Genomic DNA, 72,089 nt, shown 5'->3' on the forward strand with positions numbered 1-72,089 from the left:
AAAAGTACATTTTTAATATATTAATGATACATTATTAATATACGTATGGTACATTTTTTAAAAGTAAATTTTTAATATACTAAGGGTACATTATTTTATATAATGTACCTTCAATACAAAAATACAAAAATAATATACTTCAATACAAAAATAATATACTTTTAATATATTAAAAATGTACCTGATATTCATGGTCCACATAATTGTGTCGACCATGGTCCACACAATAATCTGCCTCAAAGGTGCTTCCGGCAAATTATGTTGTGCATCCTTATGCACCATGCATGGTGCATACGGATGCAAAAACGACGTCGTTTTATTAAAAACGCGCGTCTCACTTAAAAAAAAAAAAATCAGTTTCGATTCCCAGCAACAACATTATATTGTGCATAATTTGAACTAAAATTCCATAATCAATGAACTAAAATTTCAGAATCTATGAACTAAAATTCCAGAATCTATGAACTAAAATTTCAGAATGAATGAACTAAAAATCCATAATGAAAGAACTAAATATCCAGCATGAATGAAAAAAAATCAGTTTCGATTCACGTCTAAATATCCATGATCAATGAACTAAAATTCCAAAATCTATGAACTAAAATTCCAGAATCTATAAACTAAAATTCCAGAATCTATGAACTAAAATTCTAGAATGAATGAACAACATAATGCTGTTGAGGGAAATCGAAACTTTTTTTTTAAGTGGGATGCGCGTTTTTAATAAAACGACGTCGTTTTTACATCCGTATATACCATGCATGGTGCATACGGATGCACAGAGATCCGGTGCTTCCAGGCCTATCATGAAAGTCCAATGAACTCCTTAAGCAACAGCCCAAGAGATAAAATTCAGCTCTAAAATCTTCCATTTGCCAAAAAATCATACGCCCAAGAATTCTCCATGGTCAACTCATCTCAACAGAGTGCTCGAAGAAAACCATAACTCCATTAAATTCAACCAAATCAATTCCTCCGTAATTCTTTGAGCCCAATAGGGAAAAGCCACAACTCCATCAGCCCCACCAATTATACTGTAGATTGCGGTCCACAAAGCTTTGTGGACCATGGTCCTATCGACCAATACTATAGTTTATTCAAATTGACACTGTCTTACGCATTATTTTTATTATATTATCAAATAGAGTTGTAATTAAATTGAAATGAAACTGTAGTTTGTGTTGAAATGAAACTGCGGTATATACAAAATGAAATTGAATAACAATTTCACATATTTGCGTATATATTGTCAAGCGAAATTATAGTTATATCAAAATGATATTGTAATTGTGTTGAAATAAAACTGCAGTATATATTTAATGCCTAGATCACAATGCATTATGGACCGCAGTCCACAGTATAATTTGCCCCATCAGCACTGCACGAATTTCCCATGCAGTGCCATATTTATCCAAAAGCCCATGCAAATCAATTTCATAAAAATCTCTCAAGCCTAAGAAGATTAAAATACGTGGGTCACAACGCTCCAATACGCAAACCTTCAAATTAGTAAATTACCAATTGTTATATGGTGCACTAGGGTTCTGCTTTTTAGGTACAAAATTGTATAATAGAATAGTAGAATACACATAAACTCTTAATATAATACACATAATTTAACATAATATATAAAATACATAAACTCTTAACATTGTGCAATAAACTCTTTACATAATACACATGACCTCCTAACATAATACACATAAACTCTTAACATCTGCAATACATACATACATACATACAATACAATACAATTCTAATAAGAGCCAATAATGTTAGGCCCTTAACTGGAACAAAAAAAATTGTCGATAGTAATTGTTTTTTAAAATGAATGGTTCATATTATTTTGATTTTAATATTTTTTTAATGATTTTCCTTATTTACCCTTTATTATATTATTTTCTTTCCTTAAATAACTTTAAATTTCGTTAGTATAGACTTTATTAACAGAATATTCTGTTAGTTATTTATTATTCTTAACTTATTAATTTCTATAAGAAATGTCTTAGGTTCGAACTTTATTCCAATTAGAGTTAGCATAATTGTTAAACATATACTACGAATATGTTAAAATGTATTAAAAATATAATATAAAATTTAACATAAACTTTGGTCAAATAATTAAAAACATAATATAAAATTTAAATAAACTTTGGTCAAATAATTAGCCTGACTAAATACATAACATTCAATGATTATAAATCAGGAACTTTGACAATCATTTGATTTTCTTTCATTAAAAAAATAATAATAAATTTAAGTTCAGTTTTTTTTTTTTTTTCCGTTTAATTAATCTTCTTTTGATTATTGAGAACAAAACTTAATATTTCTTATCCCAAAAAACTTAATATTTCAATTATGCGGTTATCAATGCACGAAAACTTCTAAAGAAATTTGTAAGTTAATTTTTACTATATTATTATAATAATATCCATTGTAAGCTTATATTTTAAATTATTTATTATCATCATCTATTGACAGCAATTGTCATTGACAAACTTTTAAAACAATTTGTCTCAACAACGAATGGAAATTAAAAAAAAAATCAATGATTTCATTATTGTGAATGAAAAGTATGTACTCCACTTTATTCAATCGTTATGCTGTGGAACTGTGTTCACCTTGCAATGTGGACACGATTCTATGTTCATAATTACTGAACTATATGTTTATAATTATAAAGCTATATATTCATAATTTTTGAACTTCATATTCATAATTATTGAACTCTATATTCACAATTACAGAACCCTATGTTCATAATTACTGAATTATATGTTCATAATAATAAAGGTATATATTCGTAATTTTTTAACTTCATATTCACAATTATTGAATCTTTATATTCATAATTACAGAACTATATGTTCATAATTATGTTCACAACTCTATGTTCATAATTATAGAACTATATGTTCATAATTTTTGAACTATATATTCATAATTATGAACAGTTTTGGAACCATGTCCACCTTGTAAGGTAGACACGGTTCCACATCATAATTTGCCCTTTTTCTTTTTTTTTTTAATAAAATAATTTGCCCACTTTATTGCTCTTATTACTTAAATTAAAAAATAAATTAGTAGCTACAACAAAAAATAATACATATACATTTAATTAATTTAGAATTAGATGTCTCACAACACATGAAACATGTAGGGGAAAACTACCACTACCAAATATCAACATGTGCTTGTAAGATAAAGAGTTCATAGCACAACTAAGATCTCAGTCATATACACAACAAGACAAATCTAAAACTTCATACACCATAATCTCATTGCATGATGAATCCCTCTATGATACGACCAATAATTAACCCAATTGCACATGACACACTACCAATAACAAAAAAAAAAAAAAAAAATAGACATGTATTGAAGATGAAAACAATAATAATGCTACCCAAAAGAGAATTAGAAAAATTTAAACCAAAAAGAGTATTTATTTAGACTCGCTTTTAGACTTAGTACTTAGATTAGCGTTATTACAAAGTTGCAAACATTTATTTTTGTGACAGTTATATATAATCAATCTCTCATATATTATCTTGCATTTATATATTTTAAATTACCGATTTAAATAAATAAATTCAACATTTATTAATCTATGCATGAACATCTTCTATATAATATTACATTGGTATACTTTGAAATACTTATTTAAAAATAAGTACTGGGCATTATCCTATTCGCGCAAAGCGAGTAGAAAGCTAGTAATATACATAAACACAAAAAAATAAAACTGTAACGGTTAGACGGACGGAACGGTGTCTATCGCGTCAACTCCTCACCAACTTATAAAAACAACGTTTCCTCCTAAATGCTCTGTCGGTCCGGGGTGTGGAGGGCCTTAGCGTTGGGGTTCAGCCTTTTGGAAGAATAAAAACAACTTTATTTTGACCAGAACACAATGATATAATTTGCCGTAAATTACCACGTAGCTTCAATGAATCACGTCCATTAAAATCTTCAGATTATTATATTATTAAAATAAAAGCCAAATTTTTGGAATGATCATCCAACCCAAACCAAGAATAAAGGCAAATTACGATCCACACACAAACTGACGTAGCTGAATTTTATGAGTTAGAATAATGTACTTTATATGCTTGAATAATACTCCATATACAATTATGAGTTAGAATAAGGAAACTTTTTTGGTGTAAAATTATTTGTTAGAATAATGTACATTATAAGTTATAAAAATATATATTGCAACATGTCACGTAAAATAAAAATTACTTAAAACGACGTTATTTTTGGACTGTGGTCCCCAATAACTATTGATTTGTTTTGACAATTTATATCGTGCACCAGGGCGCACATTGCATCGTGCGCCCTGGTACAAAACGACGTCGCTTTATACTCCATTTTTTTTTTTTTTTTGAAAATTTCGCTTTCCGTGTATTGGCTGTTAACTTCTTTAAAAAAATCTCATGTTTCGAAAATGTACATAATTGTATAATAGAATGTACATAATTGTATAACAGAATGTACATAATTGTATAACAAAATACACTCTTTTTTGAATAGATAATACACATAATCTAACATAATAAATAATACACATAAATTTCCTATTTCTGATGTACATAATTGTATAAAAAATGTACATAATTATATAACATAATGTACATAATGGTATAACATAATATACATAATTATATAATAGAATACACATACATTCTATCGTTTTGAAAGTGCGAGACGCTGAGACGCACAATGCTATGTGTGTCGTGTTGCTAGGTATAACGATTGATTTGTTTTCTCACCGGCTTTTCAAGATAACTAAAAAAAGTTAATTGGCCCACTTTGAGATGTCGCAGACTACCCAAATGATATTATAAGTTGCATATTCAGTTTTTGGTCCATACTCTTTTTTCATGTCTCTCTGTCTTGCAAAGTTGCAAGTTCATAACTTATTTATAATGGGAATTATACCTTTCAAAACTAAATCAATTAATCAAAAGGACAAAGAAGGGTGTATTTAATCATGACATTTATAGATTTTTAAAGATTTGTATAAACTTTAAAAGTTTGAAAGTATTAAATTCAAACTTTTAGGGAGTTTTTAAAAATCAGGTGGTATTCAATTAAAATTATTAAAGAGTTTTTAAAAATCAGGTTGTATTCGATTAATATTTTTAAAAATTCTTTAAAAGTCATGCGGTATTTAAAAAGTTGTGAACTTTTATAGACTTTTTAATTTTAAAACTTTTGTAGACTTTTCCTTCTCAAATATAAATAGTTGAAATCCAACCATCAACCCCAAAATTTCAAAATTTTCATTCTACCAACTCTGAATGTTTTCTCTCTCTATTTAAACTCTATTTTTTCTCCATATTTAAACTTTATAATCTTTTTACCTATATTCAATAAATTATTTTTCTTCATTATCTTATATTTCTTCGTACTTAAACTCTACTAATTTTTTCTCTCTCCTAAATTTTACAATCTTCCTCTACAAATTGAAATAATATTATTTTTGAGAAACCTAGAGATCTCACTGTTGCCTCCCAGGTAATTTTGTATTTTCCATGCTCTTGCAAATCAGGGATTAAAATTAGTTTGCTTCGTTTCTGCAGTTTATAACTGATTTATGAATTGCTTGTTGTATAAAAAGAAATTATATGTTTTTCTATCTGGTGTTGTGGTTTCAAAGAAGTTTACATGCTGTTGGTATGATTTGCAGTGAGGGAGAAGGATGCTTGAAGGAAATGCCTATTTTACTACAAAGTAGGTAATAGAACATAATCTCATCACTTGTTTCTTGCTAATTGCATAAATGTTTCCCTTTGTTTGAATAAAACTAATAGTAATTATTATTTAAGAAGAATAATTTTGTGATATATTATAGGCTAAAGTGTCATCCCGCACCATGAACCATTACTGATTATTCATGCCGCACAATGATCTTTAATAAGTGTTATTCCGAGCTATAAACCAATTTTTTATTCGCCTAGCATTTTTTGTAGGTTTTCTGGTAAAGAATATGACGTGGCGCCGGTTTCAAGTGCTTTTGACTTATTTGTTAGTGACGTGACTTTAATTAAATGACATGGAGTCCATCTAAGCTTACTTAAATAAATAAATAAATAAATAATCTATACTATATATAAAAACAAAATCCTGAACTTTAACTTACCGTCCAATTCCTAAAAAATCTCTCTTCCTAATAAAATATATTATTTTCTACTTTCTAATTCGTACTATAATTCTGAATTAAAATATTATAAAATTGTGTAATACCAATCCTTTAAGCTGAATCCCCAACACTAAGGGCCCCCCATACTCCGACCCGGAAGGAGGATGTAAATCACAATGACTCAATGGGTTAGTAAACAAGACCAAACTGGAAGGAGGATGTAAATCACGATGACTCAATGGGTTAGTAAACAAGGCCAAACCAGAAGGAGGATGTAAATCACGATGACTCAATGGGTTAGTAAACAAGGCCAAATGCCGGTGCGCACAAGGAATCTACCTACTTTGGAGATAATTCCCACACTGCCACCGCCAAGGTTCGAACCTTGGTCTCTTACCCCAAATACTGCCACTAAACCATTGAGTTAAGCCCGTGCGGATAAAAACAAAATCCTGAACTTTAACTTCACGCCCAATTCCTAAAAAATCTCTCTTCCTAATAAAATATATTGTTTTCTACTTTCTCATTCGTACTATAATTATGTGTTAAAATAATTCTATTCTAATACTATAAGATTGTGTAATACAATTCGTATTATAAACTATACTATATATAAAAACAAAATCATGAACTTTAACTTCCCGCCCAATTCCTAAAAAATCTCTCCTTCTATATCCTGAACTTTAACTTCAGGCGAAGTAGCGGTGACATAATTCCCACACTGCCGCCGCCGAGGTTTGAACCTTGGTCTCTTATCCCAAATACTACCCACTAAACCATTGAGTTAAACCCGTGCGGGTAAAAAAGAAAAATAATTCTATTCTAATATTATAAAATTGTGTAATATTGTTCCCATTCTAATCTATACTATAAATAAAAACAAAATCCTGAACTTTAACTACCGCTCAATTCCTAAAAAATCTCTCTTCCTAATAAAATATATTGTTTTCTACTTTCTCATTCGTACTATAATTCTTGGTTAAAATAATTCTATTCTAATATTATAAGATTGTGTAATACAATTCGTATTATAAACTATACTATATATAAAAAACAAAATCATGAACTTTAACTTCCCGCCCAATTCCTAAAAAATCTCTCTTCCTAATAAAATATATTGTTTTCTACTTTCTCATTCATTCTATAATTCTGGGTTAAAATAATTCTATTCTAATATTATAAAATTGTGTAATACTATTCCTATTCTAATCTATACTATATATAAAAACAAAATCCTGAACTTTAACTTCCCGCCTAATTCCTAAAAAAATCTCTCTTCCTAATAAAATATATTGTTTTCTACTTTGTCATTCGTACTATAATTCTGGGTTAAAATAATTATAATCTAATATTATAAGATTGTGTAATACAATTCGTATTATAATCTATACTATATATTAAAACAAAATCCTGAACTTTAACTTCTCGTCCAATTCCTAAAAAATCTCTCTTCCTAATAAAATATATTGTTTTCTACTTTCTCATTCGTACTATAATTCTGGGTTAAAATAATTCTATTCTAATATTATAAAATTGTGTAATACTATTCCTATTCTAATCTATACTATATATAAAAACAAAATCCTGAACTTTAACTTCCCGCCCAATCCCTAAAAAAATCTCTCTTCCTAATAAAATATATTGTTTTCTACTTTCTCATTCGCACTATAATTCTGTGCTAAAATAATTCTATTCTAATATTATAAAATTGTGTAATATTGTTCCCATTCTAATCTATACTATAAATAAAAACAAAATCCTGAACTTTAACTACCGCCCAATTCCTAAAAAATCTCTCTTCCTAATAAAATATATTGTTTTCTACTTTCTCATTCGTACTATAATTATGGGTTAAAATAATTCTATTCTAATATTATAAAATAGTGTAATACTATTCCTATTCTAATCTATACTATATATATAAAAAAAAAATCCTGAACTTTAACTTCACGCCCAATTCCTAAAAAAATCTCTCTTTCTAATAAAATATAATGTTTTCTATTTTCTCATTTGTACTATAATTCTGGGTTAAAATAATTCTATTCCAATATTATAAGATTGTGTAATACTATTCGTATTATAATCTATACTATATATAAAAACAAAATCCCCCTGAACTTTAACTTCCCGCCCAATTCCTAAAAAATCTCTCTTCCTAATAAAATATATTGTTTTCTACTTTCTCATTCGTATTATTCCTATTCTCTTGCCACGGCGAGGAAGGCCGGAATCGCGGCGAGGAAGGCGATTAATTTTTTTTTTTTTAAAGTTGTAAATTGTCAAAAGTTCGGCAAGGCATAACTTTTGACTCAATTGTCCATTTTGGACAATTTTTTTTTAAATTGCGTATTTTTTTGAAAGTCCGTAGGCGGTTTGGCCCACCAATTTCTCAAAAAAAAAATGCGAGAATAGCATCTTTGCTCTTGCTGGGAGGCAGGACAACGCATTCCATATTTTTTTATACCACTCCCTTTGAACGAAGATTTCACGTGCAATATGTCGCAATGCATTGACATTGCTGAGCTTATAATAATGAGTAAATTAATAATATGTGATGAAGCATTGATGACACACAAACACTGTTTTGAGGCTTTGGATAAAATCATGAGGGATCTATTGAGGTTCCTCATATCGGGTAGTGCTGAAAAGACTTTTGGTGGAAAACCAATAGTTTTGGACGGCAATTTTAGACATATCCTACCTGTTATTCCAAAAACAGCAAGACCAGTAGTTGTCGGAGCAATTATTAATTCTTCATACTTGTGGTAGTTGTGGACAAATTGCAAGGTATTAAGGTTCACAAATAACTTGAAACTACGGACCTTAGTTTCAGAGGAAGATAGACAGACAGTTGATTGGTTTTCAAAATGGATTGCAGACATTGGATACGGGATTGCAGGGGTTGTAAACGGCAGTTCATTTGAGATCAATTTTCTGGCACGATTTTTGTTGAGTAAATACCCAAAATGGTCCATCGACTATAGCTAAATTCACAAATTGGTCATCGACTTTTAATTTCAACCAATTAAGTCCTTAACTTTGCAATTTTAACACAATTTGGTCCTTTGTCTATTTGACCGTTAGTTGACTGCGCTTTTTTAGGATATATATGTAATTTCATGGTCCATCGTCAGTTTTTTAAGGTTCCGGTTGCATTTCTAGACCGCACTGTTACATTTGAATCCACTGCCGGCGCTGCACCCCATGCCGGAGAGATTATAGCTTTTGATAGATAGATCGCCGAAGTCCCTGGAGTGGCTCTTCGAGAAAGCCGTGACTCCAAGCGATGTAGGCGAGCTGAACCAGCTCGGGATCCCAAAGCAGCAAGCGGAGAAGCAATTCCCCCCTCTGAAACGGCGTTGTCACCTCCAAGAGCATTCTTTAAGCTGAACCGGCTTGTGATCCCCAAGCAGTAAGCGGAGAAGAACTTCCCCCTCCGAAACAACGATGTCACCTCCAAGAGCGTTCTCTTGAGCTTTGCACATGAAACTACATATATATCCTCAAAGATCGTGGTCAACAAACGGTCAAATAGATGAAGGACTAAATTGTGTCAAAATTGCAAAGTTAAGGACTTAATTGGTTGAAATTGAAAGTCGAGGACCAATTTGTGAATTTAGCTATAGTCGAGGGACCATTTTGGGTATTTACTCATTTTTGTTGAAGTGTGGAGACAATCCCATAGCAACTATAGTGGAAAGCACCTTCCCAAGCTCGAGATATGACATGCTTGATGAGTCACAACTAAAAGGCCGAGCGATCCTCTCGCCGACTTTAGATGTCGTTGATCAAACTAATCAGTACATATGCGACATGAATACTGCAAAAGGACAAACATATTTAATTTGTAACTCTTTGTGTAAGACAGAATCAGACAATGAAAATCTATTAGAAGTACACACTCCTGAATTCTTAAATAGTTTGAGATTGTCGGGTCCTCCTAATCATTCATCATTCATTGACATTAAAGGTCGGTGCACCTGTTATGTTATTGCAGAACATAGTCCACTCTCTTGGTATTTGTAATGGGACGCGACTCATCATCACAAGATTGGCAGATCACATTTGCCTAATTTATAAAAATCTTAAACAATGATATATAAAATCTCTAAAGTTATAGCACCGCATGCGTACGTCTACACATTAGCTATTAATTTGAGCAATTATCAAGTAATGATAGCATCAACAAACATAAACGATCCAAACCATATCTTCAATTGCACTATATAATATTTGATGTTATAATTTGAATAATTGTGTAACGACCCAAATATTCTTAATATATTATAACAAATTCATTCCGTGCAACGCAATACTAGTAATAATAATAGAGGGTGAAGTTGGCATGGCTGTATTATAGGGCTCCAAGGTCGATTCTCCAGAGATTTTCGACGTCATTGACGACGTTGAGGTCGGAATTGAAGTAGATAATGCGGGTGACTGTGGTGGGGAGGAGATTGACGAGGTAGATGCCCGCTTAATTAAGAGTCTGTCGAGCGCGCAGCGGATGGAGGAGGAGATGAGGTGGCGAACGAGGGCAGGGTTGAAGTGGTAGAGCCGGAAATTAAGGTACGGGAAAGTGGTGAAAATGGTGGCGTTCAGGTCCCGGAAGTGTCGGTGGACGGTGAGGAAGTGGAAGAACATGTTTTTCAAGCATCCGGCGTGCTAGGACGGAGAGAAAATCGGTGATAGAAGTGTGGCTGTTGGAAACTAGTATCTTCAAGAAAGGATCGATTAGAGCTTTTCTGCATTTGGATCATTTTCACTTTGTTCTGGGCAAGAAATAGCAGGGAGTGTTTCTTCTCGGGGAGGTCATCGGCATCCCCAGCCCAGGCGTCGTTGCCCCCTCATGCTCGGAGGTTCAAATGTAATTTCTTGGGTAGAATTCAATTTTCACTTTGATAGAATATGAAAGTTGTAGTTTATTCCCAGTATGTACAAAGCTTTATATAGAGTTACAGAGCCATAAATTGAGGTGTGGTTACACCTAACCACAAGACTAGGCAAATGAGAAATATCAACCAGAGAAATATAATAACCAGAGATATATAATAAGAGGCTAATGCTAAGTCTTCACACGTCCCCGCAAGATTGAGGCACCGTCAGCGAGCCTAAGCTTGGACCGGAACACAGCAAACAAACGATAACTAAGCGGTTTAGTCAGCAAATCAGCCACCTGCTCAGTTGATCGGACATAGCTAACACGCAGAGCCCCAGACACAACCTGCTCACGCAAAAAAAAAAATAGTCAAGCGCCAAGTGTTTCATTCGCGAGTGGAAAATTGGGTTTTTGCACACATACGAGGCACTTAAGTTATCAGTAATTAGCATTCAAAAAAAAAAAGTTATCAGTAATTAATTGCGGTGGAGAGCGCAGACCAACACCAAGCTCACGTAACAGACTTTGAACCCACATAACTTCAGCAGCGGAATTAGCAAGCGCCCGGAATTCAGCTTCCGTGGAGGACCGAGACACAAAACGTTGTTTAGTAGACTTCCAGGAGATGAGATTGGAGCCAAAAAACACACAGTAGGCTGTGGTGGACTACCCCCCATCGCGAACACCCCCCCCCCCCAGTCGGAATTGAGTATGCCACAAGAGAGAGATGACAACCACGCCAAAAATATAGTCCAAAGTGCAACGTACCCTTTAAGTAGCGCAGGACCCGCTTTGCAGCTTGCCAGTGACTCTCAGTTGGTGATGTCATAGATTGAGCCAAGCGATTCACCGCAAACGAAACATCAGGCCTGGTAATCGACAAGTATTGGAGGCGACCAATGACACGGCGATAAGTCGTGGAGTCAAAAGGCGTAGCATCCGCACCTAAATCAACCGAGGTACACATCAGAGTAGAAACTGGCTTCGCCCCCGTCATGCTAAACTGTTCCAGTATGTCAACCACATGCTGAATTTGAGACAAAAACAGACCAGTTAGCGTAGACACCACTTCGACGCCCAAGAAGTGATGCAACGGACCCAAATCCTTTAACGAAAACCGCTGTGATAAGCGACAGACAAAGGTCGCGGTGAAAGCATCATTGTTACCTGTAACAATAATGTCGTCTACATATACCAAGAAATACAAAAGAACATCATAGGTACAATAAATAAATAAATAGGGAAGAGTCAGCCACAAACTTCTGAAAACCACACGAAACGAGAAAGTCCGATAATTCAAGATACCAAGCCCGAGGGGCTTGTTTTTAACCCATAAATAGCCTTCTTCAAACGACAAACATGATTCGGCTTCTCGTTATCAACAAACCCCGCAGGTTGGGCCACATAAACTTCCTCGAACAGTGTACCATTTAGAAAGGCATTATTCACGTCCAATTGGCGTAACGCCCAGCTCCGCGACAACGCAATGCTAAGAATAACACGCACAGTGACCAGTTTGACTACCGGGCTGAAGGTCTCAAAGTAGTCTCGTCCAGGCTCCTATAAAAAGCCCTTGGCAACCAGCCGAGCCTTGAACCTGTCTACTGAACCATCAGCTCTACGCTTAACCCTGAACACCCACTTACAACCAACCACATTACGATTGGCTCGGGGCACTAACTCCCAAGTAGAGTTCTTCACCAGTGCATTAAACTCATCCATCATAGCATCCCGCCATAAGTCACACTTCAACGCATGGTCTACAGTGCGTGGTTCAACGGACGGAGCAACAGGATGCGAGGTTGTCAGATTCACAAATTTGTCGTTAAAGTACTTCGGATTTGGACGACGCTGCCTGTTCATCCGCCGCAAGGAAGGGACTACAGTAGCTTGATCTGCCACGACCGCACCATCATTCTCATCAACCTGCGTGGATTCTGCCTGCGTGGAGGAAGCCGACAAGGAACCTGTTTGCATAGAGGGAACCAGAGTGGAACTAGCCGACCGGACTGGACACACCGCCTCCACCGACTGAGACACTCGTTCAGACGACGGCTGTTCCTGAAGTCCAACGGCCATCGGTGAGTTCGGAACCATCAGGTCAATCAGCGACTCCCCACGCGAACCTGCAGACACCGGCGACGACGGAGCAGAAGCAGTGTGCGGGCCCCCGAATCCTGACCAGACGGTGAAGGGGCTGCCGGGGACCCCATTGTAGTGACCACCAAGGCTGCTGGTGGGTGTGGCTGTACCGGCGTCGACATTGTAGCTACGTCCGTCGTCAAGGCCAAGGGAGGTGGATGATGTTCACCAAGAAGTGGCATTCCAAATATGACCTGTAGTAAAGTAAGCAGGCAAAGGCAGAGTCTCACCCACGTTAAAACACACACCTGGTTAGTTGATACAGACTTACAAACCATAGTCTGGAATGGAAATCCATTTGGCACAAATTGTACGTGACGCGAAACATAGACCCGCCCACTGGACATTTCTAAACATTTATAGGCAGACTGACTCAACGAATACCCTAAAAGGGCACAGGGAAGGGACTTTGGATTTAATTTGGCTGGGAAGTAAGGCTTTAACCAAGGATAACACAGGCACCCGAATGGTCGAATTTTTCGGTAGTTTGGGCGTTTATTGAATAAGCGCTCATATGGTGTAGAATAACCGAGAATTGCAGTGGGCATTCGGTTTATTAAATAAACAGCGGTTTGAAACGCATAGGGCCAGTACGAAGCTGGCATGGACGCATAATGGAGTAGCGCCATACCAGTCTCGACAATGTGCCTGTGCCGGCGTTAAGCCGGCCCATTGTGCTCCGGAGTATGCGGAGGTGAAGTGAAATGTGAAATACCCATAGAATTAAAAATAGGAATCAACTTGATATACTCCTCCCCATTATCAGAAAATATCGAAACAATATTATAGCCAAAATAAGTCTCTACCATGCGTTTGAACTGGAGAAATATAGTGGGGACATCAGAATTAAGTTTAATAGGAAACAACTGGACATATTTGGTGTGATGATCAACAAAATTGAAATAATATTTAAAACCATCCACGGAGACCGTTGCGGAACTCCACACATCCGTGTAAAGTAACTGCAACGGGCGTGAACTGGTCATGGAATTAAAGGAAAACGGGAGTTTGTGACTTTTATTAACATGACACGAGTTACAAGAAAATGCATTAAGCTTATCAGGCATGAAATTAATATTGTTATTTCTAAGAAGACAGGCTAACACTTTAGAGTTGGGATGACTAAACTGATGATGCCAACTTAACAGGGAACACTTGGTGGTAACATTAAGTTGAGGCCGCTGGACTGGGAGGTTGTAAACGTCACTCACGACTGGACCCTGTACGAGAGGAGTTCCCGATTGCCGATCCTTAACCACAAAATATGTGTCAAAGAATTCAACAGAAACTGAGTTAGTTCTACAGAGTTTGGAAACAGAAACAAGATTTTGGTGCAAACTCGGAACACACAAAACATCAGACAATATGAGGGATCGACTATTCGGTGGTATAGAAACTGACCCAGTGTGTGAGATATGTAATGACTTACCATCACCCAGCATGATTTCGTTCGGTCCGGTGTAGTCCGCCAGAGCATGAAGCGACGTGGCATCATTGACCGTGTGATGCGAGGCTCCAGAGTCCATGAGCCAGGACTGAGTAGGCGAAGCCACGGTTGATGTAGCATGAACTGACGGAGACTGCCGAGCGATGTTGCGTGGCTCAAGCACATCCACATCATTCTCCTTCAAAACCTTGGCTAGTTTCCGGCAGAATTTGGTGTCGTGCACTGGATACTCACAATAATTACAGTACCTGGCAGACCGGTTGCCGTTATTCTTCACCTGGTTGTGTCACCCTCTGCCACGTCGATTGTAAGTTTGAGATTGGAAGTCAGCTGAACCATTATACCGGCGTTGTGTGGCATTCGCAACCAGCATATGGATGTGCGAGGCAGCTTCATTATCTTTCATTAACCCCTCAAAATCAGTGAGCACATCGTGCAACTCACTAAATGAGATAGTCTCGGTTCGCACGCGAAGAGCCGACACAATGGGGTTGTATTCATCGCCAAGTTGCGTGAATATATGAACCACGAGGTCTTCTTCGCTCACCGGACTTTGAGCAAGAGCCAAATCGTCGGCAATGGCTCGCATTTCCCTCATGTACGAGTCAATAGACCGGTTGGCCCTAAGATTTTTGGCAAGTTTTGCTTTTAGCGACACCACACGTCCCTTCGACGTAGCGGCACAGCTAGTGGACAGACGTGTCCACGCATCACTTGCAGAAGCAACCGACGAGATAACCGGTTGCAAGACATTGGAAAGACTGCCGAGAATGGCACTGAGAATGATTTGATCCTGCCTGAACCAAGCTGTGTAGGCGGGATTAATTTCAGTGCGAGCTGTATCAGAGTACTTTGTCGGAGCTGTAGTAGAGCCTGTGATGTAGCCTAGGAGGTCGAGACCTATAAGAGTAGACTCGACCTGTTTCTTCCAAATGGGAAAGTTCGAGGATGTAAGTTTAATTGGTAAATGGGTTGGGGTGTGAAGGTGAGTTATGATAGGGGTGTTGGTAGCAGCCATGACTGGCGATAGGGAGGAGGAGAGAGGAGAGGGAAAAAAATGTATTTTTCTCGCTAGAGTGTAGGGTTTGATACCATGATAGAATATGAAAGCTGTAGTTTATTCCCAGTATGTACAAAGCTTTATATAGAGTTACAGAGCCATAAATTGAGGTGTGGTTACACCTAACCACAAGACTAGGCAAAGGAGAAATATCAACTAGAAAAATATAATAACCAGAGATATATAATAAGAGGCTAATGCTAAGTCTTCACACACTTTTCCTTTGCATTTTGAGAGTGGCCTTCATATATATATATATATATATATATATATATATATATATATATATATATATATATATATATATATATATATATATATGTGGCTTTCAGCTTCATCCTAATCCTAATTATTACGGAGTATATTATATATTCATGTTATATATATTGATTATGTTCTGTTTTGCATGCAAAGTTGGGTGAATAATATGCATGTATTGTTGAGGATCTCAAAGGAAAGAAGAGACGTAATGTATATTGAATGAATGACAAAATCAGTTTTCTGCTTTACAGGGCTACTGGTTATATCTGCTATACACTTAGTGAAAGCGGGAAAAGGAAAGAAGCTAACCAACAGAACTAACTAACTGAAAATTTCGCCTGCTCCGTGGAAGCTCCGGCGGCGAGTCAGAAGAGAAGGAGGAAGACGATGGTTAGGAGATGGTCTTGAGATGCCATTGTGATGCAATCATCCATGGGTAACCAGTTGGAAATTCCGCCACACACAAAGTTATGACCAAGGTGCTAGAATTAAAAAGAAAAAAGAAAAAAGAAAAAAAAAGTCTATGTCAGCATTTTATTACCTGCAACTTGTAGGTAACTTACAAAAAATGCTAGGCGGGAAAAAAATGGTTTATGGCTCGGAATAACACTTATTAAAGAACATGGTGCGGCATGAATAATCAGTAATGGTTCAGGGTGCGGGATGACACTTTAGCCTATATTATAACATGTTTTTGTTAAAAAATTATAAATGATAAGAGTGGAAATCATTGATAGTTTGTAAGGATGTATTCAATTTAGAATTTCAATGACTTTTGTAGACTTTTTAAAATAAAAAGGTTGATATAAATTTATGAATGTTCTTTATATAGACTTTTATAGAGTGTTACAAAGTTTTAAAAAGTTTTGACTGACTCTACGAAAGTCAATCAAAATTTATTAAAATCTATCATTTTAAAAGTCTAAAAAAATCATGATTGAATACACTCCCTAAGATTATTCGATTTTTAAAAAGAATTGTGTTACACATTTACAAATACTCTCTCTCTCTCTCTCTCTCTCTCTCTCTCTCTCTCTATATATATATATATATATATATATATATATATATATATATATATATATATATATATATATATATATTCTTTTAGAGTGATATTATACTCCTAATTTATTCCTTAATATGTTTTTATGCACTGATTGATCATACGGTAATTATAAGGTGAATCATGGTCCGAAAATGATGTTGTTTCATTAAGTAAGGAAACGGAAGCCTTGAAATTTTAACAAATTCTTTATTTTTTTTTTGTATTTTCAGAACAAAATAAAACTACAGTGTATCCTAAAATAAAACTGAATAACTTGTCTCGTATATTATGTTTATATTATCAAATGAAACTGTAATTGAATTGAAATGATACTTTAGTTGTGTTGAAATGAAACTACAATATGTATAAAATGAAACTTAATAACGTGCATGTCTCACATATTGAGTGTAATATTGTCAAATTAATAAAATTATATTGTAGTTGAATTGAAATGATACTTTAATTTTGTTGAGATAAAACTACAGTATGTATAGAAAGGAACTGAATAACATGTTTCACATATTGAGTGTATATTGTCAAATTGAACTCTAATTATATTAAAATGATACTTTAGTTGTGTTGTAATGCAATTACCGTGTATATAAAATGAAGCTGAATAAAAATTTCACATTTTGAGTGTATATTGTCCAATGAAACTGTAATTGAACTATAATTATAATTCATTTAAACTGTATATAAATTGAAATTCAATAATAGGTCTCACTAAAATAAGACTATTGTATATATAATGTCAAATGAAACTATATAGTTGAAACGAAATGAAACTTTAATTGTACTGAAATAAAACTACAATGTATGTAAAATGAAATTGAATATGTTATACAAACAGAGCTAATTACACTGAACGATTGTTATTTCTTTTCATTAAAAGAAATGACATTGTTTTGAATAATGGTCCACAATAAACAGATACTACATATGATAGGGTCAATAGTATTTCAAAAAAAAAAAAATGTCCTCTTCTTTTTTTCTTTAAAAAAAAAAAAAAGAAAAAAAAACTCTTTTGCCAAACTCAAACATTCTCTCACCTTTGTCATATTAGTTTTTCTTTCTTCCACAACACCCAAAATCCTCCATTGAGATTTCCCTTAAATTAGTTGAAAAAATTTACATTACCATGAACGCACTTTGTCCATTTTGAAAAGTACTCGTCAATTCCTGCAAAGTTTTACTTTTTCTATGTATCTCTAACAAAGCATAAAGTATAAATTAAGAATAAATACCAGACAAGGTCCCTCGAGTTTGGTGGTTTCACCATCTTTAGTCCAAAACTTTCGTAATTACCATCCGTGATCCTCCGAGTTATGAAATGTGACCTGCTACCGTCCTTCCGTTACTTCATTCCGTTTCAACCGTCAAAATTGTGGGTATATTTTTCATTTCACTCATTTGTTTCGATTGTCTCTGTTCTGAGCTAGCTTGAAACTCTAGGATCCGATTTCCGGCATTATGATGAGGCCGACGTGGAAGAGGCTTCAAAGGGTGGAATTGCGGGCGTAGTTATTAGCGTGTAGAACCTTCGAGAATCAAAGCTGTGCGTCGGGCTGGGCTAAGAGTATTGTAACTGGTTTCAGATTTTATGGTGCGGGGTGGTAGTCGGTAGCTTCTCGCGCTGCTACTTCTAGTGCTCGCGGTGGTGTACCTGGCCGAATAGCACCGGTTAATGGAATTGCAGCAGATTCCGGCCGCACCGCAGCGCACATCTCCAATTCCTTCAACGACCAACCCCACAAGCAGAAATCAAACTCCTCTTCCCCGCCGCCGATGCTAGTCGAAGATTCTTTCTTGAACTGATTCTCCTGTTTGTTGGAAAATCACACAACAATAATGCCTCATCTTCTTCGTCTCCATTTTCCTGTTCTTTCTCCGCCCCTTTGTAATTCCCCATAAATCTTCTTCAAATCCTCCGTTCTTGTTCAACCAATGCGAATCAAATTGAGATCGGAACAAATTAAATACAAGATTACAAACAATTTTCTACCTTCTTTCTTGAATTGATTGTGCGTATGGTTGAAATTTAGCGGAGCTTTGCTTTTAGCGGAGGAGCTCTATATCTTTTGCTCATGCGAATCGTTATATTGGGAAGATTATTGTTTGATTATGCAATTCTGATTTTTATATTTGGATTTTAGTTTGATGCAAATAATTATGGTCGGTCAGGGTTAATCCTTATTATGCCTTTCTTCAGTACCAAACCTCGAAGTCTAACCGCCATGATTTTCACGTTAGTTCATCTTGTGTCCACACACACCTGCTTCTACAGTTCTACTTCGAGGACTTTCTTCCCCTCTCCTTGCATAGTCTTTAGAAATATTCGCAGCTTCAACAAAAGTGTTAAGATTCTTTGTTCGCGGTTATTATGGCATCTGGATCGTCAGCTCTGACCAACAATTCTGTCTCCAAAGGGTTTGACTTCGCCGCCTCCGATTATATTCTTTGCTCCTACGAAGACTACTCCAATCACGCGAGTTCTAATGGCACCCTCCACTCCGATCCCGTGGTTGCATCCACTTCTGTGAAGGTATTCTTTTTCTCATGGTGTTATCTGGTATTTGATTCTTGCGGTTTTAGCTAGGGTTTTGGTGATTACTGGTGAAAGTTGGAGTCTTTACTTTTCAACTTCGCTGCAAATTGTTGAATCAGAAAGTTTTGGAATATGGCTTTCAAAAAAAAAAAAAAGAAAGTTTTGGAATATGGGTTTTAAGTTTTAATGTTTGTTATATGGAAAATGACAAATATATCCACGATTTTGACGGTTGAAACGGAATGAAGTAACGGAAGGACGGTAGCTGGTCACATTTCGTAACTCGGAGGACCATGAATGGTAATTGCGAAAGTTAGGGACTAAAGGTGGTGAAATCACCAAACTCGAGGGACCTTGACTGGTATTTACTCTATAAATTAAATAGTATTGTAACTCCCACATTGTAAAAAATTTTAAATGACTTTATTTCACGTCACATTCATATATTATCCGACTATTTGAGATATATGAAGTTTTCTTGCATTTAAAATATTAAGAGTATTTATTGAAAATTCAAATGCCTATGAAAGTAGAGCATGGTTCACAACTATAAACCTGCTCCAACTTGCTCTACATTACATTATTACATGGAGTTTGCGTACAATATTTGACTTGTTTCCTTTTAAGTAAAAAAAGACTCATGATTCAAAGGTATATATGACAAATTTCTATTTGGTAATCCAAAGACTAAAAAATATTTGTTCTAAAGTATCGCTCGACTATTCAATTAATAAAAAAATAATAAAAAATTGAAAGACTTTGGCTCTATTTGGTAATATAGTCAGTTTAGCAGTTAACTTTTACTTATTTGGCTATCATTAATTATTTGACTTAGTTAAATAATCAATATGAACCAAGGATCTTGTGATCCATTGATATCTGGTTGCTTCCCTATGTGGGAGGTCTAAAGTTTGAGATTTGGTGTGTGTGTAGATTGTATATAAAAATAATAATTAGTATAAGTGTTTAATTAATTAACTTTTTGTAATAAATTATTGCTTCAAAATGCTAAAATTTACAAAGCAGTTTTTTCGATCAATTTTTTGATAAAGTCATTTTACATGTAATTAGCTATTAGCTAAAAGTTAATTTACCAAATATTTTTTTACAATCAACTAATGTTATCAACTAATTAAACCCACTAACCTAATCAACTAACAACTATTTATCAAGCACCCCTTTACTTTTTTAGCCGTATGATTTTATTGTAGACACTTGTATACAAACATTTAAAAACATGTACCATAATTAAAATAAATCGCATAATTTAACTTTTCTTTCGGTCTTCAATTTAGGAGCCTCAAAATTAAAAGATTAAAAAATATTTTGTTTATTTAATAAAAATAAAACATGAAGGAACCAAGATATGCCACGTACGTGACACTAAGATGTACTCCGTGATAACGACGCAAATTAATCAACGCCTTCCGGCTTCCACGTACAAATCATTAGCGTCGACTATTGCAATAAGCCAATAATTAATAGATATTTTATAATATTATAGTAAAAATATTAATTTCGTCATATTTTTATGAGTTAATTTCACCAGAGGTCCTTTATCTTTGGTGACAATTCTAAATTTAGTTTCAAACTATCATTTTTGTCATTTAACATTTTTGACTATTGTTTTTTGGATACTTTTATTCCTTTTCATGACTTTTCCTATTTTTAGTAAGAACTTTTTTTTTTTCTTTTTTTTTTTTTCATATTTTTCTTTTGTTATTTTTCGGGTTGAACCGGTTTAATCGGTTTAAAACTTTAGATAACATCTGATTTTTAGTAACTATATTTTTCAATCGGTTTTTAGTAAAGTTCTAAACCAATTAAATCGATTGAAACCGGAAAATAACAAATGAAAAATATGAAGAGACAAAAATTCCATTACTAAAAATAAAAAAATTATGAGAAGGACTAAAAGTGCCCAAAAAATAATAGTTTGAGATGTTAAATAACAAAAACGATAATCTAAGACTAAATTTAAATTTGCCACCAAAGATAAAGAACCTTTAGGGAAATTAACTCTATTTTTATTTATCGCATTTGGTTAAAAATAGTAGACTGAAGTTACATATAATTTCATTCTTTTATAATATTTGATTTATTATTAATATATAAAAGTTAGATATTTAAAAACTACATACATGATCCTACCAAACTAAAAAAAAAAAAACAATTTAAAAAGTTATAAGAAAATGTTAAAATATCATTTTAAATACAAGGACATTTAGTTATTCAATCATGCATTTTAAAAAATAAAAATATAACGTGTCAACTCACTTTGTATAAAAAAAGATCGAAATGTCCTTGTATTTAACGACATTTCAACGATTTTGTTGACGGAAGACAAAAAATGATCATGCCAAAATAATACTAGAACAAAAAAGAAATGTTCTGAAAAAGAAGAACTAATTGTGAACTAACACCTATAAATATACGACCAAAAATAGAATTAACTTTAAGTGAGAAGTAATAAATATGTATAGGAAATTAGATAGATTTCTTTAATTAGAAATAAAGAGTTTCCTAATAAAATATTTATTAATTTAGAAAGTATTAAATATTTTGTAAAAAAGAACCCGATCAATATTGATATTTTTAATGATGTGACATCTTCTTCCTTTATCGTTGGTATATAGCATATACACATTGACAGTTATCAAATATTAATTTTTAATTACTAAAGGGTTTGAATCATTTAGTAAGAGAGAAAAAGTATGCGAATAAACATTATAATAGGTATTAAATCTTATAATAGGATAAAACAAAAATCTCAATCCAAACGTAACAATATATATATATATATATATATATATATATATATATATATATATATATAGGGTAAAGTTCCACTATATATATATATATATATAATTATTTGAGAGTTTATGGGCTAATTAAGGTACATTTCACAACTTTTCATTTTTATCAAGTCTTTTGAGACTTTAAAGTCGGAGTGATAAAGACCCGAATAGTTGAGATGCGATCATTTTTGGAAAAGGATGTGAATGGGAGAAAACATGTGTAAGTCTTACGTTGGTTGATGCGCTTGGTTTTCAATCACGAATCTTATCATAATGGATGTATGATACAAAGTAGTTGGCCGACAATTACACGTTTTAGGCTTTAGCGTCAAAACTTACCATTCTGTACAAAATTGTTTGTCGACCAGACAAAGCCCCAAGTCATGCTATAAATTAATGAAAAATAATGTGTAATTTTGGAACACAAATTTTCATTACATATTTTGATTTTATCTAAAAGAGAAGAAAAATAATAAAAGTTATCCTTGCTTCTTCTTTTCTATTTGATTTTAAATTTATCAAAGTGTGTCACATCAATATAAGAATTAATTATATTTTGGTCCTAGATTTATGGATGACAAATAACTTTTAATCCTTTTTTATTATAACATTTTCATTTAGTCTTAGTATTATTGTGGCATAACCATTTTTAATTCTTCTTCAACAAAATCGTTAAAATGTCGTTAAATATAAAAATATTTCAATATTTTTTTATACAAAGTAGGTTGAACCACTATATTTTTTTATGTTTATTTTTTTTTTTAAAATAAATCATAATTATAAATGCCCTTGTATTTAACGATATTTAAACTGTTTTGTTGATAAAGGACAAAAAATGGTCATGTCACAATAATACTAGAACCAAAAGTGGATGTTCTAATAAAAAAAAAAAAGTACTTAAAGTGAATTGCCACTTATAAATCTAGAACCAAAAATGGAATTAACTCTCAATATAAAATAAAAGTATTTTTTTTATATCAAAATTTGATTTGGTTAATACTCTCTTAGAGTCTCAAGAACATGTTCACACAGAATCTTTCTAATGTGATTTATCACTTATATGTGGTTAGCGATCTATTACATAGGAGAGAACCTTATCCAATGCACACTTTTGAATAGCGGCTATGTTTTTCCTAACCGCCGAGCAGAAACTGCTAGTTATGATTGTGTCCGACAGCTTGTTGCCCACTAACAACAAGAGCAAGGATGTGGGGAGCTTGGAATGCACCTTTGCCTATTTCCCTAAGCATAAGGTCCAGTTCAACTTACCCGCCCTTATGTTGAAGCACATGGAATTCTGTAAATCTAGCAACCGGCTCAGCTTACCCTACGGGATGATCCTAAGTTGGATCATGGAAAGAAAGGGAGTGGACCTAAGCCGAACTGAAGCCAGACCCATGAGCGGAATGGTTTTCAATGCCCAAAACCTCCGCCGCAATGACATCTACCATGTCGGAGAGGGACAGTACATCACCCTCGAGGAGGTTTGACTGAAACCCCCGGAAGAACGGCGAGTGTTGGTAGATCAGTTGGAGATCTCAAACAAGAAAATGAGACGAGCAATGCAAAAAAGTGGAGAACAGGAGGAACATGAAGAGGAAAGCGAGCCTAGCCAGCCTGAACCCGCACAAGGAAGAGGAAACACGGAGGACTGAGACGAGAGGTCCGTCAATGAGCGCATCCTCGCGCAGCTCACAAGGCAGAATCGGATCGTGGATGACAGATTCTCGTCCTTGATTCTCGCGACGAGCTCATTGGATAGGAGGGTGGCTGCGATCGAGGCCATGCTAGGCGCACGTGGAGCTTCAAGCTTAGGAGTGGGAAACCAAGGTATACTCAAAATCTCAAACCTCACTCACCACCGACCTAATCAATCCCCACCCTACACTCGTTAAATAATAAACTTGAGCAACATTTCCTTAATTAGAAGACCAATTTGCATAACACATAGGAGCGAAAGGAGTAATCTGTGCCCGAACTTCGGGGACGAAGCTCCTTGTAAGGAGGGGGGGGGGGGGGGGGGGGGAGAGGGTGTAACACCCCGTGTTACGGTCTCCGTATCCGGATTAATTATTTAATTAATTCCGTTACCGTATAATTAAAAAGGATTTAATCAGACTAGAATCCCCATTAATTAATTAGTATGGTCCATGATGGACCATGGACCCTTATCCTTAACCAAGTTCTTAATCCTATAAGGAATAGGATTAGTGGACCTTTACCATTAAGACCCTAGTTGGGACTCCTGAATCTATATATAGGGACTTAGGAAGCATTTAGAAACCCTACCACAGTTAATTTTACCACACAAGATATTCCCGAAGAGGAACCTACAGAGGAATCCCCCTACCACCAAACGTAGAGGAATCCACTAGCGGTAAATCTTAGAGAAGAACCTTAGTAGCCAAGGATATTTATTAGGGCTAAGAGGTAACCCATGTCTCGACAAAACCTATTTTCCTTGCTATATCTTATTCATTGACTCCTTTGAAATGTGATTCTGTGTTTGAGTCTTAATAGAGCTTTGCCTAGGGTTTATATTGTGTTTATGTGATAATCTTGATGTTCTTGATATTATGATTGATTATATGAATGATCTTGTATTTTGATTATGTCTAGAGCCTTAGGGTTTATATCATGGATTTCATATTATGATGTTCTTGGGGTATTTGGGTGGGATTATGCATGATCGGGTGTTGAGTCTAGCCTAGGACTTGTGTTTAGGACCTTGCATATAGTCGTCTTGATATTCTTGTGGTTCCGGATGCTCCTGAACCGTTATATGATTTATGTTGTGTCTTGGCATGTTTAGGAATCGTGTTAGAACGTATTTTGTATTATTCTTTGTTTGTTTCCGTTAATTAACTACGTGGTGTTGTCGTTATGTGTTTGAATGTGTCTGGACATGGTTTTGGGTTCCACGGGTGATCCCGAGACCGAAAGTTGTCTGTGTATCAGTGGGGGTAGATGGGGGGACTGGCCACCCGCCACCAACCCGCTGCCCGAGGTGCTGTTTCCAGCGGGTGGTGGTCTGCCCGCCGGCCACCCGCTGGAATGGCGAGTGGCCACCGGTGGGTGGCTAGCGGGTGGTCACCAACCCGCCACCTACCCGCTGGAAATTGGTTGTGTTCTCCCTTTTTTGTTTCCCCATGTTCCGTTGTGTCCCGTTGTACCCCGTTTGTCGTGTATGAGTCTCGTTTGGTGTTTTAGGTATCGTTCTAGGAATTTATGTGCAATATGTGTCGTTGTTGTTGTGTCTTGATTGTTACTTGATTATGTGTTAATTGATTGGGTGATGATGAGTATCGTGGTCATTGCGCAATGGCCGGTGTGATTGATGATGATAATGATGATGATGAGATTGTGATTGGTGGTAATGAATCGTTGGTGATTGGCACCACTTGTGCCCGGTCTTTATACTAAAGGTACATGCCATAGCGGTGACTGTGCTGAAGGCACACACCCACCTTAGACTTGCTTACCGTTGAGCATGAGTCAAGTTATAAGTGATGCGGTGTCATGTTAGAGCTATATGCGCTAACCCCTTGATATTGGCACTAGAGGTGCAGATCATTGAATGGCACTGCAGCACCTTCTTGATAAGTTGGTGGTTGATAGGCGGTTTGTCGGTGGGGGCATGTAGTTGCCCGGAGGGATAAGGGGTGGTGATATAAGGGTGGCCTGGAGGTATAGGTTTGAATTGATATAAGGACGGAGGGGAGCTACAAGGTTGGAACTTGGTATAAGGTTGGAGGATGAATTGTGTACTTTGATGACTATTTGCTAATTGATTGTATTGAATGCCTTCATTGCCTCTACTTGTTATTTGTATGCTTATCTGCCTGTCGTTTCTTGTATTGCGTACTTAGGATGCCTGTTAGGTCTTATGATTATTCTATGATGTTGATTCTGTTAATATGTCTTGAGTCTTGATCTTGGATTTAAATTAGACTCTTGTAAGTATATATGTATTCCAGTTTCAAAATGAGTTTCTTATATCTACCTATATTGTACTTAACGCGTTGGAGTGAGTTACCAGCATTATTCGCTGACGGTTGTTATACCGAATGTTTTTCAGGTGATGAGCATTATCTTCGGAGCGCGCTAGTCAGAACCTCGGACTTAGCTTAATTAGTCTTAGCTCAGTAGTTGGCCTGCGTGCCTTGGGATTGTATTTGAATATTGATTTGAGGATTTATTATGCTTAGTTAGTTTAGCCTGTGCACCTAGGTTCTCAAACCTAGGTGTGGCATAGCACCCCGACACTTATGAATAGCCTTATGCTCTGTTTGGGATTTAATCAATGTATTCGCCTTTATTTTATAAGTTTTAAATATCTCAAAATTTAGGGGTGTTTCATTAGTTATTTTCATTCTTTTGGTTGCAAATGTTTTGTGCATGTTAATGATAAAACGCATCTAAGGACTTTTGATGAGCGTGCAGATGAATGAATCTTCCTAGGATATTCAACTACCAGCAAGGCATTCAGAATCCTAAATAAAAAAAATAATGGCGGTTGAAGAATCCATACACGTTGTATTTGATGAAAAAGAAAGTCCTAAAAGCGCAGTACAAACGTGAATGCAGTGCAGAATGGTAATGAACATCAAATTGATTTTTATACTAATGAATCTTGTGAAGATGATATTTTGCCGGGATTGAATGAGTTTGATTCTCTAGAAAATCTCATCCATCATATAGAAGAAAGAAATGAAGGAAATAATGGAGATGAGAACAGAAATGAGCTTGGAAGTGAAGTTGGAGGAGAGGCTGAAACTCATACCAACAACTCGCAACCAGAAAGTTCCTCCAGAACTAATCATACCTTTGAACCAGACCTAAGATGGCTCAAAGACCATCCTCCAGAATTAGTCATCGGAAACATACGAGACGGTGTAAAAACAAGATCTTCAACGATCAAAGCATTATTCACATGCTACTTATCTCAAATTGAACCAAAAGAAGTGGACGAAGCACTGAATGATCCAAGTTGGATAGAAGCAATGCAAGAAGAACTTAACCAATTCACAAGGAATGAAGTGTGGGAACTTGTTCCAAGACCAAAAGATCATAACGTTATTGGTACAAAATGGGTCTTCAGGAACAAAATCAATGAAGATGGAGTTATTGTTAGGAATAAAGCGAGGCTAGTTGCAAAGGGATACTCTCAAGAAGAAGGAATAGATTTTGATGAGACTTTTGCCCAAGTTGCACGACTTGAAGCTATTCGAATTTTCTTAGCCTATGCAGCCTATAAGATTTTCACGGTATATCAAATGGATGTAAAGAGCGCATTCCTAAATGGCTTACTTGAAGAAGAAGTATATGTTGAGTAACCACCCGGATTTGAGGTAAAAGGTGAAGTTAATAAGGTCTATAAACTAAATAAGGCTTTATATGGGTTAAAACAAGCTCCAAGAGCTTGGTATGATACCTTATCAATGTTCTTAATTAGTTGTGGCTTCACAAAAGGCCTTGTTGAGAAAACCATATTTAGAATTCAAGACAATGATCACATTTTATTAGTACAAATATATGTTGATGATATTATTTTTGGAAGTACTAATAAATCTTTATGTGAGAAATTCTCTAAGCTCATGCAGAACATGTTTGAAATGAGCCTGATGGGTGAGTTGAACTATTTTCTTGGACTTCAAGTAAAACAAATGAAATAAGGCATTTTAGTAAACCAAGCCAAGTACACTAAAGATGTTATCAAAAAGTTTGGCTTAGAAGGAAAAGGCTTTGTCAAAATTCCTATGACCACTTCATCAAGATTGGATAAAGATGACGAGGGAAAAGATGTTGACCAGACAAAGTATCGTGGAATGATTGGATCTCTACTATACCTAACTGCAAGTAGACCCGATATATCTTACTCAGTGGATGTATGTGCGAGATTCCAATCAAAGCCCAAAGAAAGTCACCTTCTTGCTACAAAAAAGATCATCAGATATCTAAAGGTAACAATCAATGTGGGATTATGGTATCCCAAAGAAGGTAACTTTACATTAACTGGATTTTTGGATGCAGATTTTGCAGGATGTAAAATTGACAGGCAAAACACCTCTGGAACATGCCAGTTCTTAGGGGGAAGGCTTGTTTCCTGGTTTAGCAAAAAGTAAAATTCAATCGCTACTATCACTCAGAAGTAGAGTACATAGTCGCGGGAAGTTGTTGTGCACAGATCCTCTGGATGAAGCAACAACTAAAGGACTGTGGAATTAATTGCAAGGCTTTTAGTATTTTGTAAGACACGAGTTGAGCATGATTGAATTAAGCTAAGTACCTTTAATTTTATCGAAAATTTATTTCCTAAGGTGCTAATTGATTTACGTGACTTTTGTGGCTTATTTTATTAGTTACAATAATTGCCTACACTTATACCACAACAATTAGACTATTCGAAAAATTGATTTATTTGCGGTTATATGCATTTTTTTATATGCTAAATAATTTTCGAGTGTATGCATGCAATTCTTTTTGTGGAAACAAAGTCACAGGGGTTAAGGTTTAAGCTAAGGTATAGGTTGTTGGGTAATATGGTTGTAAAATCCCAAAATAATAATAATCCTACGGAAAGATTAATATTATATGGGAAAACAGAAAAACTGGGAAGGAAAAGGTTGAGTGTTTGGGTAGGGATTTAGCACGAGTTCGAACACGAAGTTCTTTTCCTTAAAACCTTATTTGCTACCTCCCACAAGTGCTAGGAGCGTTGTAGCCTAGGTTTCCCAGGATAAAACGTGCTACGATTCCTTGTTTAAGCACATAAACAAGGAACCCGGCAAACAAAGCAAAGCTGGAACGCAGATTGGCTAAAGAAGAGAGTAGAAGCAGAAGTTTTGAGATGAAAAGTTACTGGAATTTCCCTCGTTTCTCACTGTGTAAAATGCTACTGCTCTACCTCTCTTTATATAGGGATGTTGGAGTGATAGCATTCAACATGGCCATTAAATTGGTGTTAAAACCAATTGTGTAACACCTGTAACAGTCACCACTAAGTAGGATTAAACTCAGAATTTAAAAATTGGAATTAAAACAGTATTAATTCCGTAACAGATGAGTTTAATCTTCTGCACTTTCGGGTTTCAGACCGTTGGGGTGCACGAGAGTTCACACTCTCGTGCTGTGGTACACCACGAGAGTGCACCTCTCATGCTATGGTGCAATACGAGAGTACACCTCTCGTGTTCACCGTTGCACGAGATTTTTGCTCTCGGTGCACCACAACCTCTCGTGCTCTCTGTAGCACGAGAGTGGTGTTCTCGGTTTTGGCTGAGCCAAGTGACTATAACAGATGGAAAATGATACCGAAGTTAGGCATAACTTAGCCCGCAAGGCCAGCCCATTTCTGGACGACATTCGTGCCCGCACGTGCCGGCGCACGCGAGCTCGGGCTTGATTTCAAGCCTTTTTGATGTCCTCTAGTTGGATTTTGATTTGCACCCCTCCCCCCCCCCCCCCCCCCCCCCCCCCCCCCCCCCCCCCCCCCCCCCCCCGCGCGAGAGAGCCTCTATGCTATACAATTCTACAAGCTTGAAAAGAGCTCATGTATATAAGGGGGGCAAATCTTGTTTCCAAACCAATGTGGGACAAAGTCCTACATTTTTCCTTCATTTCCCAACTTAAATGGGTCTACTTTGAGAATCAATATCTCATTCACCCATTATCCGTTTTGAGCGTACAATATATCAATCTCTTCGTCTTACTACGAAGAATCCGAATCCACTTTGACCCGACCCAAATCGGAAGTGGACCCCACTGATAATTGTACCACAAAATAGCCACTTAATATGCCATTTTATGCCATTTTAAGCTAATTTTTCCAACAATCCCCCCACATGAATGAAAATTGATTTTCGGGGGTAGTTTTGAAACGGAAACAACTGTGTTCAACGGTCGATCCCTGCATAGGATAGGTAGGGTCACACCCTTTGAACCTTCCCTCGTGAAGATACATTTACTCTACTGACTGTACGGTAGAACGTGATGTCTTTGAACCGACTGCCGTTTGTGTAGACAATGACATATCTCACACAGGAACCTCCCAACCATGCTTTGTTCTCATGATTGTGCCCATTTTGGTCGTGGGTCACCATTCCTGGTTCTGCAAGAGTTTGTGAAGAATTATGCCCGTTAATTCTCCTTTGAAGCGACCCTCACTTCTCTCTCACATAGGTGATTCTTTCCCGAGTATCCCGCATACTCACATATGTCCACCGACATTCGAATCACTAAAGCATTTAGCATGCTAACCTTGTGCGGGAGCCACTGTTTCTAACGAGGAGTGGTAGGGAATCCGAGACCCCCACAGTGACACGCTCCGTTCCATAATTTAGTTGTCCCATTGAACCTAGGTGCCAGCTAGGTTGGGTGTCCACTATAGAACTTTATACCAAGGGCTTTAGACCCATTCCTCGTCTCAACTTCTCCACAGCTACTCTACATAACCCTTTGGTTAGCGGATCCGCTATATTGTCTTCTGACTTTACGTAGTCAATCGAGACAACACCAGTTGTGAGAAGTTGTCTAATGGTATTATGTCTACGACGCACATGTCTAGACTTACCATTATACATATGATTCTGTACTCGTCCAATTGCAGCTTGACTATCGCAATGCACACACATTGGAGGTACAGGTCTTTCCCAGTTAGGAATATCCTCTAAAAAATGGCGTAGCCATTCAGCCTCTTCACAACATTTGTCCAAGGCTATCAGCTCAGATTCCATCGTGGATCTAGCTATCACGGTCTGTTTAGAGGATTTCCATGCAACGGCTGCACCGGCTAGTGTAAACACGTAGCCACTCGTGGACTTAGAGTCCTTAATATCAGATATCCAGCTAGCGTCGCTATACCCTTCAAGTACAGCAGGATATCTCCCATAGTGCAGTCCAAGGTCTCGAGTATACCTTAAGTATTTCAGAACCTTCACTATTGCCGTCCAGTGCATGGCACCGGGGTTACTCGTATATCTACTGAGTTTACTAACCGCAAAGGCAATATCCGGCCTAGTGCAGCTCATTAGATACATCAAACTACCAATAACCCGAGCATATTCTACTTGAGAAATACACTCCCCGTGGTTCTTGGTTAGATGAACGCTTCGATCTAATGGCGTCCTAGTCCCTTGATGATTATCCTTGTTAAATTTTTCAAGGATTTTATCAATATAATGTGATTGGCTTAACACCAGACCATCAGGTCTTCTAATGATTCTAATCCCGAGGATTAAATCAGCCAAACCCATATCCTTCATGTCAAATCTCGTATTTAACATGTTTTTGGTAGACTTGATCATTCGATCGTTACTACCAACGATGAGCATGTCATCTACGTATAAACAAAGAATGACATAACCGTCTATCGTTTCCTTAACGTAGACACATTTGTCACTTTCGTTTATTTTAAACCCATTAGTTAACATCGCATGGTCAAACTTCTCGTGCCATTGCTTAGGCGCTTGTTTTAAACCATATAGCTATTTAACCAACTTACACACTTTCCTTTCTTGGCCCGGAACCACGAACCCTTCGGGTTGTTCCATATAGATTTCCTCATCTAGTTCGCCATTTAGGAAAGCGGTTTTAACGTCCATTTGATGAACTTCCAAATTCCGCAGCGCGGCTATAGCAAGTATCATTCTAATGGAGTTTATTCTCGTCACGGGAGAATACGTGTCGAAGTAATCAAGGCCCTCGCGTTGCCTGTAACCCTTGATTACAAGCCTAGCCTTATACTTCTCGATGGAACCATCGGGTTTCATCTTCCTTTTAAAGACCCACTTGGATCCTAAGGGTTTACTACCCGGAGGAAGATCAACAAGTTCCCAAGTGTGATTCTGTAAAATAGAATCCACTTCGCTTTTAATAGCCTCTTTCCACATTGGTCCTTCTGTAGAAGTCACAGCTTCTCCGTACGTTCGAGGCTCGTTTTCTATCAAACAAGATAGAAAATCGGGTTCATTTTCTAATAAACAAGTTAGAGTACTCGAATCATACTCCAACAAGTAAGTTAGAAAATCAGGACCGAATGATTTACCAACTCTCGCCCGCTTACTGCGTCTTGGCTGGAGCTCGGGTTCTCTCTCGGATTCCCCACTATCATTATCCATAGCTTCGTCAAATGTTCGTTTTGACGAACTTGGTCCCTCATTGGACCTACAAGGAAATACATTTTCAAAGAAAGATGCATTCCTTGATTCTATTATCGTGTTCTCGTGTACGTCCGGATTATGGGACTCGTGTACTAAGAACCGATAAGCACTACTATTATGTGCATAGCCAATAAAGATACAGTCCACTGTCTTAGGACCTATCTTTACTTTCTTAGGTGTTGGCACCAAAACTTTGGCAAGACACCCCCACACTTTCAGGTACTGGTAGGAAGGTTTCCTACCGTTCCACAGCTCATAAGGAGTCTTATCGAGCTTCTTGTGGGGTACCTTATTTAAAAGGTAATTACTTGTCAAAATAGCCTCACCCCACGCGTCTTGAGGTAGGCCCGAACTTATAAGCATCGCATTCATCATATCTTTCAATGTACGATTCTTTCGTTCGGCAACACCGTTCGATTGAGGTGAGTAAGGTGCAGTACGCTCGTGTATTATACCTACACTCGATCCAATACCGGTGAATTTCTCCGGTCTTTCGGCCGAACCACTCGGTACCGTAGGTACCCGAGTCATGGGAATATATCCCTCGGTGCTCCCACCATCTTGTGAACCAACGTTCACTGGTGTAGCCTGGGAATTAGCAACATTATTGCCATTCCCAGCACTGTTGTTCTCAACAACATTCTCATCCCCGAGAGCTAGCAAAACTGGATTCTCCATTTCTTCTAGGAAATTAGAGATAAACAACCAACGGGAAACGGATATAAGGTTTTAAGATTGTTGGGTAATATGGTTGTAAAATCCCAAAATAATAATAATCCTACGGAAAGATTAATATTATATGGGAAAACAGAAAAACAGGGAAGGAAAAGGTTGAGTGTTTGGGTAGGGATTTAGCACGAGTTCGAACACGAAGTTCTTTTCCTTAAAACCTTATTTGCTACCTCCCACAAGTGCTAGGAGTGTTGTAGCCTAGGTTTCCCAGGATAAAACGTGCTACGATTCCTTGTTTAAGCACATAAACAAGGAACCCGACAAACAAAGCAAAGCTGGAACGCAGATTGGCTAAAGAAGAGAGTAGAAGCAGAAGTTTTGAGATGAAAAGTTACTGGAATTTCCCTTGTTTCTCACTGTGTAAAATGCTACTGCTCTACCTCTCTTTATATAGGGATGTTGGAGTGATAGCATTCAACATGGCCATTAAATTGGTGTTAAAACCAATTGTGTAACACCTGTAACGGTCACCACTAAGTAGGATTAAACTCAGAATTTAAAAATTGGAATTAAAACAGTATTAATTCCGTAACAGATGAGTTTAATCTTCTGCACTTTCGGGTTTCAGACCGTTGGGGTGCACGAGAGTTCACACTCTCGTGCTGTGGTACACCACGAGAGTGCACCTCTCATGCTATGGTGCAATACGAGAGTACACCTCTCGGTTTTGGCCGAGCCAAGTGACTATAACAGATGGAAAATGATACCGAAGTTAGGCATAACTTAGCCCGCAAGGCCAGCCCATTTCTGGACGACATTCGTGCCCGCACGTGAGCTCCCCCCCCCCCCCCCCGCGCGCGAGAGAGCCTCTATGCTATACAATTCTACAAGCTTGAAAAGAGCTCATGTATATAAGGGGGGAAAATCTTGTTTCCAAACCAATGTGGGACAAAGTCCTACATTTTTCCTTCATTTCCCAACTTAAATGGGTCTACTTTGAGAATCAATATCTCATTTACCCATTATCCGTTTTGAGCGTACAATATATCAATCTCTTCGTCTTACTACGAAGAATCCAAATCCACTTTGACCCGACCCAAATCGGAAGTGGACCCCACTGATAATTGTACTACAAAATAGCCACTTAATATGCCATTTTATGCCATTTTAAGCTAATTTTTCCAACATAGGTAAGTTAATGATTTTTTTTTTGTGTGTTACAGTAAACCCCTCCCTAAACTACCTTAACCCCTCTTTTTATTCTCTTTTATATTTGCTTAGTTATTATTTATCTATTTAATTTTTGATTGTAATTTATAAATTATTTGCATGAAATCTCATTATGAATATTCTGCTAGCTTAAATTATTTTAGATTCCTATAAAATGTTTTCTTGTCCAAAATTCTTGAAAATATGCATGTAGAATATTTGAGAAATGTTTTTCTAAATAAATATTTTAAGATCTTGTTTATAGAATATTTATCTCATATTTTTTTCTTGTGACTCTTAGAATTAATCTTGAATGTTGGTTCTTGCTAAACTTGCTCATGATATATGTATAAATATTTCTCTTATTTGTTCAAATTTTTTTGGCACAAATTCAAAAAATCTATTTAATCCTTTTAAAATGTGTTCTGTATGTGAGTAAATTTTTTTTTTATTATTTTTTTGGCTTTTTGGTGAACCTGTTCTATTTTTTTTTCTTAATATTTAACTTATCCTAGAATTCTCCAGTTTATATATAATCCCATATTTTATTCGGAAGTGACTACCTTTTCAGGACTATCTCAAACTTTTACACTAGGTTAGCATGGCATTTAATGCTCATGTCTTCCTAATCATGAAAAACCTCAAGAATGGCACCACCTTCTCATATATTACCCCTTTCACCTCTAAATTTTTCAACTGTTAAAAGCCAACATTTGGAACAATTTTGAGAAAACACAACCTTTCTTATACAGACCAGACAACTATTCGTATAAAACCTTTCATCTTCAAAATCTCTCCCCACTCAGAAACCATCAAGAAAAACCACTAAACCCAACAACCTCTGGAATCCATCGTAAAAACACTCAAAAATTTCCAAAATTTCATCTGCTATGCCTCTGATAAAAAATGGCGTCCCCAACAACAAATCTAGTAGCCGAAGGAGTAGAAGGCCATATCTTGCCCAACATATCAGTCTTAGCGAAGCAAGTTACCTAAGGACAGATTTTGAATCCTCAAGACCTTCTTAATGCTGCAAAAAAAAAAGACCTAGGGAATCAGATAATTCAAGCATTGAAGAAAATTAAATTGCTCAATCTTTGCACGTACTCATTCACATGTATTTTTAATGAGGATGTGGCCGAATTTTATTTGAAGTCAACTATTGAAAATTCTGTTATTTCCTCTACTGTGAATGGGGTTGGCGTGGAAATAAGACCTAATGATATCAAGGAACTATTTGAGCTACCTGAATCAACTCTGAATATTGATAACCATGCCTTTGATCATCAAGTGTTCTAGTATTTAATCCGTGGGGAAGGGACTTCTGATCAACCTAAGTTTTCTGGTTATAAATATTCACTTAAACCAGAATTTGAGATGTTCATTGATATTATATAAGTGTTTGGAATGCAAAACTGGGAGCTTAGATGTAATTAAACCTAAGAAAATCTCTATGTTAAGTAATATTTGGGAAGGTATTCAAATTGACTGGGCTGGTTTCATTTGGAGAAAAGTAGCAAAATTCTGTACAAAGGCTAAACCCTTTCTAAATAACAAATTCAAACAGAAGTTAGGTTTTGGTTTCATTATTAGTGAGATATTGATCGGGAAGGGTGTTCACATGAGGAAAGGAAAATATGTTGCTAGCTACAAGTATATCTGTTCAGAAACCCTAAAACTCTAAACAAAAGGAAACAAGCTGACTTAACCATCTCTTCAAGTGGAGTTACCATGAGATCTACTACTCCTATTGAGAAAGGTGCTAAGACTGGGAAGGAGAAAATCATAATGTTTGAGTGCACTGGTTCGAATGAGGCAACTGTGGCAGTAAAAAGTAACATAATTGAGGAAGTAGTGACTTCCAACCTGCAAGATACTACAATTGTTCCAATTATGTATACTAAAGAGGCCTCTCAACTCGTGTCATTTACACTGCCAATCCAAGAAGAGATTCCAAGGAATGTTCAAACCACTCCATTGCCAACAGAAGGGATTGATTCTCATTTGGGGTATGCACTACTTGGAGGAAATGGAGAACCATTCCTAGATGAGGATCCCGTTTTGGCAGTAGAGTTGTTCAGGGTCAAAGAATGGAGATCATGGAGGATAGCCGAGTACAAGTCTCATGTTTCACGTGTCGGTCCTGTGATGGAGAAAGAGGAATTATTTGTTCTTTCATTGTTAGGGACAACTGACATAGCAGAAGCTCTCTTGTTGGTAACAATTGATCAAGTTTATTCTAGTAAAATTCAAGCCAAGCTAGCAAGTTCCAAAGAAAAATTGCCAGCCATGGAGGACAGCTTTCAAGCACTATCTATTGAGCAATTGGAGGAGAATGAACAAGCTCATTTGAAGGAAGGCATTCACAGATCCCTAGCAGAAATTCTTCATCATCCCGGTGCAACCTCTAGCTCTTAACCCGGGAATGCACATATTTAGGGGGAAAGTCAATCTATTGTTCATGATGTCTGTGTGAATAATGAACAGGTTATTGCTCCAGAAGGTCCAAGTTTGTATGTGACTAAAACTCGTGTTGATGAATCAATTGTCAACCGTGATGAATTAATTGTTGAGGAGCAGGCTATTAATCATAATGATGCAGAATTATTAGAGGAATCGGTCATGATTCCTGGTCACTTTCATGCTATGATTCAGATTATTAAATCTGTGGAAAGTCTTGGTGGAATTCCAGTCTTAGTCAAAAAACCTGTAATGGAGACTAATGAAGTTACAGTTGGAATTTTATTGATGAAGAGGAACGAGCTACAGTTCAAGTTACGGTCCAAGAAGATGTTGCAGTCAATAATCAACAAGTCACCCCACTTTCAGTTACTGTATCTCATTTTCCAGCCAAAGAAATTCCTGAACATCAAAATTCTTTGGTTGAAGCAGACATTCAATCTTCTGAAAACTTAATGGATACTCAAGAAGAAGAACCGACTCCATCAACAAAAAGAAGGAAAGTTTTCATATCTGAATCATCTGAGACTAGTGATGATAATGATCTTGACATGGAAAATCAAGCCAAGGAAGGACAAATGCAGTTGGTTACAAGTTCCATTCATCAAAAACATGCAGAATTTGATAAACGAATTCTTGATATGAAGAAAAGTCTGACTAAAGGAAACAGGGAAGATGAAGAAAGATTGTTGAGCTCTCTATTTCTCAAAGTGGATAAATGTCAGGAAGAAATCAACACAAAGATTGCAAAGGTGATAGAACTCAAAGGTGATATTGATATGATAGAGATGCACATACAAATTTGTTCAAACAAATGAGAAGCCTGAATGATCAACAAAAAAATATCACCAAGGTGCTGCAATATTTTGCTGAAAAGAACGAGAAAAAGTGAGATGAAAAATTTTCAAAGTTGTTGGATGCACTGGAAGCTGATAGACAAAGAGCAGACATATTCACAATTGAACAAAACAAGGAGCTATTGAACGTTATTCATTAGCAACAAAACCAGATTAATGATCTCCACAATGAATTGTTAGCCATAAACTCCACTGAGTATAAGTTTTGGCATCATCAAAAATGGGGAAATTATTAGGAATGAATTGTAATTAGATTTTGATGAGCCAAATGTATTGTTAGGATAATAAATTTAGTCCTCTATTCATTTATTTTATTATGAGCCATATTCAACAAGTCCAGACAAATTATTCTTGAAGAAAAGAAGATGATGCTACATGAAATTATGCAAGGAAATGTTAATTTGAGTTATTGTCTCAAATTAATTCAAGAATAATTTATGCATTAAAGGTTATATATTTTTTTGGGAAGAAGATGCAAGTTAAGGGATCACAATGATGGAGACTACATTTTTCTTAAATTATGAACAAGAGGCTATACTATTTTATGGAGGAATGTCACGCCAATTTGGAGAGAAGGAAGGGGTCACACTTTCTAAATCAAAGAAGAGGTCACACTATTCTTGAAGAAAAAAGAGGTCACACTTTTGGAGGCTAAGGATTGCTTCTAAGTTCCACATGTGAAGGTGAAAAGGAAAATGGAACAAGAGAGTTAATAAAATCTTAAGTGGTTTAGTTGGCAAAGGAGCATTGCAAGGAAATTCTTATTACCAAAGGTGTAGGGTTTTTTTTTTTTTTGAATGCCCAAAGGTGTAGGGTTTAAATCTTCTTAATAACATATTTTTTCAAATGCTAAGAAGGAGGTCACGCTTTGATAAGGAGTGGGGGTCACGGTTTACTCCAAGAGGTCACGCTTTTCAACGAAGAAATATCAGCTTAAGAATTCTTATGAGATTAGAGACAAGCTACACTTTTAGCTACTCTATTTTTTGAGATCTCCACAAACTCCCAATGAAGGTAACGTTCCAAATCATGAAAAATCTTACATAGTAAAAAAGATTATCCTGACATCTGAAAAAGCAATTGTAGCAAATTTCAATATGTCAAATCTGATTAAGATTCGCAATTAAAATTTTGAAATTGTTGCCTCCAACGGACAATTTCAAAAATCTATCTATAAATAGAAATGAAGACCAAGAGAAGAATGCAAGCCATTTTTTTTGAGAATACACAAGAAATATACTACACGAGCAGAGAGCATCATTTGAATTATCCAGTTTCCTTGAGCCAATCTCGTAGCATTCTTCAAGTCTTGTAAAGAGAATTTTTTTTTTGAAAAGCAATTCTCTATTGTGCGTAGAAAGGGGGAGAGTAGCAAGGAGTGTGAAAACCCTATTGAGTGTAGCTTTGTGCGAGACACTCGGAGAAACTAAGTGTAGCTTTGTGCGAGACACTTGTTTGGTGTAGGAGTATAGCTTTGTGCGATATAGTCGGGGTTGAGTGTAGCTTTGTGCAAGACACTCAACAAAGTGCTTGGTAGCACTTGATTCATTATTTGTAACTGACTACTAGAAATTATGGAATTTTCGACCACCTGAATGTGATCTTAAATCAAGTTGAAAGCAAAAAGTGGTCATGTAACACCCCTGATTTTTACTACATTTTTAAAACTTAAATGCACAAGCAAACATTTAATCATCAAGACATAATGCAACGGAAGCTATATAAAATCAGGGTATGTTATGCCGCACCTATCTCAGACATAGGTGCACAGGCGGGAAAACTAATCAGTTTAAACAAGTCATTAAAGTAACTAGGCACACAGGCCTCTAAAACAGGCTCACAGGCCAACAAAACAAAGCGTCTACACATGACAACTAATCTAACTAGTGACCCATGTCTAGCGCTCTCGGGCATTTACTCATAACCTGTAGAACAAGGGAAACATAACATGGGGATGACACCCGGTCAACGAATAATGCTGGTAACCCATCAATACACGTTAAATAACATATATATATAAGTATAAGCAAAATCATTTCGAAACGGAATACAATATATACATTTCAAAACCATAGAGAGAAGTCAACTTCGAAGACTCATCAAACACTCTCAAAGAAAAGGGGATTACCATCCTCACAACTACGACAAGACATCAAACATAAGAGACAAACAACTCAGGATGCATTCTACTGATCACAAAGTAGAATACATCAAGACATGCTCATAAGCAAGGAATCACATTCACACATTGGCAACTACATGCCATAGTGACAACTACATGTCACAAGTATCATAGTTCCAACCTTATGCCCTGTTCCAACCTTATGGCTACCCCCAGCCTTATTTCAGTTCCAACCATTACCTCCGAATAACCCCTGTACTTCTGCGTCCAACCTTATGCCTCCGGGGACCGTCGCCCCCTGCCCCCCCCCCCCCCCCCCCCACCAACATCCACCAACATATCAGTACACGAGGATACGATTCATTTCACACAACCACAAACATGTGGGCCAAGCTCAAGTAACAACCACCAACATATAAATCATAGTCACACAAGTCATCATCATTACCAAGAAGACTAAGGCTCAACAATAGCATCAATCAAGTATCAACAAGGGGTACAACGAATTGCATACGTTCACATCATAGGAATCAATCAAGAGATCACAATGAAGACATGAGCTCATACTCAATCAACAAAGGATTACAATCCAACACCAAATGATTGTCAACACAAGTTTCCAATCCCAATAAGGAACAAACCACACATACTAGCATTTCAACATCAAACTAGCATGCTTATCAAACGGGTAAACCAAAAGTAGTTCCAAAGAACATTCAAGACTCACAATCAACCCAACGAATCACAAGGTTGGACCCTTAGAACGATTTAAGACATCAAATCCTACATGGATTCCTAACATACCGTTCTAGACATACGAAACATCAAGAAGACTTACACATAGCCCAATAAAACAACATCAGGAGGTCAAAACATCAATACCGAGTCAAAAGAATCACGGGGAACAAATCCCCGGCCAACATCAAAATGGTACCCCGCGGGTGGGGCCACGGGTGGACCTCCACCCGCGGTTCCGCCCGCGAGTACATATCCCACGAGGCACCTGTTCCCCGCGGGTGGGGCGGCGGGTAGGCCTCTGCTCGCCGTTCCGCCCGCGGGTACCACACCTTGTACACCATAATCCCTTCGGGAATTTTCAACAACAAATCCAAAACACCCAAAATCTCACACACAACAGCAATAGGACTTGAACCCAAGAAATAACCAAGCAATGGAATTCAAGAACCCTAAGAACAAGCTCTAAATATGCATCACTACAAGACAATGCATCAAATCTCACAAATCAACACAAGAATCACAAGTAGAAGCCAAGAATCATCATATAAGTAAGAAAATAGGTTTTGTAAAGCATGGGTTACCTTTGTAGCCTAATAACTTCCCCTTTTAACCCTTAGAAAGCCATTCCTAAAGCTCTTCTTCCACACCAACTTCATACACAAAACAAAAGACAACAAAGATTCTATCTTTAGAAAAAGACACCTAAAAGGAAGTTAAAAATATCAAAGGACCAAGGATCTTACCCTCCCCTATGCTCAAGATGAAGAAAGTAGGAATCTTGGAAGACAAACTTGCAAGGCTTGGATGCTCAAATCCTAGCTTGGAGAAGAAGCTAACTCTTTTTAGAGAGAGGCTAGAGATTTTTGTGTTTAGATTGTAGGGTGAATGAAATGAGAGAGTGTTGCTAGGTTAGCTTGAATCACAAACCTTAGGTAGAAAGACATTCCTACCCTTACTAATGTTGGAAAGACAAGGGAACAAGGGCACAACTCAAGAAGCACAAGGTACAACCCTTTGACTTAAGTGACTAGTCAAAATCTAGTCCCTCGACTATTGAATTTTAGGATTTTTAGGATTAAATTAACAAAGAGACTATGATTAATTCTCTAATTAATCCTTGATTAGTGTTTGGATTTACGGGGTGTCACAGGTCAGAAATAGCAACAAAGGTTTTTCCGGATACCAAAAGTGGTCGGAACAAGGCTTTCGACTTGATTTAAGATCACTTTCAGGTGGTTGGAAATTCCATAATTTCCAATAGTGACTGTGTGAAGAAAATAGTGAATTTTCTCCTAGGCGAAAAAGGAGAAAAGTGGAGTAGGAGGATTACGCCACCTCCGAACTAGTCTAAATTGCCTCTCTCATTTTACTTATTGCTCTCATTTATTATTGCTTTGCTTATTCTGAACTAACCCTTTTAAATTGTTACTATTCACTATTTGCACTTGTTATCTCCTATGTGTGCATGCAAGGTTAATTTCCAAAAGTTATCATATTCTGGATAATGCTTTGAATATATCATTTTGACATATAATATTTGTTTTGTATCTAGCTAGCATATCTCACACGTATACATGCATGCATGATAATATTTAATGTTGCATGGTTTATTGTAATAATCCTTTCGTATAAGCATTGCTTAATTTCATCTGGGTTTACTCTCTACTACATTCGCATGCGAACTAAAATTTGCATACCTATTATTTGAGTTACTTTAAGCTTATCTATCGTATTGCATGTGATATATCTCTTAGTTTTTACGTAACACTTTATTGTTAAATTATTTCGCTGTGCACCCAAGTTGAATATCTTGTTATTTACTTGTTACTTGGAGTTAAAATTACCAAAGTGTTATTTTTTTTGAAAAAGTTTAAAAAGTCTATTCACCCCCCCCCCCCCCCCCCCCCTCCCTCTAGACTTTTTATCACCCTATCAGGACCAACAGTTTGCTATTTTATTTCTTATGGCTTTGTGTAGCTAGTTTAGCTAGGGATTGAATTGTGAAGTTTTGATTTGAGATGCCAATGTGACTTAATTCTTAGATTAGGAGTTGAATGTTGCTATGCTTTGGGAGTACGTCTAGTTGTTGTGGATTATTTTGTATGCATCCTAGTAGCTAGGCCACCTCCTAGGGCTGTGCTAAGCTTGAAACTTCTATCATTGACATTTTCTAGCCTAAATGATCTAGGTTGGAAAGGATTTGTAGGCTAGGTATTCGAGGAAAGGTCATAGAGACTTTAAGAGCCCAAAGGGGAGTTCTATTGTCTACTATGGCAACTCCTATTAGTTGAAGAATGAAAGGACACAAGCCCATTCCTTATATTCTAGCATAGACACATTCATAGATGATAAGTGTCAAAAAGTCCTTTATTTAAAATCCCATTAGGGCTTGTTTTGTGTTAAATATGCCCCTTTGTAAACCAATTCTAGGCCGTTTAAGCTTTATTATGCATTTTGTTATAAAAAGGATACCACACTTTGGAATTTGTACTTTTTAGGAGAATTCGAGTGGAAACGAGACAAAGTGGCGCATCCGGGAGTCAAGCGGGATAAGAAGTCAAGGCGAAACCCAGCCAACGAAGGCCTAACGTGCGTGGCAACGCACGTTGCGAGAATGAAGAAAAACGCCAATTTTCCTGAAAGTTCAACGCACGCTACAACGCGCGTTGCGTGACTCGTTGAGAAACGCGACAACGCGCGTTGTGCGATATGTTGTGGCCTGCGTTGACGCGTCACTTATGCGGCTTTGGAGCATAAAAGGGGACTTTTTGAGATTTAGAATGAGCTTTTTATCATTTTTCCAATTCTCACTTTGAAATTTTAGTAGGATAGGCTAGAAATTAGAAAGAGAAAATGGAAGCTTACATTGTGGATTGAAGATTTTGGTGTTTTGAAGATTGGATTTGCATTTATTTTGGTAATTTCTTTCCATAATCTTTTAAGCTTTCAACCCCTTTGCTTTCCTATTTCTATTACAAGAGATCCATGTTAGTTTTAGGGTTACTTGTTGAAGTGATGATTTGTAGCTAAGATTGTTTGGTTGAGTTGGAATCTTAAGCTTGATGTGTCTAGGGTTAAGTGCTATGATTGTGTGGATGATCTAATTGATGGTTTTATTGTGTGTTGTGCTTGATTTGTTGAGACTTTGCTTGATTGATGGCCACAATTAGGCAAGGGTGTAGGGTGGTGATTTGAGCAAGAGATTTCCTCTTCACCATAGCCCTAAAGCTCATTATCCCCGCCCTAAGATCCGAGAGGGCAAGGCCCGGGAGGGGTAGTAGACCAAGTGTTCGATGAAATGCTTCCGCTGACGAAGGCAAAAGGAGAGTCTAGGTTTGTTGCAACCTAGTGTTGTGCCTTGTACCCTCATGAGAATCCCATTGGTTAGGCCTCCCGTTTACTTCTTTAGAGCTTGATTAACCCAAGATCGCATGGCCGAAGTGACCAACTCAACCTCTATCCCTCTCGTGTGGTTTCTTCTTTTCTTCCTATTCTTATTATCATGCTTGTTAAATTTCTAGCTTAGCCTTTTAGCCTAAAAGTTTCTAAGTGTAGAACGTATTTGTAACACCCCGTGTTATGCCCTTTAAAAATCCGGATTAATTATTTAATTAATTCCATTAAAGAATAATTAAAAATGATTTAATCTGGTTAGGATCCCTTAATTAATTAATGCAGTCCACGGAGGACCGTGGACCATTGTCTATATTAAACACCCTAAGCCTGTTAGGAATAAAAGAAAGTGGGCCTTCACTATTCAGATTCTAATTAGGAGTCCTAGACCTATATATAGGGGATTAGAAAGCAATTAGAACCCTTCCCACCCATATCACTCGAAATTCCCCTAAGAGACCTAGACAAGGAATTCCCCGTCACTAAGCCTAGGGAAAGATCAATTGGAGGAGAATCTTGGAGAAGGACTTTAGGAGTTAAGGAAGATTTAATTGAGGCTAAGAGGTAACCCATGTCTTACAAAACCTATTTTCCTTGCTATCGTTTATTTATTGGCTCCTTCGAATGATTGTATGGGTGATCTTGTGATTATGTCTTGTTAGAGCTTGTCTTTAGGATTATGATATAAATTCTTGTTATTCTTGATGTTCTTGATGATCTTGTGTGGTGGCTGTGTGTTCTTATATTTAATTATGTGTAGAGCTTGTCCTTAGGGCTTTATATGATTGGTTTCTTGATGTTTTTGAGATTATTGGTGCTCTTGAACCATTATTTGTTCATTCTCGAATCTTGATATGTTTAGATCTTGTATCCAGGGTGTAATTGTGTTGGTTCTTGGCATATTCTTGATGTTCAAGTCCTTATTATTATTGATGTGTGTTGAGGTGTGTTTGGACTTGATTTTGGGTAATGTTGAAGAATTCCCGGGATGGAAAAATGCCAAGATACCTTCGTTCTAGCGGGTAGTCGGTGGGGGGACGACCCCCCACTTGACCACCCGCTGGTGCTAGTCATCGTACTAGCGGGTGGACGACCACCCGCTGGTACAGTACCGTCCGCCAGCGGGCAGTCCGGTGGGAGGTTATCCTCCCGCCGTACCGCCCGCTGGTACGGGCGGGGCGGTGTGTTGTTTGGCCCCGTTTGTTTTTTCCCATGCCCCGTTGTGCTCCGTTTGATGTTTGTGAGTCTAGTTTAATATCGTGGATACCGGATTAGGATTTGTGAGTCTTGGTTATTGCATGTGGTTTAAATTGGTATCCCGTTGGCCTAGGATAAGGTTCGTATGTTCCCTTGTGAGCCTTGTGGTTGCTTGTGTCTTTATGTTGTCTTACAGTGTCAAATCTGTTGGTGTGCCTTGAGTCTTATTCCTGGTTTTAAAGTTAGGGTTGTTCAGGGCTATATATGTATTCCCAAGTCTCAAAATGGTTTTATTATATATACCTATATTGTACTCAATGCGTGGGAGTGGGTTACTCAGCATTATTTGCTGACGGTTGTTACACCATATGTTTTTCAGGTACTGATCAGTAGCTTCGGAGTGCGCTAGATGGATACGAAGGCTTAGCTTTAGTTAGTTCTAGTTTTAGTTTCAGTGGCATGTGTGCCTTGGAAGTATTTGGTTATTGATTCTGGATTATGCTTAGTTTAGATAGTTGTAGCATGTGCATCTAGGTTCTCAAGCCTAGATGTGACATAACACCCTGTTATGTTTAGTTTCGGCTATGTTTGGATATTAATGATAGATTCGTCTTTATTGCATAAGCTTTAAATGTTTTTAAATAGTCTGAAAATTAGGTGTGATACAGTATTAACCAACTCCAATTTGCCATCCTTTGAGAACGACAACCCCAGGAATTTCCATTCCCAACCTTCTTTCCACCCCACGTATACTTAAAAATTATCAATACACCTATGGCTAATGATCTTAAGTGCATCGTGAACAAAACTAGCAATTCAACCCTACTTTCATTTCATTGTTTAGTTATTTCATTTGCTTGCTTGTTTGTTACTACAACCATGATACAATTGCGTGACACTACCTCAAACACACACAAACTTCTTTCTCTATATTGACAACATGAGGCTACTCCAATTTTTCATCCCGAGAAAATAATAAAAATCCGGGATTCATCCCATTTGTTTGACCATTCCGAAAGGAAAAGAAGAGTTGTCAAAATGGTGTCGTTGCTGGGGATGGCAAACGGTTTTTGCTAATTGTTGTTAATTTGAGAATTGTTTGTGTTTGATTGAGTGTTTCTTTTGTTTTTGCTTTTAATTTTTGCTGTGTTAGCCCTCTTAGCAACCATCTTTGGTTGAGAGGAGGAGAAGAATTGTTGTTATCTTTCTAAGTTAGATGCAAACAAGATCAAAAGGGAGCCAAGGACTAGTGCCTTACGTACCCAACATTGGAAAAACAACTAGGAAGACAACTTCACGAAATTCTATTCCATTGGCAAATATAGCATCATCAAGTTCCCAAAATCAAAGAACGGCAATTGGAAGGGGAATTACTTTGCCCACACCACAACCAAATCGAGGAGGAAATATCTTTGGAGAGGTTCCATTGCCTTAAGAACCACCACCTCAAGGAAACAATGCAAATATAGGTCAAGTTCAACCGGATCCCGTAGGGGATGAGGAGTTCTATGATGCTCCACACGGGGAAAGAGGAAGGTCTATAGCCGACTATATGACACCAGAGTTCTCAATGCACAACTCCATTTGTGTTCCACCCTTAGAGAACATAAACTTCCACATTCACCCGGCGATCCTTAGTTTAGTGCAAAGCAATCCATTTGGAGGATCAATTTCGGAGGATCCACATACGCATATTACCCGTTTCGTAAGAGCTTGCGGAATGTTTAGGCAAGAAGGAGTCCCCGACGAGAGTGTGAGACTCAAACTGTAACACCCTCGATTTTATCAACATTTTTAAAACTTAAATTCAAAGATAAGCGAACTAATCATTCATTAAACATTAAGCGGAAGCAAGTCTAAATTGGGATATTATGCCACATCTTAAGGTACTAAAGATGCACAGGCGAAACATAACAACTAATTCAACATTCAGAATCTACGGCTCACAGGCCAAACAACAACTAAGGAAAAGGGATAAAGCTACACTAGCTAAGAGTCTCCACTAGCGCGCTCGTCATCTACTCAAAACCTGTATAAGATAAGGGATAACACCCGGTCAGCGAATAAAGCTGGTAACTCATCAATACGCGTTAAATAACATAATATATAGATAGATATAATCAAAAGCGTTTGAGACTGAGGAATACAATATATAGTCATTTTAAAACCAGAAGAAGATCAACATGAAAGACTCATCATACTCTCAACAACGACCGAGGATCATCAACCTCACAAGACAACAAAACCACAAACAACAAAGGACAACACAACTCTAGATGCAACTTACCATTCACAAGGTAGAGTTCATCATAGACATGCTCAAAGGCATGAAGTACAACAATCACATAATGACAATTCACATAATAGGTCCAAGTTCCAACCTTATGGTTACCCCCGACCTTATAACTTGTTCCAACCATTACCTCCTATTGCCACCCTATACTTCTGAGTTCAACCTTATTCCGTCTGGGACCATCGTCCCCCACCAATCAGAACCGTATTACCACCGATCTCATAGTACACGAGGATACCGTAAAGTAACAATATTACCACCGATCTCGTGAGCAAAGCTCAATAATATACCACCAATATCAATCATAATCACACATAATCATCATCATCAAGAAGATTAAGGCTCATCAATAGCTCAATCAAGTATCAACAAAGGGTACAACGATTTGTACAAGATCACAACATGAGAATCAATCAAGAGATTTCAACAAAGACATGAAGCAATACTCAACAACAAAGGACTACAATCCAATCATCAAAATGATTGACAACACAAGTTGCCAACCCTCAACATGAAGGAACAAACCATACACACTAGCATAACAACATCAAACTAGCATGCTCATCAAAACAGGTAAACCAAAATGGTTCCAACGAACCTTCAAGACTCACATTAGTCCAACGAATCACAAGGTTGGACCCTTAGCACGATTCAAGACACCAAATCCTAACATGGATTCCTAACATAAAGTTCTAGACATACGAAACATCAAGAAGACTCACAAAGAGCTCAATAATCCAACAACGAGAGGTCAAAACATCAAATACCAAGAAGAAAAGATCACGGGGAACAAATCCCCGCAATCCCCTTACACGTTCCCCGCGGGTGGGGCCACGGGTAGTGCCCTGCCCGTGGCACTGCCCGCGGGGTACAACCCGAGAAGAGCCACGTTCCCCGCGGGTGGGGCGACGGGTAGGCCACTGCCCGCCGTTCCGCCCCCGGGGTACACCTCCTGTACACCAAAAATCCATTTTAGGAAAAATCATCAACAAAGCCAAGTTCAAGTCCAAAACACCCAAAATTTCACACACAACAAAGATATGACTTGAACCCAAGAATAAGCCAAGCAATGACATTCAAGAAACCTAAATACAAGCTCTAAACATGCATCATCACAAGGTCATGCATCAAATCTCACAAATCACATCAAGAACATCAATAGAAACCAAGAAATATCAATAGTAAGCATAAAATAAGTTTTGTAGAGCATGGGTTACCTTTGTAGACTACAACTTCTTCCTTTACACTCTCCTAAGCCTCCTCTTGGAGTTCTTCTCCTCCACCAACTTCTTACACTAGCCAAAACACAAGAAAGATTCTAACTTAGATAAAGACACCCAAAAGATGGCTAAAAACACTAAATAGCTATGAATATTACCCTTTCCTATGCTTGGGAAGTAGAAAGTAGGAATCTTGGGGTGAGATCTTGCAAAGCTAGAAGGTCCTCCTTTTGGCTTGAAGAATAAGCAAGGTTTCTTTTTAGAGAGAGGATAGAGTGTTTGGAACTTTGGCTAGCATGAGAAATGAATGGAATAACTTGCTAGGGATAGCTTGAACAACAAAACATGTGTGAAAGGTCAACTTTACCCTTACTAAGGTTGGAAAGGCGAAAAGGGTTGAGGTACAAAACATAAGGCAAAAGGTACACTTGGTTGACTAAAGAGACTAGTCAAATTCTAGTCCCTCAACTATTAAATTTCAGGATTTTTAGAGAGAAATTACCAAGGAAGGCTAGGATTAATTCCTTAATTAATCACAATTAGAATTTAGATTTACGGGGTGTCACACAAACTATTCCCATTTTCGCTAGTTGGAGAAACCTTGAGATGGCTAGACGCGCAAGACGATAATCACTTTCGGTCATGGGGGCAACTTCACAAAGAATTCATGAATGAATTCTTCTCACTCACCAAAACAATGAAGATTAGGAAGCAAGTCCAAGAATTTAAGCAAGGTTCACTTGAAAGTCTTGGTGAAGCGTGAAAGAGATTCAAGTCCCTACGAAGACAATGCACGCCCAATCTAATCATCCATGGGACGTGATTAGTTCTTTTTAAGGAGGATTAACGGATGAAGGAAAAATGCTATTGGATTCATCGTCGAGTGGAGCTTTTGTTTCATCTTCTCCGGCGGATGTTGAAGCCCTTATATAGTGAATTTTGTCCAACACTTTATTTTGGTACAACAAAAGGGGTTCTAGACCTGGTATGTGCAAAGTCAAGGAGAGTGTAGCCCAAGAAGCGAAGGTTGAAACTATCACTCAAGAAATTAAGAGATTGCAAGCCGTTGTGGAGAAACTTGAAGCCAAAGCCCAATCGTGCATGGCATTGGCTTTGTATTGCAACGTATGTGGCGGACCTCATGACACCAACATATGCAAATCTTCCATTAACATCGAAGAGGTTGAAGTGGTGAATTATCAACAACCCCCAAGAGCAAATGGTTGGGGAAATGAAAATTGGAAGCAAGGCAATGGTTGGCAAAATTCGAACTACCAAGGAATAACTCATGGGAAACTTATTTATGGCTCGGGAGCAAAAAGATGCCGACTTACTTAAGGCCCTCAATACAATCAAGGAACATCAAATGCTCTTTACCGACCCCCAATGGCACCTTAAGGAGATTTCACATTTCAAAAGAATGAAGCAAGAGATGTAGATGAAAGGTTGACAAAGGCAATCAATGACTTGAAGAGAGATCAAGGATTCTTGAGGCAAGAAATTACTCAAGAAATTAGACAAGAGATTGCCACGGTGAGGCAAGAATATGCAACATCCGTGAAGAACATAGAAACTCAAGTGGCTCAAATGTTCCGGATGATGTCGGAACGACCATAGGGAGCCTTGCCTAGCTCAACCGAGAATAACTCCAATGAACGAATTAATGCCGTGAAGGACGTGAGAAAAGACGCCATGGAATGGATGTGTGACAATTCTTGTGAAGAAAATCTTAAGGGAGAAGAGATCACCTCTTGTGATCCATTGAAAAAAGAGCGAAAGAAGGATACATCTTGTGTCCTAAAGCAGTACTTGAAAGAAGTCAAACCACCAAAGAGCAAACCGCAAGCATTGGAAGAGAAAAGGGAGGTAAACTCAATTCTTAATACTCTCCATTGTGCTTGTCTTGTGAATGAAGATTTTGATAGTGATGACGAAGAGGGTGCACCTCAAGTCTATTTAGGAGAGGAGGCATCAACCTTAATCCACAAGGGATGCCTTAAGAAAAAGGGGGATCCCGGAGCATTCGTTGTTAATTGTGCTATCAAAGATTGTGGATTTAAGAATGCTTTGGCTGACCTCAGAGCCTCTATAAGCATCATCCCTTCCCATGTGTTTAATCGGCTCAAGTTTCCATATATTTCTCCTACACCGCTCACGGTTTAGTTAGCCGACGGGACCGTAAGGTACCCACGAGGGGTGGCGGAGGATGTACTTGTAAAGATAGGTGAAAATCTTGTGCTAGTAGATTTTGTAATCATTGATGTAGGAGAAGATCTTGATGTGCCTTTGATTCTCGGAAGACCCTTCTTGGCTACTTGCCATGCTCTCATAGACGTGGGCACGAGTAAGTTAACTTTGAGGATAAATGATGAAGAACCGAGTGGGATGCAAAAAGGTGCAGAAGGAAAGCGTTTGTGTTGTGAAGAAAAAAGTGAAGGCGAAGCCAAAATCAAACCATGGTGGACGATCGAGAAAGTATCTTGGGTACCTTTGTGCCTCAAGACGAATGGCTTCGAAGGAACGTGAAAGGAAGACACATCCGTTTAGCTAAGGATGGTAAATGTGGCGCTACTTGGTAGGCAACCCAAGTTTTACTTTCATTGCGTTTGTTTTTGTTTATTTGAATAAAAGAGCAAGTGTGAATTGAATCAATAGTTTTTTGTCTTTGTTTGGGAAGTTTTGGACTAATTTTGCAGAGATTGATGATTGGTAATGATAAGGGAAAGTGACCAAAAGTGGCTAGCATTGGAAGAGACAAGTTGAACCAAAAAGGAACAAAAGGGAGTGCCCAACGCACACACAACGTGCATTGGGATGGCGTTACAAAATTCCAGAAACATCAACGCACACACAACGTGCGTTGGGATGGCGTTACAAAATTCCAGAAACTTCAACGCACCCACAACGTGCGTTGGAGATACGTTGTAGACAGCCCCGAAACTTCAACACAAGAACAACGTCCGTTGGAGCATCCGTTGACGCAAAACAGAAAGTTCAACGCATGTCCAACGTGCGTTGAACGTGCGTTGGACACACAGAAACAGGGTTTCGGAAATAAAACCCTTCCAAGCCCTTCATTCTCCCATTCTTCTCCCACCCAACGCAAAGGAAAGCTCTCGAATGCAAGGTAACCTCTTTTCTTCAACTTTCTTCCATCTTTTGAAGCTTCGAACACCAAATTTCTAGCAAGATGTCTCAACAACAAAGAGGTAATCATCAAAACCTTCAAAAACTCCATTAATGAAGTTCAAACTTTTTCTCTCTAATGGAAAATTCTATGCTATATTTTTGTGTGAAGTTGGATGGTTGAAATTGCTAGAATCTAGGATAGTTGAGCATGTTGAAGCATGATTTTGTAATTAATTTGTGATTCTATGATTGTTTGATGAAGTTGAATTGCATGCGTGAACCCTAGGTTGTGAATTGGGGATTTTTAATTGAATTGTATGTATCTTCTATGCAATGTGAAATTGATGAAAGGAATCCATAATTGCATGCTTTCTAGGATCAATTGTGCATAATGTGATTGAATACCAACACTAGACCATGATTTTGCACACACCACTTGTGAAATTTTCTAATTGTTGATTGAAGAAAATGAAGTTGACCATTTGACTTTGTTTAAATTGAGCATATATTGTGAAATTGATGAATGTGCTATAATGTTAGTCTTCTTTGTCAAAATTTTGTGAAGGGAATTGACCAAAAATAAAGGAAACTATGGAAAAAATTTTGTAGAATTTGGTCTTGTTTTTTTCGAAAAAGTGAAAGAAAGGGGACTAAGTGGATGTGTTGTGATCTTTGTCTAAAAGGTTAATTGTTGTGTGCTAAATACTTTGTTACCTTTATGCAAAATTGTAGAGAACGTATTTTCTTGAGCAATTGTAGCACCCTTCAAGAAAAAAAAAAAAAAAAAAAAAAAAGGAAATGGCTAGGAAGGTCAAGCATGATCCCACAAGTTCAAGCCGTCAACAAGCATACAATGAGAGCACAAAGGAGGAGTGGATGGAAGAGGATGAGCAAGAGGAAAGGAGCCAAGTGGCGGGGACAAGAAAGCTAAACCTCAATGTCGTACAACTCGCGAAGGTGGAAGAATTGGAAGAGCTTACAATATCGGGAGGAAAGTACTTTGACATGCCACTTCTCAATTCGTTTGGATGTCGGGAGGAAGTGACCCGCATGATCAATCATCCCCAGTGGAAGGAAATCTTCAACATACGAGGCAACACCTATGTCCTGGTGGTCTATGAATTCATAGCCACATTGGACATTCAAAAGATAAGATTCAATGACAATAAATCCATTACCTTCACCATTTTTGGAAAGGAACACAAGTTGTCAGTGAATGACTTGGGACGCTATGTGGGAGCCCATGATGATGAAGAGGAGATCAACTCAGAGTATTTTAAGAGGTTTCGCACCAACTTTTACATGGACTAAGAGATGAGAACATTTTGGAGGGAGATTTCGGATGGTACAAACTTCAACGCCAACAACACAAACCCGAAGGCCATCAAGCTAAATGAGATGAATGCCATAAGATATGCCATGGTAGTCACATTCACCAGGAGAAAGAGCAATATACACAAGGTGTATAAGTCCGATTTGTTCGAATTGTGGAGCATGAGCAAGGGCATTGACATCAACATGGGGGTGCAAGTCAAGAAATGGCTTAAGGCACAGTGCACCGAGAGTTTCCCTATTATCTTCATTGGCCTCGTACTCACTAAGATAATTTATGGCTTAGGTTTGCAGGCAAAGCTCAAGAGGGAGGGGATAATTGTTTCCATGACCACCTTCACAATGCATGACTTTGAAAGGGCAAAGATGGTCCTGGTGGGAAGAGCCGCCCAGAAAATGAATAAGTAAAAGAAGAGCTCAACCCGTTGCCACCACCACAAGGTTATCCACAGCCGCCACAAATGCCTGAAGTTCCCGATGACGTGCCCCAAATTCACAAATGGGCATTGATGAGGGCATTGCACTACTACTTCCACCAAGAGAATGTGGCATTGCATCGAGCGAATGCGGAGGAAATTCGCCAAGTGAGGGAGCAAGTGGACGATTTGCGAGTTCAATTCTACCAACAATTCCATTCCCCATCTTATGGCGGCAACGAGTAAGGAAGAAAAAAAAAAAAAAAAAAAGAGGAAGTTGATGACCCCTGACAATGAACAACAAACTTGAATTCTATTTTACTTGCTTTCACTTGCTTGTGTGATTGCTATTGAATGATTGTCTTGGATGCATGAAGTAGTTAGAGATCTCTTAATTCATTGTTTTCCGAAGAGAGAGGAGTCTAGAAGACTTAGGTCCTTGGTTATATATATAAACATTTTAACTTTATATATTACGGACCCTTGTTTTTACTTTGCCCCGGGCCTATAAAATGATAGGACTGGCCCTGATCTTTGGTCAAGCACTCAAGCACAACACTAGCTTCCTACACTACTAAAGTATATTGTAATCTTTTTCTTTTTTCTTTTTTTTTTTTAACAAAGAAAACTTATAACTACTATTCGAGAATATACGTGTCCTATCTAACAGTTGGGAAAACACTAGAGGTCAAGGAGTGGAAGGACGAATTGAAATTTCTTTTCAGTTTATGTTTATTGGAGAAAAAAGTTTACTCTCATCAACTAAAGTATTCTTTTTTTTTTTTTTTTTTGGGTAACAAAAGAAACCCATAAGTAATATTACTTGAAAGTGTGTGATAATGTGACCCACAAAAACTTAACTCAATGGTTTAGTACAGTATGCGGTATTTGGGAAAAGTGTGTGACCATGTGTAATAAATTTAACCAAACAAGTGTTAACAAAAATTGAATTCATGATTTTCAATAATCATATTTCACTCCGCCAATTATTATTCTTTATGGTACAAGTTTTTAATCTATTAATTGTATGATGTGACACTATTTGTTTCCAATTTAAATATTTAACGGATATTGCATGCGAAACATTATGTTTCTTCAAATATATATTATTAATTTACCTTTTGTATATTGAATTTAAAAAGAAAGTAAAGTATACACAATTCAAAAGAAAAATAGTTTGCGGTTTCTATCTTTTTTTACTCGGTTTCTATCAGTTCAGTTTAGGAATATAATTGTTACGCATGTGCCATGGGGCAACTGGGACACTGCTTTTATAGTTATATTATATACATGATGCGATATTGTCAGAGGTAGGCAACAACTGAATGATTATGATTTGGTACACTAAAAAAATACTAAATATTAACATTAAATATTTATGACTTAACTACTAACATGTTTCAATGATTTTTACTTAAAATCAATCGTTATACCCTACACCACGGCGCGTAACACTGTGTGTCACGCACCTCCCAAAATGACGTCGTTTTGGGGTCGTTTTGGGAGGCGCAGTAGGAAGTTGCTGTGATTATGTATATTTGTTCACACAATTATGTATATTTGTTCATACAATTATGTATATTTGTTCATACAGTTATGTACATTTTTTATACAATTATGTACATTCTTTTTATACAATTATGTATATCGGAATCAGAAAATTTGTGTGTATTATGTTAAGAGTTGATGTGTATTATGTTAAAAGTTTATGTTTATTGTGTATTATGTTAGATTATATGTATTATCTTTTAAAAAGAGTATGTATATATTGTTATATAATTATGTACATTCATATATACAATTATGTGTATTCTAGTATAACATTATGTACATTTTTGAACAGAGTTTTTTTTAAAAAGAAAAAAATAACTGCCATACACAGGGGCGGGAAATTTTTTTTTTTAAAAAAAAAAAAAAAAATTAAAACGACGTCGTTTTGCATCTGGGCGCACAGTGCAACGCGCACCGTGGTGTAGGATATAAATTACCTAAAAGATGTATACTGAATAAATATCACACATAAGAGATAAACCTCACTACAAAGACCTTTTGTGATGGGCTTAACTGATAAGCTTTTGAAATTGAAAGAATTAAATTCGTACTCTTCTGGTACAAGAATTATATTCCACTTACTCTATCACTCTTTCGAGATATGTAGGTTCCTTAGTAACTCAAGTCGTGGATGATCACCAATTCACTAGTAATTTATGAATATAAATATAAATATAAATAATTAATTAATTAATTATATATATATATATATATATATATATATATATATATATATATATATATATATATATATTATTTATTCTTTTAATTTTGTTTTTAATTTTTAATTTTTTTTATATTTTTAAATTATTCTTAAATTTTGAATTTACTTTATTTTTAAAACTTTTAATTTGATGAATTGTTGGTATATTTAGTATTTATAAGTCTATATTTAAATGCAAATTTTAATTTATGAAATTGTATTTTGATTAGTTTATGAAATTATATTCTATAATTCAAAAATTACTTTATTTTTTTATTTAAATTTATTTTTATTTAAAATTAAAATTTATAATTATAATTATAAAGTTAAAATTATTAATTATAAAAAATGAATTAAAAAATAGATGCTTTGTAGGAGTATAGGGCCACAAAAAGAAAGAACAACGGGGAATGATTTGAGAAAAAAAAAAAAAAAAAAAAAAAAAAAAAAAGTAAAAGACATTTTTGGTCCTAGACTTATAGTGGCTTGGACAATTTTAGTCCTTTATAAAAAAAATTTGCCATTTTATGGACAGAGTTATTGTGGCGAGGACATTTTTGGTCCTCCGTCTATATTTTTGTTAGATAACCGTCTGAGAGAGGGGTAATTATGTCAATTTAGGCTATCTCCTTCTATCTATTATATCTATGTGTGTTTTGTTTTCTTCTCGGTCATAATTCGAAGGAGTCGGAGAGTCCAAGTTGCAGTAAAGGCATGGTTGTGGGCAGAGCATTTCGTAGTGCAAAACTACAAATAAATGAGGGTCAGAGTAAAGGCATGGTTGTGGGACCAAAATCATCCATCTCACAATAAAGAGATAGCCTAAATTGACGTAATTGTCCCTCTCTCATACGGTTATCTAACAGAAATATAGACGGAGGACCAAAAATGTCCTCGCCACAATAACTCTGTCCATAAAATGGCAAATTCTTTTATAAAGGACTAAAATTGTCCAAGCCACTATAAGTCTAGGACCAAAAATGTCTTTTACTCAAAAAAAAATTATAAGGTGATGTGAAAAAAGTTGACCTACAAAATGAGAGATAGGGGGAGTAATAGGGAGCAATCGCGATATCATGGACTAAGGTTCACATTGCACTATGGACCTTAGCTAGTTCATGTGTTTGTGTTTTGTGTTATGGGTTTTTGTGTCTTGTGTTATGAAATTTTGTTTCTTATGAGTATGAATTCTCTACCTAGAACAAATTTGTAATTATGTCTTATGTTATGAATTTTTATGTCTTGTGTTGTGAAATTTTGTGCCTAAGAACACAAATTATGTACCTAAATCAAATTTGAAAAATAAATAAATATATAACAGTTGTATGTGTCTTATGTTATGATTTTTTTTTTTTGTATTTTGTATTTTGGGTTATGAAATTCTGTAAATTACGAGTATTGATTTCGTACCTCGTTGTTTTAATCTATGATCTATAATGCTATATGGACCTTAGTTCATGATATAAATTGTCAATAGGGAGTGGGTGGCCGACTGGCAATTGTAGGGGTGATATAATATTTTCTAAAATTTTTAGATAAATGAAATAATTAGGGATTTCATTAATTTACCTTTTGATTTCTCTGTAGATAAATTCAGTAGTAAAATGCTAGAACGTATATGTTCATACATACTTTCTCACAAACACAAAAAGTCAAAATTCCCACATTTGGGTTCGAATCTAAGACTTCTCATTTGAAAAACCATAACTATGTTATTCGACCACAAAACCTTTGACAAAATACTGAAATATTAAAATTATTGATCAATGTAATTAATAGTCATTAACTATTATTTTTATTTTTAATATTCTCTAATAATCTTCCCGTGTGAGAAAGTCATAGATTATGGCATCTAATAAAGTTAGGAAGAAAAAAAAATAAAAGAGGAATAGAATAAAGACAATCCCTCAACAAAAGAGAAACAGAGAATATAAAAATGAAAAAATGCACTGATTAATCAGACACACAAAAAAAAAATGACAAGAATAAAGGAATTTGTTTTCAAAAAAATAAAGGAATTTTTTTAAGTGCACATGTGAAGCGTGTATATATATATATATATATATATATATATATATATATATATATTGAATATATAACGACATCATGCCTGGAATGTTAGATTCTTGCAATGTCAAAATAATAATAATAATAATAATAATAACAATAATCAATCGTAATGTTGTGGAACTATGTCCACCTTGCAAGGTAGACACGGTTCTATGTTTATAATTACTGAATTATATATTCATAATTATAAAGCTATATATTCATAATTATAAAGTTATATATTCATAATTTTTGAACTTCATATTCATAATTATTGAACTCTATATTCACAATTACAGAACTCTATGTTCATAATTACTGAACTATATGTTCACAATTATAAAATTAAATATTCATAATTTTTTAACTTCATATTCACAATTATTAAATCTCTATATTCATAATTACAGAACTATATGTTCATAATTATGTTCATAACTCTATGTTCATAATTATAGAATTATATGTTCATAATTTTTGAACTATATATACATAATTATGAACAGTTTTGAAACCGTGTCCACCTTAAAAGTAATTTGTCACGATTCCACAGCATAATTTGCCAGCAATAATGCGGAAAGTAATTTGCCGGAATATTTAATAGAAAACAAAAAAATAAAAATAAAAATAAAAGATAAGCCTCATAAGTTGTGGTCATGTGAGTGAAACATGACTTTTTCACTTGAAGGTCTCGAGTTCAATTTTTATCAATACACTTTCGGTCAAGTCCGTCACATAAGGTCTCCATAGTGTTAGTTCTCTGGTCAAAATAATAATAATAATAATAATAATAATAATAATAATAATAATAATAACAATAATAATAACAATAACAACAATAACAACAATAACAACAATAACAACAACAACAACAACAACAACAACAACAACAACAATAATAATAATAATAATAATAATAATAATAATAATAATAATAATAATAATAATAATAATAATAATAATAATAATAACAACAACAACAACAACAACAATAACAATAACAAGTGAATTTGATGCAAAATATTTAGGGAAAGTAGAAAAACTTTATTTAATAAGTGAATTTCTTCAAGTATAAGATATTGCCATACAACAATATGTTAAAAATAGTAAAAATCCTCTACGCTATACATGTATAAACATTTTAGTGTATACTTTTAGAAAAATTTTGCAATGTCAAATAGTACAAATATTGAATCTTATAAATAAAGAGAGAATATTTTTTTGTGAATGAAATAATAATTTTAACTTCACTATTTACTACCATCCATTTCTAATTTTTTTTTTTTTTTGAAAAACCAATCTGCCGATTGTATTAATTGATGAAAGCTGTAATATCGTCAGGAGGGATAGCATCCCAATACATAGAGTGTTCCTGAGTAAAAGCTAACTAAGTTAAAGTATAGCATCCATTTCTAATTAAAATAGCTAGTCATATATAATTTTTACTAATATTTTGTAACTAGAGTTTCACTATGGGGCTCTAAATTTTTTTTACAAATATTTTTAGCTATGTTTTATAAGTTGTTGTAATGTTGTATGGTAGTAAATTTATTTTTGAAAGATAATTTATGTTTAAAAATAATACATATTATAATGGAGATGTTATAAAAATATATCATCTCCTCTACTATAATAAATAACTTTTTTAGAAAAAAAAAAAAAAAAAAAAAAAAAAGATAAAAAGTTCCCGCCCAAGCAAAACGCAGCGTTTTGGGCGGAAGTAATTAGGAGCTGCAACACAATTATTGTGGAATACCCACAACCTCAACATTAAAATGCATCTGGAAAGCTGTTAAATCTCCAGAGAATAATAACAATGAACCATTAATGCTTAATGCACATACAGAATACAGATATATATAGAGATAGAGATATATACAGATATGCAGACCTAAAATATAGTATAAATAGTACACTAATCCAACATTGTACTTCACAGTCGAAAGCTTCTGAAAGAATAAACTCTGCGAAATCATATTAAAATGTCATCCCAATACCTCATTGCTTCTCAAGTTAGCTCTCTCTACACCAGGAGAGCATATATAACCTAAGCAACTCTAGCTTTAAACCAAGATCAAGACTCAAGACATAACAATAGACTTGAAACTAAGGAACAATCATAAAGACTAGCATGCATCCTAAGAACACAAGACAAGGCATAATAGACAAGTAAGCTCGTAAATAACAAATAGAGGCAACGTTGGGATTCAAAGACAATCAATTAGCAAGTAATCATCAAGCACGCAATCCATCTTTCAATCTTATACCAAGTTCCAACCTTTTGACTCCCCTCCATCCTTATATCAGTTCCAACCTGTACCTCCAGGCCACCCTTATACCTCCTCCCTTATCCTCCGAAGCAACTGCATGCCCACTCCGTAACCACCAACAAGTCCACAACATGGTAGCACCGAAGTGTCATTCGCATGGTGTAACACCCCCGATTTCCATGCCAATTTAAACTTAAAGATGCAGATAATCTAACCACAATATAAGCATACACAGCGGAAGTCTAACTATATAAACTGGAAAATGAGGTATGTTATGCCACGTCCACGCTAAGGTGAATGCACAGGCGAGAACAACATCCACATAAACAGTCTAACAAGGGACAAGGTTAAAAAAAAAAAAACAATCTACTGTTTGACATAAAAGGCTCACAGGCCCAAAACAAAGCTAATGAAGTCTGAGGGATCTACACTATCCATCACTAAATCGCGCTCGTCACTACTCGGGACCTGAAAAGCACATAAATAAATGGGTCGACGCCTGGTCAGCGAATGATGCTGGTAACCCACCTGATAGTACTAATTGCCACGTAATGCGGTAATTAAATAACACGAGACCAATTAAAGCAAATAAATAACTCTTATTGATCACAGTGAAGGCCCTAAGTACAATCTAACTGGTTGCTCTGAGTACCGACTGACTGCGGTCGGGAATCTCTAATAACAACCTATCGATCGTCCAAAAGTCCCTCACACTGTCGCTATCACGGGTATTTATAGCCGCGGAGCCGGAGACACAAATCCGGCCGTCCAGCATGCTTCCCACGTAGCAACCACGTGTCGCCTCCCCGGGTGCCCTGCCTGTCAACGCGTGGAGCCGCCACTTGTCCCTCATCAGCTCTCTCACTAAAGGGATACCACTCGGTGGTCGACACTGCCACTCGGGTAACTCCCGGTCGGACCCCGACCGGGTTCTTCACAGGAAAACCCGACCTGTAACCTGCAAAGACAAGAAGAAAAGGACGAAGGCAAACCGGTCGGGGTAACACTATGTCGGTCGGGGTATTTCCTACCAAGAGCCCCCCAGCCTGTGCCTTTTTGACCGTCCGGGAAAAAACGGGACAGGATGAAGAAGCCCAACCGTCAGCCACCAAACCGACCGGCCAGCTGTCACTCCCTTCCTCGCCACGTGTCGACGACTACCGGCCTCTCCGACTGCAATGGTCGCCTCGAAGTCAGCAACGGTCACGTCGCGCAAGTGGATTGGTTTCTCGCCCAAACGCTCTCCTATAAATAGGCCTTTGAGGCCTTCATTTGAACTTTCCTCAATCTTCTGATTCAATCGGCACACTCAGAGAGTCCCGGGCGAGCACCTCAGCAGATCAACCGAGTAAACTAACTTCGAGTTTTTCAAAGTCTTCCTGATCGGTAAGCTCTCTAATCTCTTGCTTTGCTATTTACTTTACGTTTTTGCATAGCGGTAGGGTAAGACTAACCTCGATCCAACGTCCCGAGCCCTACTAATCCCGACTGACCTTTAGGTAGAAAGAATGTCGGACTCGGACAGCCAGAACGTCTCGGTCGCAGATTACGACGATGAGGTCGAGCAGGTCAGCGAGGAGGTGGACATAATGTCCTATTCTCCGGAGGTCGTTCAACGACCACAGCAAATCCCCGAGCGAGCCCCCGAGCAAGAAAGGTCATCGAGCTCGTCTGGGACATCGGGGTCGAGCTCCAGCGGATCGGGGAGCTCGAGCGAGGAGAGCGGGGAAACGTCCACGAGCGGACGGAATTCCCCGGCCGAAAGCGTTAGGGAAACGCCTACGAGGGTAATTGGGGATTACCCTCAGGTCGAGCCCCAAGAAGGCAATCGAGCAGACAATGCGGAGCCGGTCGAGGAGGACCCGGCCGAGCCGGCGGCGCCAGGCGGGGACGGGTTCGAGTTCCTCAACAGCAAGAGCGTCGAGACCCAGATGAGCAAGCTAACTAAAGGCAAAGCAGCGAAAATCGCCGCAACACTCACCGGTCGGGTCAAGTTCGACACCAGCCGGCAGCTCGGGAACATCATCGACCGACATCGGGGAAAGTGGCTCGGGATGCATTACGACTCCCTTATGGCCCCGATCACTTTCCCCTTCTCGGACCTTCTCACTGCGTTCCTGGGTTACTACCAGGTCGTGCCCGGACAGATCTGCCCGAACGCGCACCGGATGATCGCGTGCTTCCCCCAGATCTGCAGTCGACACAAGTTGGCCTGCACCATGGAGCTGTTAAATTTTATCTACCAGGTGAAGGTGCTGGCGGCCACGTATGGGGGCGGGTTTCTAATGACCCAATCCCGAGCTGACATGTGCTCGATCGAGGGCCTGCCCGGGAACAACCGGGGATGGAAGAACCGGATATTCTCGGTTAAGTATGAGCCGTGGATTCTCCCGGTTGAGAGGGTCTGGAGTCAGCGCTTCCGAAAGCAAGTCATCCCAGTCGAGACTCAGGCCCTTAAGGACGCGGCTGCCAAAATATCGGGTGAGATCTACGAGTACCGGATCTTCAAGACACCCGAGAGCTATGAGGCGGCCGACCTACCCGAGCTGGTGTACGACGTGCCTGAAAAATACAAGCCCGAGCCGAGGGGCGTAACGGTCGCAAGAATGCCCGCTCGGGGCAAACGGAAAGGAAAAGGTCTAACACTAACATTCCTCCCGACCTTAACACCCCGAACGCCCTTTATTCCCGATCTAACTGCCTTGTTCTTTTTTGTTTGCAGAGATGGCCAGTTTTGGAGACGAAGACACCCCTCTACCCCCGGTGGCAAAGATCTCGCTTGGCAAGAAGAAGCCAAAGACCAAGCCAACCGGGGAGAAGGATATTCCGCTTGCCCGACCAATGGGCGCCTCGACCGTCACTACGCCCGAAGGGTATGTAGTCGACGTGTCGGATGTAATGGTTGCCCGGGTGGCCGTCGCCAAGGGCAAAGAGAAAGTGCCCGAGAAGGGCGTGGCTGGGAGTGGCGGCCTGAAGCGCCGACGGGAGCAGCGCAGCCCGAGCTCCTTAACCGGGGGGAGCAAGGACGGCTCATCCATTCTCGCCCGGATCGGCAATGCCGGGCCCGCCAAGGAAAACCTGGGCAAGCTGACCCCGACCCAGGTGGCCGAGAAGATCGGCTACGACTTGGCCGAGGTAAACATTTCCTTCTCTTAAACTTTTTGTGCAAGTGTCTTCATTCTGGCTAACCACGACCGTCTTTCGTATTGCAGATCTCCCGAGCGGCCCAATTCCTTCAACAACGGGCTCTGTAGGCCAATGAAGCCGAGGCCCTGAAGAAGGTCACCAACCGGTGATTACAGGAGATCCGGGACCTCGAAGAAGAGCTCAAGAAGACGAAGGAGGAGTGGGATCTTTCGGAGAAGGTCGCCCAACAGGCGGTCGGGGAGGTGGCCGAGCTGAAGGCTCGTTAGAACGACCCGGACGAATTGGCCCGGTTCCTTTTCCGGGACAACGAGTCGGGCACTCGATTTCTCCGGTCCGTTCGGGGCACCAAGGTCGGGGAAGAGCTGGTGTGGACGTTCGGTCGGTGGGCGTACAAAGACGGCCAACGGAAGATGCGTGAAAGAACGCAGAAGATCATGGAGCAAGCGCTCGAAGGGGATGATCTTCAGCTAGTTCTGACCACGCTCCCCCAGGACATTCCCGACCCGGAGCCTCCGCCGTTCAACCCAAAGGAGAAGACTGCCGAGACGAGCGGAGCCGCAGCCACCCCGAGCGAAGCGGAGCCTTCGAAGAAAGGCGGGGCAGAGCAGGCGAAAAAGTAGATGTAGGTTCTAATTATTTTTTTGTAAAGTGAACGTGATCGGGAGCCCGGTCTCGAATTGTACCGAGCACCTTTTGAATTAATGAAGTTTGTTTTTTGCTCAACTCGTTCCACTCGTCCTTATTTGCTTTCAGTTACACATGCGCCGAATACCTAATGCTCGACCTTACGGCCTTGTGGCCTGGTCACGCATTTCTCGACCCACTCAATGCCCGACCTTGTGGCCTCATAGCCCGGTCGTGCATCATTCGACTCGTTCGACACCCGACCTTGTGGCCTTATGGCCTGGTCGTGCGTCTTCTGATTGGTCTAATGCCCGACCTCGCGGCCTTACGGCCCAGTCGTGCATCTTTCGACCGGAATTCCGACGTTGTGCTGGCCTGCCCAATCAGGTTTACCCGATCTCCTGGCCTTGTCGAATTTTAGAAAACTGGTAAGCCTCTTCGATCGGGGTGTTCCCGAGCGACGGACCTACAGCACTTCCTCCATCCTAGCCCCCACACTATTGTGCCCTCGAGGCACGAGTGGGTGCGATAGTGGAAAGAAGTTGGACGGATCGGGGAATTATGCTGGGAGCTCTGGCTTTCCCGATCGGTGGCGTGACCCAGATGTCCGCCGAAGAGGAGCGCATGTGACCGGTCGATGGACTCGCCCGGTCGAGGTAGCGTGATGTTGACTTGACCTGCGTTTAACGAAGGTAATGGAAAAATAACCGATCGGGCCGCCGTGTGCAAACGGTCGAGCAATCACCGATCGTATATACATTAAACCTTCCCGCTCGCAGGCGGTTGAAAAGATATTTACAACAATAATTCTCAAACAAACGACGAACGGAACCGACTCGCAGGTCGAGCCCCCACTTCGTCTAAATTTACAAATAATAGGCTAATGCCTAAACATAACGAGGTGCTCGGAATTCCAAGTCCCCTCAATTACCCGACCGGTTGTTGTCTCCAGTCGGTATGTCCCCGGTCGCACCACAGCACTGATGATTTATGGCCCTTCCCAATTCTGAGCTAGCTTCCCGCCTTCCAAAGGTTGACTGGCCTCCCGTCGGCGTAGAACGTAATCTCCCACCTGAAAATAACGGGGGTTGACCCGGACGTCCTTTGAACTTTTGACTCTCTTCTGATACCCGGCCATACGCCGAGCGGCTAGCTCTCTCTTTTCCTCGACCCCATCGAGATCCACGACCATCGAGTGTTCATTCTCCTCCGCATTGTAAGTTCGCTCTCGGTCGGTCGGGATCCAAGCCTCGATCGGGAGTTGGGCTTCTGCTCCGTAGACAAGGGCGAAAGGGGTCTCCAAAGTAGCCTCCCTCGGGGTCGTCCGATAAGTCCACAAAACATATGGCAACTCATCGGCCCAACTACAACCAGCCGAGTGGAGCTTCTTTTTAAGACCTTCCAGAATCGTCCGATTGGCATTCTCTACTTGCCCATTTCCCTGCGGGTAAGCCACCGATGACCGGACGTGAGTCGTCCCGATCGTGGCCAAAAAGTTCTGGAAATACTGGCTTACAAATTGGCGGCCGTTGTCGCTGATGAGATGCACGGGCACACCAAAGCGAGAAATTACATTACGCCATAGGAACCGAGCACACTGCTGAGAGGTGATCGTGGCTAACGGCTCGGCTTCAATCCACTTGGAGAAGTAATCAATGGCGACAATAACAAACTTTCTCCGACCGGAGAGTTGAGGGAATGGGCCCAAGATATCCACCCCCCCACCTTGCAAAGGGAATTGCAGTTGTGACCGGTTAATAGAAAGTGGCCGGTCGTCCAGGCATCCGGGCAAACAATTGGCACGTCTCACATTCCCGAGCTAGCTTCTCACAGTCTAGCTGGAGGGACGGCCAATAATACCCGATCAGCATGATTCGACGAGCTAGGGATCGGCCTCCTTGATGTGAAGAACAAATGCCCGAGTGCAATTCCTTCATGACTAGATCGACCTCAAATGTGGTCAAGCAACGCATAAGCGGGCCTTCATACGATCGCCTATAGAGACGACCGTCCAAGACTTGGAACCTCGGGGCTCTAAGCTTGGCCTTCCGAGCACGCTGGGGGTCGTCTGGAAGTCGACCGTGCTCAAGGAACTCCTTCAGATCGGTGATCCAATTGTCTTCAGCCAGTTGGATAGGATTAACCGGCAACCGGTGGATACTGTGCCTCGAGATCACCAAAATCTGAGCGATCTTTGACATATGTTCTGGGGCGTCTTGGGCCAATTTGGACAAGATGTCCGCATCGGTATTATCCAACCGGGGTATGTGCTGGACGGTATACCCCCGGAACTGGGCAAGCTTCTCCATGGCCAGGTCTCGGTATAGCTGTAGTCGTTCTCCGTTCACTTCGTAATCCCCGAGAACCTGCCCGACCACGAGCGCGCAATCCGTTTGAGCTCGAATGTATTCAGCCCCCAAGTCCCGAGCACACTGCAAGCCGTTAACAAAGGCTTCATACTCGGCTTCATTGTTGGTCGGATGGAACTGATACATAAGGGCGTAGTAGACCTTGAATCCCTCCGGGCTCGTGACAACCACTCCTCCTCCTGCCCCTTTCTTGCTACTCGACCCATCAGTAGCCAACGACCACCACTCAGCCTCGGGATCCGTAACCTCAAGGGGTCGGGTATCCCGGGCGGTGCACTCGACCAAGAAATCTGCAAGGGCTTGACCTTTGATGACTGGTCTTGGTCGGTATTCGATCGCATACTGGGTCAGCATTAAGGCCCACTTGACTAGGCGATCGGACGATGAAGCAGTTCGGAGGACTGGCTCGATCGGCTGATCGGTCAAAACGCGAATTGCTCGACCTTGGAAGTAGGGAGCCAATTTCTTCGCGGCAATGTACAAGGCATAGACGACCTTCTCTAACCGGGAGTACTGGAGCTCGGGACCATGTAGCGCGTGGCTTACATAGTACACCGGTCGCTGGACCCCTTCCGGATCGGTTCGGCACAATACTGCGCTTACTGCTCGATCGGATACGGCGAGGTACACGTGTAGCTCTTCCCCGAGCTCAGGCTTCGACAGCACGATTGGTGACATGAGATACTCCTTCAGCTCGTCGAAAGCCGCTCGGCACTCGTCGTCCCAGACGAACCCAATGACTTTACGCAATACCTTGAAGAAAGGTAAAGCGCGCTCGGCTAATTAATTTGGAGAGGAACCGGTTGAGAGCTGCCAACCGACCGGTCAATTGCTGGACTTCCCGAACGGTAGAAGGTGGTTGCATGTTCAAAATTGACTTGACCTTGGACGGGTTGGGCTCGATTCCCCTCTTGGTCATCATGTAGCCGAGGAACTTCCCGGTCTGAACCGCAAATGTGCACTTGGTCGGGTTCAACCGCAACTGGTACTTCCTCATAATCTGGAAGCACTCCTGGAGATCCCGAGTGTGGTCGGATCGGTCCCGACTCTTGACCAGCATATCATCAATATACACCTCCATCGTTCGGCCTAACAGATCGGCGAAGAGCATATTGACCATCCTCTGATAGGTCGCTCCCGCGTTGCGGAGGCCAAACGGCATCACTCGGTAGCAATACAGCCCGTCCGGGGTCACGAAGGCTGTTTTGCTCTCATCTTCATGGTGCATCATTATTTGATGATATCCCTTGAATGCATCCATGAAGCTCATCAACTCTGCCCCGGCCGTCTCATCGACCATCTGGTGGATACTCGGTAAGGGGTACGGGTCGAGCGGACAGGCCTTATTGAGGTCGGTGAAGTCAATGCACATCTTCCAAGCTGGGGGCTTAGGAACAAGGACAATATTGGCCACCCACTCGGGATAAAACACCGGTCGGATGTGCTCAATCGCCGCCATCTTCTTGACCTCTTCTCTGACAAATTCGCGACGATCGGAAGAAAGGTGCCGGGTCTTCTGCACGACCGGCTTTGCTGCGGGATCAACTGCTAACTTGTGACAGATGACCGTTCGGTCGATCCTGGGCATATCTTCGGGCCCCCATGCAAAGATATCGGCAAATTCTCGGAGTATTGCCAAAACTTCCGCTCGGAACTCGGGGGGTGAGGGCCCGGCCAATCTTTATCTTCCTGTCCGGTCGGTCCTCGGACAGGGGAACTTCTTCTATTTCCTCGGAAGGCTCGGGTTGTTCCTTCCGGTCTTTGGAATCCTCTTTGGCAATCGTGTTCACCCGGGAAGACTGACCGGAGTCACGTCTATTGACCGCTCGGGTGTAACACTTCCGGGCGGATTGGACATCGCCACGGACCACACCGACCCCATTGGGGGTGGGGAATTTCATGCACAGATGAGGCATTGAAATTATCCCACCAATCTTCATGATTGCGGGTCGGCCCAAGATAATGTTGTGGACGCAATGCAAGTTGACCACAACGAACTCCAACTCCGTCTTGATCGACTTCGGGGAAGTGCCGATCTCTACTGGGAGCGTGATTTTTCCCTCGGGGTAGATAAGCGCCCCGGTAAATCCCGACAGTGGTACACCGACCGGAGTCAGCTCCTTCCTGTCGAGCCCAAGCTTCTCAAACACGTCCAAATAAAGGACATTGACACTGCTCCAGTGTCCACCATAACCCTCTGGACGTCTGTCCCTTTGACGTCGATGGTGACCACGAGTGCCTCCATGCCATGGTCACTGCTGCTAGGTTGATCCTCGAGGGTGAAGGTTATGGGTTCCATCTTTTGCCTCTTCCCGGTGTCCCGGGAATCCACTATTGCGACCGGGCAATTATCCCTCGGTCAGGAAGCATCCTCCAATCCACCAAAGATTACGTGGATGGTCGGCTTTCCCGTCGGTCGGCTGCTGGATGGAGGGTCAGGATCCCGTCGGTCGTTTCGACGGTCATCTCTTCAGTCCTGACCCGACCGATCGGAGCGTCCATCACGATCAGAACGATCGGAACGGTGATGAGAGCGTCGGTGATCTCTCCGATCGGTATTTTTCTTTGTTTCTTCTCTCTTCCCCACACACTTGTCCAACTTCCCAAGATTGAGCAGATCCTCCAACAGTTGGCGCAAGTGGGTACACTCCTCAGTGTCATGCCCGGCACATCGGTGGTAAGCACAGTGCTTACTCTTGTCTGGGCCGTCTTGATCGGGATGGGGGAGTTTGATGAGATTGCAGGACTGGGCGTACTGCATGGCCTCCGCTGCGGATCGGTTCAGGGCCGTAAACTCACCAGGCCTGGTGCGGGATCGGGGATGGTCGTTTCCCGATCGATGTTCCGCCCGGCCGGACGGTTTACGGGACGAAAACCCGACCTCATGCGAGCGTTTCATGGCTTTCGCCTCGCCGGCGTTGGCATAGTCTGTGACCCTTCGAAGGGCCTCTTCATACGTGGCCGGGGGGTGTAGAATGAAATCCTGGTAAAGATATCCCGTCCGGAGAGAAATGTGGAGCATGTGAGTAGCAGTCGCATCGTCCATGGGCTCAACTTCCCCTACCGCTGCCTTCCACTTGATAATGAAGTCGGTCAAGCTCTCCCATTCGAGCTGCTTGACCTTCTCCAAGTACATGTAGGGCTTCCTCACCACCTTGGAGGTGATGAACTTCCTCACGAACTTGATCGCCAGGGCGTTAAAATCAGCAATTGAGCCCGGCTGCAAAGTTCGGAACCATTCCGCCGCCCGAGCGGTGAGCGTGGAATAGAAAGCCCTGCACATCACGGCGTCTGATACGCCCTTCATCATCATGTTGCCGTAAAAATCGTTGACGTGGACCTCGGGGTCCGTACGACCATCATAGCTTTTCTCCCCGGAGACCTTCAAGTCAAGCGGGTATGGCTGAGCCATTACCTCCGCAGTGAAGGGCGTCCTCAGCAAAGATGATTGATCGATCGGGGGTATCGCAGGGTGCTCGTTCCTGAACCGAGCGAACTCCGCCTGGAGGTTGTAGAGCAATCCTCGGGTTTCGTTGAGCTCGGCCGTCTGGGCGGCTTGGGCTGACTCCCGAGCGCGTCGCCAACGGTGAGATCACGACCCGCTATGCCCGGATGAAGCCTCCTGCATCTGTACGTCTTCCGGCTGCCGGCTCGGGTCTTGGGGTCCCAAGCGTTGTCGCATCGCCAGTCGAAGGCGATCAAAAGCTACCGCCCGGGTAACTTCTTCGGGGTCCTCTGCTCGGGCTGGAACCTCCGGTGCTTGATGGGCCTGCCGTGGTGCCTCCATCGCATCAGCACCCCCCCCCCCCCCCCCCCGACCCCAACCGCGAACGAGCCGAGCGTCGAGCCCGGGAAGTGGGCTGATGCTGCGGCTCTGCCTGTGCGGTCGGATATATTGGAGGGGCGGCGGCTGGAGCCGTGTACGCAAGCGTAAAGGGTGGGTAGCCAAGCGGTGGTGTGTAATACATCGGTTGACCAAGCCAGTACCCGTACGGTTGAGGTGGGACCGGGTATGGATATTGGCCGGGATATGGCATCTGCTGCTGCTGGTATTGCTGACCGGGTGTCGGATATCCCGGTTGAATGTAGTTCACCGGCTGTTGGGCGGCCGGGTATGTATTTGACAGATGGGGTGGTGAGAGATTGAGATTAAGGTCCATTGTCTGACCTTGTTGCTGGCTCGGATGGTGGTCGGATGAACTTGCCACATCCGCTTGATCGTCGGCGAAGTTGTTGTATGCCCACGGATACATGATTGCTAAGAGACCGGGTGCTCGTCAAGACGTTAGCTTTCTTGCACGGGTCCCCACGGACGGCACCAAAATGATAGTACTAATTGCCACGTAATGCGGTAATTAAATAACACGAGACCAATTAAAGCAAATAAATAACTCTTATTGATCACAGTGAAGGCCCTAAGTACAATCTAACTGGTTGCTCTGAGTACCGACTGACTGCGGTCGGGAATCTCTAATAACAACCTATCGATCGTCCAAAAGTCTCTCACACTGTCGCTATCGCGGGTATTTATAGACGCGGAGCCGGAGACACAAATCCGGCCGTCCGGCATGCTTCCCACGTAGCAACCACGTGTCGCTTCCCCGGGTGCCCTGCCTGTCAACGCGTGGAGCCGCCACGTGTCCCTCGTCAGCTCTCTCACTAAAGGGCTACCACTCAGTGGTCGACACTGCCACTCGGGTAACTCCCGGTCGGATCCCGACCGGGTTCTTCACAGGAAAACCCGACCTGTAACCTGCAAAGACAAGAAGAAAAGGACGAAGGCAAACCGGTCGGGGTAACACTATGTCGGTCGGGGTATTCCCTACCACTACCAATACATCAAAACATCAAACAAGACTCATACACGTCAAACGGGGTACAACGGGACACGGAGAAACATCAAACGGGGAAAACGCCCTGCCACACCATGTCATTCCAGCGGGTGGGCGGTGGGTGGTGGACCACCCGCCGGCGGTGCTACTATTCCAGTGAGTGCCCAGCGGGCAGTCGTCTGCCCGCTGGAACTGGGCAGCATGGGCAGCGGGTAGGTGGTGGGGATTCGTCCCTCCACTGGTACTATGGTAGAAATCTAACTCGGGGTTCGTTCGTGGAACTCAGAACCATGTCCAAACACATTCCAACACGTAACAACAACATCACGGATTCAATTAACAAAGATTAAACCAAGAATCATTCCAATTACTTTCTAACACGATTCCTAAACATGCCAAGACTCGACATTAATCACTTAACGGTTCAGAAGCATCCGGAACCACAAGAATACCAAGAAATTTATATGCAAAGCCCTAAAGACAAGTCCTAGGCTAGACTTAACACCCGATCATGCATAAACCCACCCAAATGTACCAAGAACATCACAACAATGAGATTCACGATATAAACCCTAGGGACAAGCTCTAAACATAATTAAATGCAAGATTATACATATAATCAATCACAATATCAAGATCACCAAGATTATCAAATAAACACAATATAAATCCTAGGCAAGGCTCTATCAAGACTCAATCACAGAATCACACATACGATTATCAAAGGAGCCAATAATCAAGATATAGCAAGAAAAATAGGTTTTGTAAGACATGTGTTACCTCTTAGCCTTAATTAACCCTCACTTGGCTATTACGGTTCTTTTCTAAGATTTCTCTCCGATTGATCTCCCTAGGCTTGGTGGTGGGGAATCTCTTCGTCCGGTCTCTTAGGAATAATTTCGTGTAATATAATTATGGGTGGTAAGGGTTCTAATTGCTTTCTAATCCCCTATTTATAGAGTTAGGATCCTTAATTAGAATCTGAATAGTTAAGGTCTTTAATATAGACAAGGGT

The 72,089-nt window shown here is 39.2% G+C and overlaps 1 protein-coding gene and 1 long non-coding RNA gene across 2 annotated transcripts; both read right to left on the reverse strand.

The window, feature by feature from the left end:
* Positions 1-14,081: 14,081 nt before the first annotated feature.
* LOC109169357 lies at positions 14,082-14,686 on the reverse strand. The gene is made up of 2 exons (XR_002052223.1): positions 14,599-14,686; positions 14,082-14,419 (listed from the first exon to the last, which is right to left on the reverse strand). It is a non-coding gene; the product is annotated as an uncharacterized LOC109169357 (long non-coding RNA).
* A 216-nt stretch (positions 14,687-14,902) lies between these two features.
* LOC109169404 lies at positions 14,903-15,634 on the reverse strand. Its single transcript, XM_019318285.1, has one exon. The coding sequence runs from the start codon at positions 15,632-15,634 to the stop codon at positions 14,903-14,905; it is 732 nt and encodes a 243-aa protein (XP_019173830.1).
* Positions 15,635-72,089: the final 56,455 nt, after the last annotated feature.

This window comes from Ipomoea nil, unplaced genomic scaffold (assembly GCF_001879475.1).
Source record: "Ipomoea nil cultivar Tokyo-kokei standard unplaced genomic scaffold, Asagao_1.1 scaffold3314, whole genome shotgun sequence".
In the NCBI taxonomy this organism is placed as follows: domain Eukaryota; kingdom Viridiplantae; phylum Streptophyta; class Magnoliopsida; order Solanales; family Convolvulaceae; genus Ipomoea; species Ipomoea nil.

Bases quoted from the DNA above. Each gene is read 5' to 3' on its own strand.
- LOC109169404 (XM_019318285.1), bottom strand. From the start codon at position 15,634: ATGGCTGCTACCAACACCCCTATCATAACTCACCTTCACACCCCAACC.